Source organism: Pleurodeles waltl, chromosome 8 (assembly GCF_031143425.1).
Source record: "Pleurodeles waltl isolate 20211129_DDA chromosome 8, aPleWal1.hap1.20221129, whole genome shotgun sequence".
NCBI classification, from domain to species: Eukaryota; Metazoa; Chordata; class Amphibia; order Caudata; family Salamandridae; genus Pleurodeles; species Pleurodeles waltl.
In genome coordinates this window covers 1,469,420,633-1,469,492,721 of record NC_090447.1, presented here as the reverse complement: position 1 = coordinate 1,469,492,721, position 72,089 = coordinate 1,469,420,633, and positions in this window count along the sequence as shown.

Below are 72,089 nucleotides of genomic sequence, written 5' to 3'. Positions count from 1 at the left end.
CAGCAACATTTTGCGGTAATTCTACATTATTACTTTACACAGAATTACAAGAGTTATGCCCACCCCTAATATTGATGTCGCTGGCGATAGTACCACCTCCCCATTCTGAGTTTTGCATCAGGGAATGGAGGATAATGCATTCGTACTGCGTGTGTGCCTCTTTCTCTGGTGCAAACTTGGAATGTGTAGTAATTCTTTTGCAGAAACTCCATAAGATTTTTGTGGGAAATAGTGTGGGTAGACAATTAAGTATCACTGCACGGTTAGGATCCAAATTCGAGTGCTCACTCCCTTTTTCACCCACATCTGGATTACTGTGTTTACTAAAACGCGTGCAGAAGGGATTCAAATCTTGAGCAATTGCACGTTTGATAGAAGAAACCACTTTGTCAGCTGTGAGGTGTCCTAAGCAGTGATAGACAAAATGTTGACTCTACACTTTGCGAGGTTTAGAAAGTTGTGCACTCTGTCTTCTTCCGAGGCAACACATTCCCATAACAACTTACTGTGATAGCAGTGCACCAAAAAAGAGGATTTTGCAGTGATGCGTTTGTAAAGTGTGTTAAAGATTGCAGGACGCGTGCACAGTGGCATATATGTCAATCCCTCGTCCTAAGAACTATCTAGTTAATGGGTCGTACGACACCTCCGCCCAGTTATGCCTGAGGACTATAAACAAGAGGTCCTCAGAGGGGTAGGATACATAAAAGGGTAAAGCTCCTCATTTCACTACTTGGTAGATTCAAAGCACTTTAATGGGAGAGGGTGGGTCGGTGGAAGGTCTGGCAGTATTTCCATTGATAACCTTCTAGTGGTTTTTAAATTAACCCCTCGTGCAGCTAGTGAAATGGTACATGCCATGAGCTAGATGTCATGTAGCATTAGTTGCACTTCTGAAGTGTTAGAGCACAAGAATGCGCAAAGGTGCCACAAAGCTTCAAGATAACACTGACTATTCAAATAATTTCCATTCAGATTAATTGTATCTAAATGTATTTTACAAGGATGTTATGAAAATCCAGCATTCAACCAGACGTTATTGACTCTCCCAGTGCATATTAACATAGGCTCATCACCGAGTAAGTTGCCCATGGTTGACTTTCCATGATGTTCTGAGACTTCTGGAAAGAATATGCTGGAAAACCTATAATGGATGGCACTCAGCTCATCCTTTCAGAAGATCCAGGCTTGGACTGCCTGCTGGAAACATACATGCTTCATCTTGTGCTCACGTGGCAGGGTGGTGGCCACTAAAAGCCATTACAGACTTGCTTCTAGAGATCTTCTTTTTATTTTACCACCTGCTCCCATGTCGCTAAAGCCCTTGATTCCGTAAAACGTATAGACCAAACGGCTTAGAATGTGTCCTTCATTTAGAGGTCAAAGGCTGGAATTTTGTTTACTAACAAGTCTTAAGCGCTGGCAGCAGAACTGAGATATTAAACTAAAAAGTTCATAAAACATAATAATCAAAAGAAATGTTGTCTGACAGACAGCACCCTACTTAAGTTTTTCCTGATTCTGATGAAGTTGGAGAAAAATTCCAGATTTCCTGACGTCAGGCAAGCATCCATCTTGGTACGCACGCAGCGGGACGCTGGCAGCTGGAAACCCATTTCAGACATCGCCCTCCATCAGCAGGCCCACTGCTAGACCTGCCGCCGCGTGATAGCTCACACACACAAAGTGATTCACCCACAATACCGTGAAAGTGAATCCAACAAATCTTTTTTCTCCCTCGAAGAGAGCGGGGTAGGCCCATTATCAGTGTCAAAGTCGGTGCCGAGACTCCGCTCGGAGCGCTTCTCATTTGAATAAGAGATGGTGGCGGAGAGCGAAGAGGGACTCGGTGACAAACGAGGGACAGAGGCCGGTGGACGCCGGCAGGAAGGAGCGAGCAGACGGCTTCATCTATCACCGCTGATTAGCTCCAGAGAGATTGGCGGAGAGGGAGAGGACCAAAATAACAAATGGTGCCAGGCTGGAGGCACGGAGCTGCTCTCTGTGTAGCCTGATGCTATTAATTATCAAATAGCGGTGGCTGGTGTGCCACTGGGGTCCTGGATTCTGCAAACTTTAATGCAGTGTGCTTGGGGACTGCGGATTGGCTAAGGCTTCCAGTTTGACCTCCTCTGCAAGCCTCCAAGGATGGAGGCCTCTGCAAGAGCCTCTAATTAATGACAAACAACAGGGTTTATGACAAATATAGACTTTGGGAGATGTTTTTTTGCCTCCGATCTGCTTTTCTTAAAGAAATGTGTGTGTGAAGATCCCGGTTTTCCATGCACTGTGCAGTTGGAAACTTCTAAGTTCATAGAGACTGTTCGGCCGTTTGGCACACAAAGTTTTCCATTGCGATCACAAATGGATTTTCTATACATTAACAGCCATTTCTCAATCATCCTACTAGGACGATAAGGTCTTACTCATGGTTGGTAGGTGAACCCTGACCGCCATCGAGATTGCGTGATGGGGTGAACCCTCCTATCTGGAATAGGGGCTGATAATTTTGTGTTTTTTCTGTTTGGATTACTGAAGTTGTTTTGATCAGGAAATGAGAGGTTGAAGCACAACATAGCTCAGTGATATTTAAGCAAAATTTTGGTCTCTGTGGAATGAGACGTGCCCTTTTTATGGGCGAGCGCAAAGTGCTCCGTCCCATTCTGTAATTTCTCTTTGGGCTTCCAACCACACCCATGTCACTTCAGTCACTTTCATTGGATCGTGGGCTTGCCTTTTAAAATCCGCTTGCTTTCATTTGTGAAAGGCATGCACACGTCATGCCTTTTCCAGTGTTTAGCCCACCTACGCAGCACCGGTAAACTACTAAAAACATACGAGGCTCGATGTTTTCAGCATGGTGTCCGGACTACTCTATCTGTTTATTTTCCACGCAGCGTAATCGCGCTGCATTTTTTTTTCTTTACAACGCTAATAGTTCTAACTTGAGCAAATGTGAGACCCGTTGCATTGAAAATGCTTGTTTATTTTGTTATACCCTTCGAAATGCATCAGACTTTTATTCTGTCTGCACAATTTTGCAAGCAAACTCACAAAATATCGACATTTGTCACCTTAGCTAAATTGTGCAGACAAGTGTTTTTTTCCATTAAAAAAACAATGTTGTGGGAGTTAAATGTAAGAGAATTATCTCACCAAAAGTTGATGTTTTCTTTCACTCTACAAAAAAAATGCAGTATTTTTCAACTCCTAATTTTAGAAATAGAATGTGCAAAGTGTGTCACTTTCCCAAAAATGTGTTTGACAAACAATTTTCAACAAGATTTTTTTCTGGGAAATATTTGTAGGAAAGACTCCCACAGAGAGTCTGTTTTTTTCCATTTGTTCCTATGGTAAAGCCTTAGCTTTTCATGTGTCTTGCAGCATTGTCAGCTTTTTGAAGTTGTCAACCTATTAAAAAAAAAACACGATTTCCACATGTCAAAGACGCTTGCTGTGCCACCAAAGACAGCTTTGTATCAATGTCCTCAACGCTCCATCTCCACCTTCCTCTCTCACTTGCTCAGTTAGCTCTCACTTTCAGATGAACCCTTACTTAAGTATGAGTGCTTAAGCCACAACAATAACCATCTGTATCATTAAAGGACCTGCAAATCACTTACAATCTCCATTGGTAGAAGAAATGTGACCTTACTTTTGTAAAGCGTTTTCACGTCTACTTTTATCGTCTTTATTTTCACAAATTAAGTGTCTGTCGGGTGAATAGTAACAATTGCAACCCAAGACACTCAGCTAAAATTTTTCATAAATGTAGCTTAGCTCTGAGATATTCCATCTTTCCTCTACTCTTCATTTTCATTTTGAACTCCTGGGGTCTCATTTACAAGGTTTGACACATCGCTGTTGTGTGACAGCGATGCGTCAAAATCACTTGCGCTCCATGAATACAGCTTAAGCCGCATGGATGCGCAGTATTTACAATAATGTGCAGCATGGCGTAGGGTACCAAGGATGAATCAGAAATACTGACACATCCGAGGAAAGGATGCCACAACGCATCCTCCCACAAGTGATGCATTGTTGAAGTTGGGCTTAGAACTAGGGCAACTTCAGCAGTGCATCATAAACACATAGGTCATGCGTCAGTTCTGACTGACACAAGTAGCCTTATGTGTAGGGACCAATGCAATAGAACATGAAATGGTTGAAAACTCACCTTTGAATCTATTACATTGTTCCTGGATGTACAGTATGTGTGACATATTGAGTGACACTGTCATGTGAGTGGATGCAAGTATGTAGTGTAATGTAAAGTGGCAAATAATGTGTTTACCTACCTTATGTGCGTACTTACCTGTTGTGCTTTGGAGTACTCTTGGCTGGACTTGGGGATCCATACCTATATGAAGATGTGTCAATCCTAGCCTGTCCCTTCCATGGTGTATACAACGTCACATTGCATTGCTGCAGTAGATGTTGATATCTCAGATGCCATGGTCCTGGGTTGATTATGCAGTCCTACTACATGTTTGTTACATATGTAGACCTACTACTGGTTGAGGAGATGTGGTTTTATGTGATTACTGTGATTTTATAAGTCATTACTGAGAGCTGGTCAGATTCCTATTAGAAAGCCACGGTGTCATTTCCTACGCCTCAGTTACAGAGGTGTAGGAATTTTGGTGCATTCCTGGCTAAAAGTGATGCATCTCAAAGATGCGTCACTCATTGAAAAACTTGTAAATATCACTGTGTCAGTCATAAGTGTGTTTTTAAGAAAGGAACGCCTACCCTGCATACATTACAAACTGCTTGACGAAGCTGGTACCAGCGCAGGTACTTTGAAGCAGTTCATCCAAAACTGAACCATTGAGCCCAATGTCTAATTTTGTAAATGTTGGGCAACATGGAGCAGAGAATGAGCCACCGACGCATTCAAAAAATCATGCTACAGTGGCGGAAGATCCTTGTAAACATGCTCCCTGGTTATAGATGTCTCCAGTGACCATGGCCTATGCAGAAGTGTCTAACATAGGTGTTAGAAATGGGGTTTTTGGTTGGCAGTCAGGTTGCCCTCTGTCCAAGCAAGAACCCTCACTCTAGTCAGGGTAAGTCACACACAATCCAAAATCAGCCTGTGCTCACCCTCCGGTAGCTTGGCACGAGCAGTCAGGCTTAACCTAGAAGGCAATGTGTAAAGCATTTGTGCAATAAATCATACAACACCATAGTATAACACCACAAAAATACACCACACAGTGTTTAGAAAAATATAGAATATTTATCTGGGTAATTGTAGGTCAAAACGATCAAAGTTGCAATACGAATTTGTAAAGATATCACTGAAAAGTGATATTAAGAGTCTTTAAGTCTTTAAAAAGCGATAAAGTGTCTTTCAAGCACAGAGTACCTGGTTCCTGGTGGGAAATCTCCTCCGAGGGCCACAGGAGAAGAGATGCGTGGAAAAAGGGGTGTGTGCGTCGATTTCTGCTCAGCACACACAGACTTGCGTCGTTCTTTTCCACGCGGGGAAGTCGGGCGTCGTTTTCCGGCGCGCAGACAGTCTCTTTTTGTGGATCGCGAGGATTACCAGATGTCCCGGGTCTGTGCGTGGATTCTCCTGCTTATTTTCCGGCTGCGTGTGGTTCTGCGGGGCTGCGCGTCGAAGTTTCGATCTCACGGTAGGCGTCGCGTCGATTTCTCCTTGGAAGTCGGGCGGCGTTGTCCTTGCGAGGCCGTGCGTCGAAATTTTGGTCTCACGGCAGGCGTCGCGTCGATTTCTCCTTGGAAGTCGGGCGGCGTTGTCCTTGCGAGGCCGTGCGTCAAAGTTTCGCACTCACGGTAGGCGTCGCGTCGATTTCTCCTTGGAAGTCGGGCGGCTTTGTCCTTGCGAGGTTGTGCGTCGAAGTCTCGATCGTCCCGAGGGCGTCGCGTTGATCAGCGTCGGTGTGCGGCGTTTTTCTCGCCGCGAAACAAGCTGTGCGTCGAAATTTTCGGCGCACGGAGCGTCCACGTGAAAGGAAGAAGTCTTTTTGGTCCTGAGACTTCAAGGAACAGGAGGCAAGCTCTATCCAAGCCCTTGGAGAGCACTTTCACAGCCAGACAAGAGTTCAGCAAGGCAGCAGGGCAACAGCAAGACAGCAGTCCTTTGTAGAAAGCAGACAGGTGAGTCCTTTGAGCAGCCAGGCAGTTCTTCTTGGCAGGATGTAGTTTCTGGTTCCGGTTTCTTCTCCAGCAAGTGTCTGATGAGGTAGGGCAGAGGCCCTGTTTTATACTAAGTTGTGCCTTTGAAGTGGGGGTGACTTCAAAGAGTCTCTAAGAAATGCACCAAGTTCCCTTTCAGCTCAATCCTGTCTGCCAGAGTCCCAGTAGGGGGAGTGGCAGTCCTTTGTGTGAGGGCAGGCCCTCCACCCTCCCAGCCCAGGAAGACCCATTCAAAATGCAGATGTATGCAAGTGAGGCTGAGTACCCTGTGTTTGGGGTGTGTCTGAGTGAATGCACAAGGAGCTGTCAACTAAACCTAGCCAGACGTGGATTGAAGGGCACAACAAGATTTTAGTGCAAAGAAATGCTCACTTTCTAAAAGTGGCATTTCTAGAATAGTAATATTAAATCCGACTTCACCAGTCAGCAGGATTTTGTATTACCATTCTGGCCATACTAAATATGACCTTCCTGCTCCTTTCAGATCAGCAGCTGCCACTTCAACAGTGTATGAGGGCAGCCCCAATGTTAGCCTATGAAGGGAGCAGGCCTCACAGTAGTGTAAAAACGAATTTAGGAGTTTTACACTACCAGGACACATAACTACACAGGTACATGTCCTGCCTTTTACCTACACAGCACCCTGCTCTAGGGGATACCTAGGGCACACATTAGGGATGACTTATATGTAGAAAAAGGGGAGTTCTAGGCTTGGCAAGTACTTTTAAATGCCAAGTCGAAGTGGCAGTGAAACTGCACACACAGGCCTTGCAATGGCAGGCCTGAGACAAGGTTAAGGGGCTACTGAGGTGGGTGGCACAACCAGTGCTGCAGGCCCACTAGTAGCATTTAATCTACAGGCCCTAGGCACATGTAGTGCACTTTAATAGGGACCTACAGGTAGATTAAATAGTCAATCATGGATAAACCAATCAATAGTACAATTTACACAGAGAGCATATGCACTTTAGCACTGGTTAGCAGTGGTAAAGTGCTCAGAGGTCAAAAGCCAACAACAGCAGGTCAGAAAAAATAGGAGGAAGGAGGCAAAAAGTTTGGGGATGTCCCTGTCAAAAAGCCAGGTCCAACATGACCCCCCACCAGCCTAAAGCCAGGGGAGAACAATCACTATCCTGATGTACTTCCCTGTTTGAGGCGACAGAACAAGGACCCAGGCCCACAACAGCAGGGGCATGCTCCAGTTCTTCGCCTTCCTGACTCCCATTGGATCCCTCTGTCCATACTCTCAGGGCCCACTAAGCCCATCCATGGGGAACCTTTCTCCTTTCCTGCGGATCCCATCTGTGCAGCACCTAACCTTACTTTGCTCACAGATGTATCCCAGGAGCAGGATAGTACCCCCATGACCAACATAGTGGTGTTGCCCACTCTACCCCTGGGGTGTGACACTTGTCCCCTCCCCAGGGATAACTCTGTCCACCCGGACAGCCAGCCACAGTGATTACTGACAGCTGCCAGGGATGAGAGCCAGGCCCCAGGCCTCTCAAAGCTCTCCAACCACTGTGGCTGTGGAGAGTGGGGGGCGGTAGCCCCTGGTGCTGGGCACCCTTTAACCACTCTCCCTTCCACCAGGTCAGGGATGACAGCCTGAACCTGGTCCTCCCCTCTGGGGCTTTGTACCCTCCCTCCTGGAGCGGTACCCCCAGAGTCCAACATGGCCAGGGGACTTACAGAAGTCGCCCTGTACCATTCCTCCACCAGTGCAGGGCTGTTAACCTGCCACTGGCCCTCCAACCTGGGGTCTGTACCTTCAGGTTGGACTAGGGCCCGGGGTGAGGCTTCCCTCCCCCTGCCCTCCCTTCTGGGGTCCAGCACCCTCCAACTAGGAGTGGCCTCCTCAGAAGACAACATGGTAGGGGCACTGTTATCAGTAGCCCCTCCCTCCAGGTCCGGGGGGACACCCTGAACCTGGTCTTCCAGCCCAGGGTCTGTACCCTTAGACTGGATCACCGCCTGGCAAACCAGGACTTCCTGGGAGGCACACCTACCCCCCACCAGGTCAGAGTTTAACCTCTGCACCTGCCCATTCAACTCAGAGTCACCACCCTGAAGTTGAACAATTGCCTGGCACGCCAGGACTTCCTGGAGGGCACACTGACCCTCCACCAGGTCAGAGTTTAACCTCTGCACCTGACCATTCAACTCAGAGTCACCACCCTGAAGTTGAACAATTGCCTGGCACACCAGGACTTCCTGGAGGGCACACTGACCCTCCACCAGGTCAGAGTTTAACCTCTGCACCTGACCATTCAACTCAGAGTCACCACCCTGAAGTTGAACAATTGCCTGGCGCACCAGGACTTTCTGGGAGGCACACCTACCTCCCACCAGGTCAGAGTTTAACCTCTGAGCCTGGTTCCCCAACCCAGGGTCACCACCCTGAGGTTGGGCAATTGCCTGGCACGCCAGGACTTTCTGGGGGGCACACCTACCCCCCACCAGGTCAGAGTTTAACCTCTGAACCTGGTCATCCAACCCAGAGTCAACACCCTGAGGTTGGACAATTGCCTGGCACAGCAGGGCTTCTTGGGAGGCACACCTACCTCCCACCAGGTCAGAGTTTAACCTCTGAACCTGGGTATCCAACCCAGAGTCAGCACTCTGAGGTTGAACAATTGCCTGGCACGCCAGGACTTTCTGGAGGGCACACTGACCCTCCACCAGGTCAGAGTTTAACCTCTGAACTGGGCCATTCAACTCAGAGTTACCACCCTGAAGTAGAACAATCGCCTGGCACGCCAGGACTTCCTGGAAGGCACACTGACCCTCCACCAGGTCAGAGTTTAACCTCTGAACCTGGTTCTCCAACCTAGGGTCACCATCCTGAGGTTGGACAACTGCCTGGTACACCAGGGCTTTCTGGGGGGCACACCTACCCCCCACCAGGTCAGAGTTTGACCTCTGAACCGGGTTAGCCAACCCAGAGTCACCACCCTGAGGTTGGGCAATTGCCTGGCACCCCAGGACTTTCTGGGAGGCACACCTACCTCCCACCAGGTCAGAGTTTAACCTCTGAACCTGGCCATCCAACCCAGAGTCGACACCCTGAGGTTGGACAACTGCCTGGCACGCCAGGACTTTCTGGGGGGCACACCTACCCCCCACCAGGTCAGAGTTTGACCTCTTCACCTGGTAAGCCAACCCAGAGTCACCACCCTGAGGTTGAGCCATTGCCTGGCATTCCAGGACTTTCTGGGGGGCACATCTACCCCCCACCAGGTCAAAGTTTAACCTCTGAACCCGGTTATCCAACCCAGAGTCACCACCCTGAGGTTGAATCTTTGCCTGGCATGCCAGGACTTCCTGGGGGGCACTCTCACCCCCCACAAGGGACACGCCGTCCCCAAGGGCCACACAAGAGTCTGGTTGGCGCAGGTCTCCCGACCTCTGCCCATCCGGCAGAGTCTGGGTTTCCCCCAAACCAGAAACGGTCTCACCTGGGTCATTCCTGGGGGGCTCTGCTCTCAGAGCTGACCCCTGACTTTCAAGATCCTCCACTGGGGTCTGCCACCCCCTCTCAACCCTATGTCTGGACTTCTGCACCCCCTCACTAGGAGTGGTACTGCCAGACACCAGAACTGTTGGGATGCTGTCTACAGTCATCCCCCCAAGTTCTTCTGACACTGCGGGGCTTCCCTCAAAAGGTGGCCCTACGGTACAGGTTAGGCTCTGAGACCTACCTGGGACACTACAATCCTCTCCCACCTCACTTGGTCGGGAACCACCTAGACCACTCCCTTCAGGAGCACCCCCAAATGCCTCTTCAGACTCTCTGGTACTCACCCAAAAGTCTGCCTCCACTGTAAGTTCCCTGGGGTCAGAGAACTCACACTCCACCTGGTGTTGGCGTAGCTCTGGAAAATAAGGACCAGACATATGCTCTCCAGCAATTACATCACTCTGCCCTTCACATGTATTAACCACAGTACCCTTCACCCAACCACCTAGTAACTCAGCCTTGGAAAAGCACTCTACATCACCCTCTTGAGACTGGTGAGACAGTTTCTGTCTGTCCCTGACACTCAACCCAAACTCTTCTGGGATGTCTCTACACTCTATATCCAGGACGTCCACCAGGGGGGAACCCTTTTCTCTGTCACTCTCTGCTAGAGTCAGTAAAGTGTCCCTCCCCCCAGTAGGAATATGACTCCCTGTGCCAGTTCCCCAATTCTTCTCAGGGACCCTGTGCATAACGGGAACTACCTCATACCCTTGAACTGCCTGGGGTGTGTCAACTCCCTTCTTCAAGTTGGGCACCACATCTCTGGGCTTGTGCCCTTCTTCAGCAGTACTAGATGCAAGATTTTTGCTGCCACCATCTGAACTGGACTCAGCCCTTCCGGCCTCCAGTTTCAGCTCTTTACAGCTCAGCTCTTGAGCTGCAATCTTTTCTTCTTCCAGGGCTAAGAGACTTGCTGCCTCAGCCTTTTCAAGAAACTCATCTAGCTCTTCCATCCACCGTGCTTGAGCCATGAGCCATTCTTTTTTCACTGGGTCTCTTTCCTCATCTGAGTCGTCTTCCTCCTCATGTGAGTAGTCCTCCTCCTCCTCTGAGGGGTACTTAGTCATTTGGTTTCTTTCTGCCTCTCTCTCTGCCCATCTGTCTTCCTCCCAGACTATGTAGGCATGTAGCATCTCTGCTTTAGTAGATCTCTTTGCTACAGGAAGGCCACATTCTCTGCAAAGCTTCCTTAGGTCAGCCTTAGTGAGGTGGTCAGTAGGCAAAAAGAATAAGTAGGTAAGCGATCCCATTCTGATAGGATCTTACCAGCAAAAACCAAAATCCAAAGTCCAAAATATCAATAGTATATCCAGGAGGACATCAGAGACCAAAAGTCAAAAGAGATGAAAAATCAAGTTGACCTTCAACTGTGGGTAGGTAGTGAAATACTTAGCTACTGTATGTCACTGCACAAACACAAGTCCTATCCTCACCGCTGATCACCAAAGGCACTTGACCTTGCCAGACAAGAGTTCAGCAAGGCAGCAGGGCAACAGCAAGACAGCAGTCCTTTGTAGAAAGCAGACAGGCGAGTCCTTTGAGCAGCCAGGCAGTTCTTCTTGGCAGGATGTAGTTTCTGGTTCCGGTTTCTTCTCCAGCAAGTGTCTGATGAGGTAGGGCAGAGGCCCTGTTTTATACTAAGTTGTGCCTTTGAAGTGGGGGTGACTTCAAAGAGTCTCTAAGAAATGCACCAAGTTCCCTTTCAGCTCAATCCTGTCTGCCAGAGTCCCAGTAGGGGGAGTGGCAGTCCTTTGTGTGAGGGCAGGCCCTCCACCCTCCCAGCCCAGGAAGACCCATTCAAAATGCAGATGTATGCAAGTGAGGCTGAGTACCCTGTGTTTGGGGTGTGTCTGAGTGAATGCACAAGGAGCTGTCAACTAAACCTAGCCAGACGTGGATTGAAGGGCACAACAAGATTTTAGTGCAAAGAAATGCTCACTTTCTAAAAGTGGCATTTCTAGAATAGTAATATTAAATCCGACTTCACCAGTCAGCAGGATTTTGTATTACCATTCTGGCCATACTAAATATGACCTTCCTGCTCCTTTCAGATCAGCAGCTGCCACTTCAACAGTGTATGAGGGCAGCCCCAATGTTAGCCTATGAAGGGAGCAGGCCTCACAGTAGTGTAAAAACGAATTTAGGAGTTTTACACTACCAGGACACATAACTACACAGGTACATGTCCTGCCTTTTACCTACACAGCACCCTGCTCTAGGGGATACCTAGGGCACACATTAGGGATGACTTATATGTAGAAAAAGGGGAGTTCTAGGCTTGGCAAGTACTTTTAAATGCCAAGTCGAAGTGGCAGTGAAACTGCACACACAGGCCTTGCAATGGCAGGCCTGAGACAAGGTTAAGGGGCTACTGAGGTGGGTGGCACAACCAGTGCTGCAGGCCCACTAGTAGCATTTAATCTACAGGCCCTAGGCACATGTAGTGCACTCTAATAGGGACTTACAGGTAGATTAAATAGTCAATCATGGATAAACCAATCAATAGTACAATTTACACAGAGAGCATATGCACTTTAGCACTGGTTAGCAGTGGTAAAGTGCTCAGAGGTCAAAAGCCAACAACAGCAGGTCAGAAAAAATAGGAGGAAGGAGGCAAAAAGTTTGGGGATGTCCCTGTCAAAAAGCCAGGTCCAACAATAGGACTTTGATGTGAGGATCCATATGGAACAATAGATATAACTAGTGGTGGTGGTCAACTTAACTCATTGCATGTAAACGTGTCTGAAGTGAATGCTCTGAAAATTTGTCAGGAACCTGTTCTTCCTGACCTATTTTGCCCACCCCTGGCCTTCTCACTAGGGCCAGCCACCTGTGCCCTGTAAAAATGTTATGCTATTTTCTCCAAATTATTTTTAACTGACCTCCTTGTAAGGCAAAAGCTTGCATTACAAAACCACTGCAAAATCTTATGAGAAAGTGCAGCACAGGGTAATGTATCACAGCCCTTTAAAACATGTTATGTTGATACACTCAAATGTGCATTATACAGATGAGGTGAGATTTCACATCCCACATTCACTTACAGTAATTGAACCTAACATATTTTCTAGCTTACCCAGCCATAGTGCCATGAAATCTCATCAAGAAATCAGCTGCCCGGAGCTTCGCAGGAGAGGCACAAAATATATGGGAAGTGAGGGAGGGGTTGACCAACGCCTACAAAGCGAATAGTTTTATAGAGAGACATCCAGATACGCAAAGTCTCTTCAACGGACAGATTAAAAGACAGACTCGCAGGCGCCTTCTCTATGAGAGAAATGATCCCAGCGCTGGTGAGGGTGCTGTTTTCTGTTATAGTTCATGGCAAAATAAGAGGCTGTGGGGCAATGTTGGAACAGAAAGGAGAGCTCTTCACAGCAGAGGTAAGATGCTGTCTAATTTAATGCTGTTGAATTGAGGGCAAACGTTTTTATTTCTGGAAACATAATACCTCTGTAAAGCTAAGAGTGGAACGATTGGAGGAATATTTGAGATTTGTTTAATGAGGACTGCTAATTGCAAAGTAGGTCTAATTTTTGAAAACCATGCTTGACACTCTGTATGGGCAAACCAAGTCTGGAGCTATAAAAACACTTTCCTGCCTGCCTTAAAGCAGAACAGACGTCTGCCTAACAGAGGAATGATGAGGGATGTATCAGCGTCTGACCTGCACTTCTGCCCCCATTGCTTGACTCCAGAACCAGATCAGCACATCAGAAGAGCCTACTTTTCGAGCAAACTTGGGTGTAGCAGAGACAAGAAGACCCTGTCAGGTGGTGGCAGCAGGTTTCCTGGAGAAACTTGCCCCAACAAACCTGGATACTAAGGAACTTAGGGCCAGATGTAAGAAGCCGTTTGCATGGTGCAAACTGCGAAAATCGCAGTTTGCGCCATGCAAACGGCCTAACGCGATGCACATTCACAATTTGCAAGTCGGTACCGACTCGCAATTTGTGAATGCGACTCGCAAATGGGAAGGGGTGTTCCCTTCCTATTTGCAACTCGCATTGCAATTCAGAATTGCTTTGTGACCGCGAACGCAGTTACCACCAGTGTCACACTGGTGGTAACACATTCGCAAAAGGGAAGGGGTCCCCATGGGAGCCCTTCCCCTTTGTGAATGTCGCCAAAAATATTTTTTCAGAGCAGGCAGTGGCTGCCTACGCTGAAAAAACGAAACCAAATGGTTTCGGAAGTTTTTTCATTTTGCAACTCGTTTTCCTTTAAGGAAAACGGGCTGCAAAATGAAAAAAAAAACCTGCTTTATTTAAAAAGCAGTCACAGACATGGAGGTCTGCTGACTTCAGCAGGCCACCATCCCTGTGAGTGCAGGGACTCGCTATGGGGTCGCAAAATGCTACCCACCTCATGAATATTGATGAGGTGGGTCTTTGCGACCCCATAGCGAGTCGCAGACGGTGTCTGAGACACCGTTCTGCATCCGAGATTGCGACTCAGAAATTGCGAGTCGGACAGACTCGCAATTTCCGAGTCGCAATCTCGGAATTTGCCACATGTGGCCCTAAGCAGCTAAAAGTTGCTTTGAGTGACTCATATAAGAGGGCTGGTTATTTAATGAGTAGTCATAAAGATACTCCAAACTGAATAGGGTTTGAGACACTGCATGATTTTTAAGTTCTTTAACAAGACCATTATGGCTAACTGGTAGATGATTCCAGCCATGCTTGTTACACCTCTGACAAGGCGCATTGCTAATGTCACCTGCACATTTCAAGTCTTTGATCATGTACACTTGAACTTAACTCTCCTTCACTGGCAGCACTCCATGGTTCTACATTCTACTTCAACACTACCTCTCTGGGGCTCCAAGCCACTTCATGTTTGGTAATTATGGAAATACAAACCAGGGTCTCAATACCATTGACTGTTCCAATGTTCTTCATTTCGCAACAAATGACTCTACACCGTTGCCTTGATAACTTGACTCTCGGAGCCGAATGTCCCACCTGTATTGTGAGTTGGCTTAATGCCCACATCCTTGCGACAATTACCCTTCCTCAGATGGAGTACTAAAAACCTCAGTCATTGTCTTCAAGACGTAGCAGTTCTCAATGCTTTGATACTGCTTAGACCAGTAAGTCAGCATAATTTGGCCCAGTGATTTCAGTGGAAGTGAACTATAGTGCATGGTGAATGACTATGGACTAATTTTGACCCCACATAATTCGTTAGTGGTTTATTTCATTTTTTTCCACTTAATTAGCTTCATTTGGAACTTCAAATTCTTTTCATTTTAGCTATATTACGCAGATATTTCTTTCTTTGTGACATTGACTTTCAAATAGAACACCTTGATGCATTAAATATACTACAAAGGATAAGCAATGGAATGTCTTACTGTGTTCATTTTACTTGCCTATGAAAGGAATGGGATAAGCCAATGTGTATACATTGGAGATCACCTCTGTAGGAATATGTGTTTGTAAAACAACTGGAGAAAGGCTGAAATATCATTAATATCCTTGCCTTCAAAAATATTAGGCCCCACACAGTAAGATTGTGACATTGGAGACCAATGCAAACCTTAATACTAGTGCAGTAATATCTGACACCTTTGTTGCAAGTTCCAACTGTTGATCTGGAGATCTTGGAAATCAAAACATTTTCCTGGTCCCAACTTTTCAGGATTTTTGGACCAGCTCCCATAGGACAATTCATGGGCACCACTAAGGGGCCAGGTCTCACTCCAGCAGTGGCCAGCAAAGGGAGCCAGTCAAGGTCCAATTGACACTAGTCAACTAATCACTTCAGGGAAAAGGCCTCTTGCAGCTTGTTGTGACCCTGTAGCCATATAGGAGGTCAGTCAGCTGACCCATGGATTCTACTTATTTGGCCTGAGTATAAGAAGAAGCAGGCCCAGTCCTTCATGGCTTCTCTTGAGTTAGGGAAAGTAGGGCCCAATGACCTTCTGATCTTCCACACGACCAATAAGTATTCTGGGATGGGCTCTTTGGGATGCCACGTTTATGGCTTGCATTGGCCAGTAGGTGGGGATAGCTTCCATCCTCTCTCTAACCAATAAGGTAAAAGTTCCCAAGTGTAACCCTACCCACTTTTTAAACAGGTTCTATTTGCCATACCACAAACAATCCCACAGTGCACCTTAGTCCTAAAATCTAAAACAGCAGATCCTTCTACTAAACTATGAATGAGACAGCTTCACCTCTGTCCTTTTCAAGTTAATAAAATTTCTGAATCCTTCTCAGCTGTCCTTCTTGAGCTGATAAGGATCACATGCCCCTCACTCTGCTGATCCTTTCACTAGGCCTAAGACATGTTTCTGCTTTGGGAGCAGTTTTCACACTTCATTATGTCAAGGACTGTCTGGCCAACTGCTGGCAGGCTAATGGAAATTAGACTCAGGAACGTCAGGCAGGGAAACTGCAACTTTCTAAAACTTCCCTTTCCTGAGTGTTTATTAAAACATCTAACTTTCCCAATAAACTGAATTTTAATAAATATGAAAAATAGACTTTGGATGACCATTCTAGCTATGTTTGAAATTTATGATCTATACGATGACATTTTATAGGACCCAGCTACAAAACTGTCACCACACCTTGTGGGCAACATTATGTACTTAGGGGTGACTTATTAATATGTAAAAACAGGGTTATCTTCCTGTCAGGAATGTTATTTTGACAAATTTGACTGCAAGCTTTTAGGCTGCTGTAGTCAGGCTATCCACGGTAAGCATGAAACCATGTTGTACAAGCTAATTCTGTGAATGTCTCAATAGCTGCTTTTACAAATTCATGACATTTAACTTCCAGGCCCTTGATGCATTTTGTAAATCATATACTGAGGACCTGTTGGCAAGTCAACTGTGTCAGTCAGGGGTAAACCAATTTAACTGTGTTTAAAGGGGAGCATAGGAACCTTACCCTGTTTAGCATAGATAAAGTGTACATAATCCTAATGCCACCCAAACAAATAAGGCAAACACTGGGGGAAAGATGGTCAATTCCTACAATTATACTTTCTAAACCTTATTCAGTAAACATTATACAAATCTATAGACAAAATCTGAAACAACTGTGTGTCCAAGGGGCAGCTGTGTATCTTTGTTTCATTTTTAAATAACTTTTTCTGTAACATAGGTATATATTGGCGTGTGAAACTGTGCACCTATTCAGCAAGAATTGACTCTACACATTGTGAATATGTTTTCGCCTTGGAGAGTCTTACTAGTTCCATGGATTCCTTTTCAAGTCATTTGTAAACAAAACAAAAAAAACGAGAAGATGCAAGACTCCTTCCAACTCTGGATCCTGCTGATATCTCTCTTAACAGGAAGGAAAAACTGGAGAAATAGCAATTCTATCCTCGTCTTCCTCCTGAACATGCACTAATGAGGTGTATTTGCTTGCCAGAGCTGGTCGGATCTCGCTGTGCAAGATCCGCTACTATCTCTATAGCTGCAGCACTCTCTTTCTCGTGCACCGCCTGCCTTCAGCAGCTTGCTCCCTTTCTTTCGATGACCTCTGGCATTGTAACTGGGGTGTCATAGATAGAGAGAGCACCTTTTATGTGGTATGTGTGTTTCACTAATCTGTTCTATTTTTCAAGCTTCTCCACCAGACTGCTGCTGAGTTGGAATTTAAAGTTTTTTTCCCCTTTTTTTCAAAGGCAACATGATAGTTTCATGTCTGCAGAATTGGATCCCTCAATCTTCCTGCCTTTGGCTGAATAAAGAAGTGAAGTCATGACATAGCTTTGCGTATTGTGCGTGGACACACCGATATATAAGGACCAAGGGCCAGATGTACTAAGCAGTTTGCATGTCGTAAACAGCGAATTTCGCTGTTTGCGACGTGCAAAATGCACTTTGCAATGCACAGACCTCGTATTGTGATTCGTTAACCTGGTTACCGAATCGCAAAACGTCCTAATTGCAAGTCGCAGTGCAATGCAGGATTGCTTTGTGACCACGAACACGGTTGCAAACCAATCGCAGTTTACACCCTTTTGTAATGGGTGGTAAGCCATTCGCAAAAGGGAAGGGGTCCCCATGGGACCCCTATACCTGTTGAGAATGGCACTGCAAACATTTTTTCAGAGCAGGCGGACCACCGCCTGCTCTGAAAAAATGAAACAAAAACGTTTCATTTTTCGTTTTTGTAATGCATCTCGTTTTCCTTAAAGGAAAACAGGCTGCATTACAAAAAAAACTGCTTTATTAAAAAGCAGTAACTGACATGGTGGTCTGCTGTCCGCAGCAGGCCACCATCCCTGTGAGGGCCGCCATTTTTAAGGGGGTTGCAAATTGCAACCCACCTCATGAATATTCATGAGGTGGGCCTTTGCGACCCCCCCTGCGAATCGCAGATGGTGTCAGGGACACCATCCAACATTCTGAGTTGCGACTTGCAAATTGCGAGTCGGTCTGACTCGCAATTTGCGGCTCGCAATTCAGAATTTTGCTACATCTGGCCCCAAGTGTTGAAGGCAATAGTATTGATATACTCACGCGCATTGCCTTTGAATGGACAACAAAAACCTCAACAACATGTGGTTACTCAGGGGGGGCACTGGCCCTCTTGACACTTTAAACTTTCCTGTTACTTTTCCTCAACTATATATTACATCACGGCTGTGAAATAACAGCATCGAGGCCTGGGTTTCATATTTTATCTTGCCCCTTTCAGAAACAGCCTACATTTATTCAGTTGGTAAATTTTATTAGCTACAAGAACAAAACACAGTAGCAATAATATTAAGTAAAGATGAGGCTACAATACCTATGATACAAGTCCACAATATATAGTGCACAGAAACAGGAATAACGATGTCATAAAGAAGATATATCAGTTTTAACAGTGTCCAATTTATGGTGCAAATGTACTCAATTCTACCAGGCTATACAATACAGCCTTTAAATATTTTTCCATCTATGAACAATGCCATTACTGCCATACCTACGACCACGTCCATAATTGTATTCGCCAACAGAATGTAATGATTCTCATCAATAAACCATACTGAAATAATATTGGAGTAATGAAAAGGGACATTTGTATTTGCTATACAAAAAACACCCACACTTTCGAGGAAGTTTGATCCTCACTGTGGACCGCTTTAAAGTTTCAGCTCTTCATGGTTCAAAAGTGAAGGTCAAATCCTCCAGGAGACAACCAGGTTTTCTGACAGAAGATTTGGATAGGGCCATATGGATAATTTGGAAGTGATCGGAGAATTAGAATACAAAACAACAAAGTACAGTGATATTGGAGCACCTCCGTGAGTAGAGGATGTTGATAAATTTGATAAATGATTGATGGTCATCTGTACAGAAGGCTGCTGAAAGTCCAGTAGGATGAGAGACATGGTTCATCCTTGTTTGCAAAGAGGAGTCCATCATTCACAGATTGGATAATGTCTTTCTTGAGGCTTCAGTCTAGTGTGAATCCTGATATTTCATGCAGAAGGTAATTGATTTTAATCTGTTCTTAGGGTTGAGAACAACAGTTTTTTTAAAGGTTTTACTGATGATTAGACCATTGGAATGTTGGGAGCTCCTCTGAAAAAATGGAGTGCCCTGGGCTTCTAATGGCCCGTAGAAGCGCTGTGCACCAACATTCTAATGTTTGTCTCACAGCAACAGCTGTGAACAAGGGCCTTACGGAGCCCGAGGGGATTTCAACCCCCTTGGACTCCGCGAAGGCTTTGTTTCATTTATTAGAACATTCTACCCTGTACTGGCAGAAGGTTCTAAAAGCCTTATAGCCCTCTGTCGATGGGCTATACAGGCTATTAAAGTCCTGCTCCCCCTCGCCTTTGGCTCGGGCCTTCAACGCTGGAGTGGATCTTTAATAGCATGTATAGCCCACTACAGCAGGGTCTAAGGCTGTAGAAGAACAACAGTGCTAGATGGCTAGAAAGGAAAATCTTTTGATTTTAGTCTGATTTCCTCAAAAAGCTCTGTTTAAGGGTTTCTGTGAAAATGTCTTGTTTGATGCCTTGTTTGAGGAAGGTATTGATGATAATGAGAAGTGGTAACTGTGGTCAAAAGTGAAAGATTTCAAGGTGGTCAAGGAACGAATGATGTCCTTGAGAGCGGTAAGGAAGGCAGTGTAGACTTTACTTGTGATAATTTGGGGCACTTGGGAGGGTTGCAGAGTGGAATGCTTGGTGCTGTGTTGCTTTGTCTGATAGTGTTAATTTGGTGTTTGTGTTTAGCTCTTCTACAAAGAACTAGGATGTGGCATAATTCACATAATTCAGTGAAGCAGAATTATACAGAATTACCCAAGAATAACATGAGATCATGCATAATTACACAAGGAGAGTAATTCTACTTTTAGCACTATGTCTTAATGCAAAAATGCCCTCTTCTGTCAAAAATGGGAACATGAATGCATTTTGCATTAAGAAATAGCACTAAATGCAACAGAAGATAAATAGCTCGCACAAGCAGTCACTCATGCTTGGTAAATGTGCTCTTGGGGTAGAATTTTCTCCTAAGGGCCAGATGTATGTACCATTTTTCTTGTTCCAAACAGCCCGAATCACAGAATAGGCCCGTTTGCAACAAGAAAAAAGCATTTTGGTATGTACAGACCCTATTTTGTGATTCGGTAATCTATTTACTGAATCGCAAAATAGGGTTGCAAGTTGCATTTGGGAAGAGGCGTTTCCTTCCTAATTGTGAGTCGCAGTGTGATGTAGGATTGTTTTGTGACCGTGAATGCGGTCACAAAACAATTGCAGTTAACACCAATTTCAAATTGGTGCAAACACATTCGCAAACAGGAAGGGGTTCCCATGGGCCCCCTTCCCTTTTGTGAATGGTAGCAAAAATATTTTTTCAGAGCAGGCCTGCTCTGAAAAAACAAAAAGAAAACTTTGCATTTTTTGTTTTTGAAATGCATCTCCTTTTCCTTTAAGGAAGCGGGCTGCATTAAAAAAAAAAAAATGCTATATTTAAAAGCAGTCACAAACATGGTGGTCTGCTGTCCCCAGCAGGCCACCATCCCTGTGAGGGCAGCCATTCTCAATAGGGTCGCAATTGAATATTTATGAGGTAGGTAATTTGCGACCCCATTGGGAATCGCAAACACTGTCATTGACACTGTTGTACATCAGGTTTTGCGACTCACAAATTGCAAGTCCCTATGACTCGCAGTTTTCAAGTCTCAAAACCTAATATTCGTACATGTGGCCCTAAGTCCCAGCATTTAACACTATTTTGGATGCAATGGTGCATTTTACATTAATAAATACCTCTAAATGTAAAAGAACGTGAATAGTGAGTGGACGCTAACACTTGCTAAATGCGCTATCATGGTATAATTGTTTTCCCTCCAAATAGCTTTCACACGATCAGGAGTAATCATATTATTATTGTTAATTCTTCTTCAAATAGTAACACAGAATTACTGAAAGTTTGAAGAATTAGAATTCAAATTGTGACCGGGCGTATAATGAACCTGTTGATGGTGTTGCAATTTTTGAGTGTGGTAATGGAGACCCCGACTGAGGGCTGATTGATTGTGTGAAAACATTGAAATGTGATTATCTAGCAATGTATTATGTGACTGCAGAAGTGTGGTTAACAGGTTTTGCTGCAAAAACTAGAGTTATGTATTCTGACCAAAAAGATTTTTAGATCTTTTCGACCCTCCTATAAATACGTTTTGTGTCATAGCTTTAACAGTTTTCTCAAGACCTTGTTTTAAAAAAACTAATAATAATTGAAATGCACAAATGTATACATATAAGTGTACTTTCCTTCACCCCTATTCAGCCATTGGCTTGTACAAGTGCTATTCACATTCTGCTTCCGCCCACTAAGGGCTACAACAAGCAGCAATGAGCCAGACTCATTCACTCATTGGCTGTCTTGAACTGTGTCGGTGAGTGTCACATTTCATTTTTTCAGATCACATGTACACGGCTGCCTGAAGGGGTGTGAACTTTAGTGTCACCTCTGTTGCACCTGGGCTGCTGCGCGTTTCATTTTTATACTATTTGTATTATACCAGTTCTTGCATATTGTGTGTATTTGCAAACAAAGTAAAAAGATGCATTGGCTATTAGCTATGCACATGTCTAGTTTCTCTTATTTGCGTTGGTGTCCTTGCAATTGATGATGTTTGGGCTGTAGCGGATGGTGCTGTTTTTATAGCTCATAATTTCATGTATTTTCACACTGGCTATGACTTGAATGTTTGTAAGAGAATGAGTAAGTCTTGCTGATTGAGTCAATGAGGAGGTCCTTGATGGAGCACAGTTATCCTTTGTCCGACCTTGTTTTCCAATGGGGGGTAGCTGGTGTGTGGTGGAAGTTGAAATGATTGGAAAAATTGTTATTTAACATCAATTTTCAGTTTCATTGGGTGGACCCAGTTGAGAGATCACAAGAAAAGAATTAAGCTGAGAATTGAAATATATTTGATGTTAAATGTGTTTAGCAATGAGTGGTTGAGAACTGACATGCTTGATATCGAATGTGTTTAAGTGGTAAGCAAGGACATATTGAGTATTCATGATGATGGGGTGTCCGGTTGAAATCCCATCGGATGATGGCACTGCTGTGTGCACTTTGATGTGTGTGTTTGAGGTCCCTGGTTTCCTTAGGGATGAAGGACTCTAGATCAGGTTGAAGATGGCCATTCTGAACATGAAGATGAAGAAGTGATAGCTAAGGTTGCATGGAGGCTGCAGACTGCAAGTCCATGCTCCTTTTTTTGTATGACTGTCAGATCCTTCTTGTTTGTGTTTTTATTTGAGGTGTATGCGCTTTAGGTACTAAGATGATGCAAAGCATGTGGAATGTGCGGCGTCTTTGTTTGAATTGATGGTGGGGGTTTGTCTGGCTGTCGATAGGCTGGAGCACGTATTATTGACTTACCTTAGATGCAGGAGGCAGGGTTTCTGGTGCGTGGGCTCATTTCTGGCCATTCCATCACTGAACAGTAGCCCTCTTCATCTTTCTGTGTCCTCATTGGCTGGTGGAGTAAGGAAGGTGTGGGCTGGCCATGAAATCTATTAACAACTGCACTTGCCCTGGATTGTCAGAGCACTTCAGTTAATAGAGGGGTAAGTGTGCAGTCCATCATACTCCTACAACAACAAGGTGGGAGAGTATGATCTCTCTTTCCTTCTAACTTATTGGGTATTTCAAGAACACAAGAATAGAGAAAGCCCAATAAGGCCTGTGTTCATTAACCTCTGTGTACATAAATAAAAGTATTTTGCAGTCCCTGGTTGTAGTTCATTTAAACTAAAACAACCAATTGTTGCTTGAAAGGAAACACAAACTTTTCGGCTCCGTTCCATCTTAACTTTCATCACCTGAAGGTCTACAGCGTTTAGCTGATAAAGAGATGGTGTACAATATAATCTGTATTTATTTGGCTGCTGGCCTTAGATACAAGATAAAAAACTGGCACATTTTAAACCTCAGGGCTGGCTTCAAAATAGACCGGTGCAATTCTTGTTTTTTAATGTTTACATCAGAGTTGATGTACCTGGCTTTTTGACAGGGTCATCCCCAAACTTTTTGCCTCCTTCCTCCTATTTTTTCTGACCTGTTGTTGTTGGCTTTTGACCTCTGGGCACTTTACCACTGCTAACCAGTGCTAAAGTGCATATGCTCTCTGTGTAAATTGTACTATTGATTGGTTTATCCATGAATGGCTATTTAATTTACTTATAAGTCCCTAGTAGAGTGCACTATCTGTGCCTAGGGCCTGTAGATTAAATGCTACTAAGTGGGCCTGCAGCACTGGTTGTGCCACCCACTTCAGTAGCCCCTTAACCTTGTCTCAGGCCTGCCATTGCAAGGCCTGAGTGTGCAGTTTCACTGCCACTTCGACTTGGCATTTTAAAGTACTTGCCAAGCTTAGAACTCCCCTTTTTCTACATATAAGTCACCCCTAATGTGCGCCCTAGGTAACCCCTAGAGCAGGGTGCTGTGTAGGTAAAAGGCAGGACATGTACCTGTGTAGTTATATGTCCTGGTAGTGTAAAACTCTTAAATTCGTTTTTACACTACTATGAGGCCTGCTCCCCTCATAGGCTAACATTGGGGCTGCCCTCATACAGTGCTGAAGTGGCAGCTGCTGATCTGAAAGGAGCAGGAAGGTCATATTTAGTATGGCCAGAATGGTAATATAAAATCCTGCTGACTGGTGAAGTCAGATTTAATATTACTATTCTAGAAATGCCACTTTTAGAAAGTGAGCATTTCTTTGCACTAAAATCTTGTTGTGCCCTTCAATCCACGTCTGGCTAGGTTTAGTTGACAGCTCCTTGTGCATTCACCCAGACACACCCCAAACACAGGGTACTCAGCCTCACTTGCATACATCTGCATTTTGAATGGGTCTTCCTGGGCTGGGAGGGTGGAGGGTCTGCCCTCACACAAAGGACTGCCACACCCCCTACTGGGACTCTGGCAGACAGGATTGAACTGAAAGGGGGCTTGTTGCATTTCTTAGACACTCTTTGAAGTCACCCCCACTTCAAAGGCACAACTTAGTATAAAAGAGGGCCTCTGCCCTACCTCATCAGACACTTGCTGGAGAAGAAACCTGAACCAGAAACTACATCCTGCCAAGAAGAACTGCCTGGCTGCTCCAAGGACTCACCTGTCTGCTTTTCTACAAAGGACTGCTGCCTTGCTGTTGGCCTGCTGCCTTGCTGAACTCTTGTCTGGCTGTAAAAGTGCTCTCCAAGGGCTTGGATAGAGCTTGCCTCCTGTTCCCTGAAGTCTCAGGACCAAAAAGACTTCTCTTTTTCACTTGAACGGTCTGTGCGCCGGAATTTTCGACGCACAGCTTGTTCCGCGGCGAGAAAAACACCGTACACCGACGCTGATTGACGCGACGCCTTCGGGACGACCGAAACTTTGACGCACAGCCTCGCAAGGACAACGCCGGCCGACTTCCAAGGAGAAATCGACGCGACGCCTGCCGTGAGAGTGAAATTTTGACGCACAGCCCCGCAGAACGACGCGCAGCCAGAAAACAAGCAGGAGAATCCACGCACAGACCCGGGACATCTGGTAATCCCTGCGATCCACAGAAAGAGACTGTCCGCGCGCCGGAAAATGACGCACGACTTCCCCGCGTGAAAAATAACGACGCAAGTCCGTGTGTGCTGGGGAGAATTCGACGCACACACCATTTTTCCACGTATCTCTTCTTCTGCGGCCCTTTGCGGAGATTTCCCACCAGAAACCAGGTACTTTGTGCTTGAAAGAGACTATGTTTGCTTTTTAAAGACTTAAGACACTTTATATCACTTTTTCAGTGATATATTTACAAATTCATATTGCATCTTTAATTGTTCTGACCGGCAAATACCCAGATAAATATTATATATTTTTCTAAACACTGTGTGGTGTATTTTTGTGGTGCTATATTATGGTATTGTATGATTTATTGCACAAATGCTTTACACATTGCCTTCTAAGTTAAGCCTGACTGCTCGTGCCAAGCTACCAGAGGGTGGGCACAGGCTGATTTTGGATTGTGTGTGACTTACCCTGACTAGAGTGAGGGTTCTTGCTTGGACAGAGGGCAACCTGACTGCCAACCAAAAAACCCATTTCTAACAAGAGTGAACTCAAGTAATTCCCCAATCTCAGGTTGCATTTGATATGTTCTATTTATTCTTCTGTTCCATTCCACAAATGCAGCGTGAACTTTTCTTACAATCAATGCAATTCATCTCACTTTTATTCAGCGAATAAAAGCCTCAAGCGACACATAATAGGAACACATGTGAGTTACAAATTCATTAAAGTTATAAAGAGCTCACGGTGCTATTTTAAAAAGTACCTGATGTAAAAAAACAGCCTTTGTTAAGTACTGCAATCAAGGTTATGTTCTTTGTAGCAGGATCTAATTGGACAAATCACATGTATTCACCCATGGCATTTTTAGTCTGCGGGTTCTGAAAGATTAAGGAATAAAATAGATGGAGCAAAAATCATGCTCTAACGCCAAGATACCAACAGATGCCAGTGGCATAAAAAAAACTGGTACCAACACCCCCACCTGCAAAGAACATGGAGTGGGCCCCCCTCCGGACTCACTCGGGCCAGGTGCTGTGCTGAGGAGGCCCCCTGGAACTCGCCCCCCCCTTCACCGTAAGGGTTGCGGGGGCCTTTGTCACGCCACTGCAGATGCCATGTTATGCCTTAAATGAATGGCATTAAAAGGAGTAAGATGATAACGTCCTGTGCAGTGCCAGACTTGGGAACCAAAAGCAGCCCTTGCAAAAATGTCCAAACCACCTGCGCTCCCTTCAACTCCTCGTACAATCACTACCTTTTCACCCATCCATTCTCTCCCTCTCTCTTCTTCTCCTATCACTTTCTCTCCCTTTTTCTCTGTTTTTAAGCCTCCTGTGCTTGCTTCAATAAACTTCAGGGAGCTGGGAAAAGTGACAGAGGCCTCAGCAGGGGCCCTGTACTTTAAAAACGGCTTCCAAGGGCTCCAGCCCACCAGGGAAATGCCTGTTGGAACAAAAGGTCTGCCCGGCCCTGGTCCTATGGCACAGTCTTATAGTGTCCTGTGGGAAAATGGAGTAGTGCGTAAGGCTTGGCTGTTCGCCCACCAAAGAGTAAAATCCAGTTGTGTTTTCATAATGACTAATAACTATGTAAATAATCGCCACTGAGCAGAGGAGAGTGGACTTGGTAAATTGCAGCGCAGGAGAGAGCACATTGTAGTCCTCCAATACCTAACATCAGGCACATATATGCCTATGTCTGAATGATGTCATCTCACTGCATGGTTTAACTCTTTATCCACCATTTAGCAGCAGTGTATGGTCTGTATTGCTTAAATTAGACTCAGATCCAGTCTGTTTCTGTGCATCCAGGCGAGAGGGGACCACAGTTTCAACACCTTTGCAATAGTCACTCGTTTTGTTTGCGAAGCAGAACATGTTTGTGGTTGGCTGTCTTGATGGAAACTTAGAGGTAGGATTTAAACATGAGCCCAGTGTCCACGTTTGTACCCTTCCTTACAGACCCTACACCTCACCCTTCGTGTGATCCTTCAGCCCTTACTTGCACTGTCTCTCTGTCACTAACTCCCTCGTTTCCCTCAATCCTCTACTGCTTCTATGCGCTAGCACAGCGAGTTCATGTAATTGGTATACATATTATTTGTACATCCCGAGCTAACATTTAAGGGAGAAGTGCCCCACGATTTTATATATCTAGGACAAGAAAATTGTTACAATTTTCATACGAGCCGTGTCAATTCCAGTGATAAGAAGCGCCTAACTACCTGCTTCAAGCTCAATAAATGTTTTCCCTCAAACAGCACCACTGATAGTCCTCAAGCCTCGTCGTGGCTCATCATAAATGCTTTGCAAGTCCGTTCTCCCTCGCTCACCCATGCTTGTAAATACCAGTTTCCCCTTGTTTGAGTACATACAGCAATCTGTCTCTTTAATGTTCTCTGCTCAGCCATTTGCCTTTTAATGCCCCACATTCTGACTTCAGAAACAGGGTCACTTATCCTGCAGAGAGATGTGACAGATACTGCAAGCGGAGGCCACATATTTACACATAATTTGCATAATATATTCATCCCACAATACACCTTTGCTGGTGGCTTTCTTTATGTTCCCTATCATCATCCGTCTTAAAAATCTGTTCTCCTGGGGGGGGGCAGGGGTGTGGGTGTAGATGAGGGAAGATTATTACCACCGGAGAAGGGCCACGGAGAGTACGTTCCCTATAAGTTTCTTGTGGGAGCCATGGAGATAGAATGCAAATGCACGGAAGCAGGCAGTGGAATGCAAATTTGAGTGCCTTTTTCTGTTCACTTGAAGTTCAATTTAATAGTGATTTAATGGCGAGAGGAGAATGTGCTAGTGATGCCGAATCTGTTTGCATTATTTTTGTTCAATAAATGTATTACAGCGTATTCGTAATTTTTGGCACTGTATTAAAATGGAAATTGTTTTAATGCAGTACTGTGATATGGCATCAAAGGCTACTAGATGTTGCACTGTTTTCATCCCATTTTTCTTATTTTTTTTTTTATTTACTTAATTTAATCTCTTTGTCTGTGCACCTTGATATCTCTCTTTCCTTGTCTTATGCTGCACCGCTTCTTTTCTTTCTTAATCTGAAAAAAACTAAAACCCAGTGGCATCCATGCACTGTAATAGAATTATTACTCCTACCCAGCTCACTGAGGCTCATTTCATCAACATCAGAAGCATTAAATATTGGGCCTGATTATTGTCAGATGGGTTACTCCATCACAACAGTGATGAATTTGACAGTTGGGATATTTGTCACCATTGTGATGGAGTAGCCTGTCCGCCAAGATCTAAATCAGGCCCTTTGTTTTGTCAACGTTGATAATCAAAAATACAAACTTTTTAGGGACAAATAGATCTCTATGATGGAGAAAATTCTATTTCTTTCTCTATGGCTCACTATTTTTCTCTGTTTACCACATTGATCCTCTCTCTTCATGCCTCTTCCTCCTGAACTTACCTGCCCCCCCCCTTTCACCTGCCAAACTGCTCTTTTCTTAACTTTCTCACCCTTGTTTCCCTCATTCACTCATCATCTCCCTTTCCTTACTCATTCCCTCCATTGCACCCTAATTCCCCCACACTTTGTCTCTTTTCATCTCCACCCATCTCTTCCTTTTTTGATCTCACTCGTTTCTAGCAATTCTTTCCTAACTGCTTATAATTTCTTTTAATGTTTTCTTCTCTCAATGTGTTTCCTCTCAAACAGTCTCTACTTATAGTAACCCTCTATTCACTCTTTCTTCTTTAGTTTACAAACTTAAACATTCTCATTGTTTTATTCTTGTTGCTTTTTTCTCCACCTCTCTTACGTCTCTTTGTTCTTCTGAACTTTCTTTCTGTTATTATTATGCAGCTGTCTGTCTTTATGATTTTCCCCTCACCTAATTGTGCCCCTTATACTTCTGAGCACTATGTAAAGAGCAGGTTTGTCAGTGCGGCGGTGTACATTTCTTTGCACAAAACACTTCCTTTTGTGCCACTTTCTGGCAGAGGACCGTTTGAGATGGCTTGCTGCAGAGATCTGTGCTTGACTCTTGTGGTCAGAGGTTCAAGTCCAGGTGCTTTCACTTTGTCCCAGACCCTTCTGAGATTGAAAAAATGAGTTTCCATTGGGTCCTGTAACAACAAATATCTCTCATAAATAGGGGCAAAAGTTCCTTCAGGTGAATGTGTGCTTTTCAAATACACATTAGATTATGTTTAGTAACTACAACTACATCAGTGATTAGAATGGTGATAGGCACACCATATTGCTTTTAAGTGCCTGTGTTAGGGAAAGTTGTGTTAGGACAGAATTCAGAATGTAACTCCATCGCCATTTTTAAGCAGCCCTGGAGAACCAGCAATCAAATGGAGTAAATGGAAAAAACTTTTTGAAGACTACACAAGGGTGTGTGGAACTAATTTAAGTGCTGGGTGTAAATATTCATTATTAATGCACTGTCTTGGTGGAGAGGCCCAAGAAGGTTAGAAAACTTGCCAGAACTAAGGGCCATATTTATACTTTTTGACGCACAACTGCGCCAACGCAGTTGTGCGTCAAAAATTTTAACGCCGGCTAACGCCATTCCAAAGCGCCATGCGGGCGCCTTATTTATGGAATGACGTTAGCCGGCGCAGCTGACTGGTGTGCGTCAAAAGAAATGACCCACACCAGGCAGCGCCGGCGTAGGGGAAAATGGAGCTTGGGCGTCAAAAAATGGGGCAAGTCAGGTCTGAGGCAAAATATTGGCCTCAACCCGATTTGCGCCATTTTTTTTGACTCCCAACCCCCATTGAAATGACTCCTGTCTTAGCAAAGACAGGAGTCATGCCCCCTTGCCCAATGGCCATGCCCAGGGGACTTATGTCCCCTGGGCATGGCCATTGGGCATAGTGGCATGTAGGGGGGGACAAATCAGGCCCCCCTATGCCACAAAAAAAAAAAAAATACTTACCTGAACTTACCTTAAGTTCCCCGGGATGGGTCCCTCCATCCTTGGGCGTCCTCCTGGGGTGGGCAAGGGTGGCAGGGGGTGTCCCTGGGGGCATGGGAGGGCACCTCTGGGCTCCTTCCGAGCCCACAGGTCCCTTAACGCCTGCCCTGACCAGGCGTTAAAAAATGACGCAAAAGCGGCTGGACGTCATTTTTTCTGACCCGCCCACTCCTGTGCGTCATTTTTGCATGGGAGTTTAAATAAGGCGCACATGCCTTGGAGTCATTTTTTAGACGGGAACGCCTACCTTGCATATCATTAACGCAAGGTAGGTGTCCACGCTAAAAAATGACGCAAACTCCAAAATCTTTGGCGCTAGACGGGTCTAACGCCAAAGTATAATTATGGAGTTAGCTTTGCGTAAAAAAAAACTACGCAATTCCGGCGCAAACAGAGTATAAATATGCCCCTAAGTGTAGAGGAACAGAGAAGGTTAAATGAGTATGCAACATGCATAGTAAAACATGACTGTCATTATCTACCTCAAGTAAGTACCATTATTGAAAGCTATCATTTTGGTCTTAGTGAATTATGAAGAGAAGAGATGGTTAAAGAGTACATTACAAGTCTGAGAAAACTGGTGTCAACCTGCAAATTAGGGGGGGATCAATGAATGAGTGGTTAAATGATCAGTTTGTTTTAAGATGTAGGTGACAAAATTAGGGGGGGACGGTGGTTTAAGGAGGAGGAAGTGATTTTGATAGCGAAAAGGGTGCAACATATGCTAAAAGTAAATCAAATTTGAACTCTGAAAAACACTGTTAGTATTATAAAAATCAACAACAAGGTACCAAAGGAAACAGTGAAAGATGACTGCGTAAAGTTAACAGGGGAATGCTTTCATTGTGGGAGGAGAGGTCACAGAGCATATGCAAAAACATGCCCAGCTATAAATGTGATACTTTTTGGTTGTGAAAAGAAGGGGCATTTTCAAAATGTTGCAGGTTTAAACAAAGGAAAAAAAAGAAAGGAAGTGAAAGAAATCATTCAGGATATATGATTTCAAATTGAAGGATCACATCAGGAAAATCCTAGCGGTTTGGTGAAGATAGAGGAGTTAAATTAAAAATGAAATTTGACTCATTTTCACACTTAAATATAATTTACAGGAACACGTATGCTCATTGGTTTCAAGAGAAAAATAAGCTACATGTCATGGATGTGCGACCTGGTGGTTATGGGCGACAGTCAGTAAACATGTTAGGCTTTGCCAATGCATGTATTGAATTGGGTACAAAATATATGGTTGGCAAAGTTTAAGTATCAAAGAAAGGTGATAACCTGTTTGGGTGGCCAAATCAATGTTTGTTAGGTGTTAAGTTGTTTCCTAATGCAGAACCACAGGTGCAAGTACAAGAAGTAGAGTCAAGTTCTTTTGCTTTTGTTTCCTTTGCTATTTAATGAGCATTTGGGGTATTTGAAAGGCTGTAAGCACACATAAAATTAAACAAGCATTTTCAATGCAACGGGTCTCACATTTGTTCGAGATAGAGCTATTAGCGTTGTAAAGCAAAAAAAAAACGCAGCGCAATCGTACTATGTAAAATGCAGCGCGATCGCGCTACGTGGAAAATAAACAGATAAAGTAGTCGAGACTCCAGGCTGAAAACATTGAGCCTTGTTTGTTTTTGGTACTTTACCGGTGCTGTGTAGGTGGGCTAAACACCGGAAAAGGCATGACGTATGCATGCCTTTCACAAATGAAAGCAAGCGGATTTTAAAAGGCAAGCCCACGAACCAATGTTAGTGACTGACGTGGCATGGGCGTGGTTTCAAGCCCAAAGAAAGATTACAGAATGGAAGGAGCACTTTGCGCTCGCCCATACAAATGGTGTGTTACCTACCGTGGCTTTGCAAGATAAAGTGGAACAAGAATTGGAGAAATTTCTCAGTCAAAAATTATAACACCTGTGCAAGCTACAGAGTGTTTAGCTCTAACTGTGGTTGCCAGAAAGCCAAATGGAGATTGTAGACTGTGTGTAGATCTTAGGGCACATAACAGAAAAGTAATTGTGGATAAATGTCCTCTGCCCACCATTGATGAAATTGTACCGTTGTTGACAGGAGCGTCATTTTTCACAATGCTTGACCTCACACAGGCTTACCATCAGGTGCAGTTAGTTGAAAGTTCACAAGACCTCACAGTTTCTATTACTCCAATGGGTATGTTCAAGTTCAAGAGGATGCCTTTTGGGCTTGTGTCAGAAGCCTCTTTTTTCCAAAGAGTTATTTTGTATTTGTATTTGCATTTTGTATTTATAGAGCGCATTCCGGCCGAGGCATCGAAGCGCTAAGAAGGTAGGAGAAGAGTCCACAGAATAAAAAAATTCAAAAGAGCAACATTAATGCAGAAAAAGCCATGTTTTGACTAACCTCCTAAAGGCTAAGAAATTCTGTTCCTTCCTGATAGTCAGGGGAAGAGAATTCCAACATTTAGATGCAGCCACCGTAAAGGCTTAATCTCCCCATTTCGCTTTATAGGTACGGGGAACCTGAATTCTGAAAGCTCCTACCGAGCGAAGTAGTCGTTTGGGTTTATACCAGTGTAACTTGGAAGTCAAATATTTGGAACCATTTCCGTGTACTGCTTTGTAGGTCAGACATAAGGTCTTAAAAATAATGTGCTGGGCCACTGGAAGCCAGTGCAGTTGTTGTAAACTGCCACTGGCTGATGCTGATCATGGGAGGTTCAAAATAGCAAGAGCAGCAGCATTTTGAATCAACTGAAGTTTCTTTAGAGATGTTTTATCTAAATTAAGCATCAGCGCATTGCAGTAGTCCAGTTTGGATACCACCAGTGCTAAGGTCACTGTAATTCTCCATTCCCTTTCCAGGAAAGGAAAAACTTTCTTTAGCAAATCTAATGTCCAAAAACTAGTTTTCACAATGTGATTGACATGTGAACTAAAAGAGAGGCAATTGTTGAAAGTGACACCTACTTTTTTTGTAGCAGTAATAGGAGCTGGGAGAGTGCCACAATCTGTCGGCCACCAACGGGAGTTCCACAATTCCTTGCCTGATCCGAAGCATAGTATTTCATTTTTATCACCTTTTAATTTTAGTGAATTTGAGTTCATCCATCCATTCATTTCACGCATACATTCGTTAAAGCGATCAGCCACTTCCTCCCAATTTTTATTGACTGGGATGATCAATTGGGTATCGTCAGCATAGGAGGTTGGCCTAAAGCCAAAAGAACGAATCAATTTGGCCAGAGGAGCAACATACAAATTAAACAAGGTGGGGGCTAAGTGATGATCCCTGGGGGACACCACAAGGTAAGTGGTATGCAGGGAACTTAGGGCCAGATGTAGCAATCTTCCAAATTGCGACTTGCAATTTGCGAGTCCCAGCGACTCGCAAATTGCAACTCGCAATTTGGAATGCAGAAAGGTGTCTCAGACACCTTCTGCGAGTCGCTAAGACCCACCTCATTAATATTAATGAGGTGGGTCGCAATTTGCGACCCCATAGCGATTCAGGGCACTCACGGGGATGGTGGCCTGCTGGGAACAGCAGACCACCATGTCCGTGACTGCTTTTAAATAAAGCAGTTTTTTTTTTTCAAAATGCAACCCGTTTACCTTAAAGGAAAACGAGCTGCACTTTGAAAAAAAAACGAAACCTTTAGTTTCGGTATTTTTAAGGGCAGGCAGTGGTCCATTGGACCACTGCCTGCCCTGAAAAATTATTTTTTGTGCCAGACACAAAGGGGAAGGGGTCCCATGGGGACCCCTTCCCGTTTGCGCCTGGGTTACCATCCACTTCAAGTGGATGGTCCCTGCGCTTTCATTTGTGACCGCAATAGCGGTCACAAATGAAAATGCATACCATTGCGACTCGCAAATAGGAAGGGAACACCCCTTCCTATTTGCGACTCGGAAATGCATTTTGTGAGTCGGTTCCTACTCGCAAAATGCATTTCAACATAGCAAAGACGCATTTGCGACTCGCAAACGGCGATTTTCGCCGTTTGCGAGTCGCAAAGTCTTTGCTACATTTGGCCGTTAAAGTCGCCGCAGCTCACCGTGGTCCATCTGTCTTTCAGAAAAGATTCCAGCAACTTAAGAGCCTCATCTCTAATCCCTGCTTGATATAAGCGGGCTATCATAATCTGTGGAGAAATAGTGTCAAATGCTGCGGATAGGTCCAGTAGGATTAAAATAGCCCCTTGTCCTTCATCCACCATTCTCTGGATCGAATCCGTGAAGTAATGAGGGCTGATTCTGTGCTATATGCCTTCCTGAAACCATGTTGGAAGGCATCTAGTCCTCCTGAATCCATTAAAAAAATTGGCTAATTCCCTATTAATATGCTTCTCTAAGATCTTGGCCAGAAAAGGTAGTAGGGCAATGGGTTGCAGATTATTCAGGACATGACTGATTCCATCTCATTTCTTTTTCAAAGGAATTACTGTAACATCCTTCCAAGAAGTAGGATAGACTCCAGAAGTGAGGACCTCACGAAAAATTGGAGCTAAGGTTGTCGAAACAAGATCAGGGGCTAACTCAAGAATAGAAGGGGGGCAAGGATTGGAGGGAGAGCCTGATTTAATTTCTGACATAGACTTTTTTATTATTTCAGAAAGTAGGGGTTGGAAGTTAGTTAGTGTGGGGTAGTTAGTATTTGATTCAATATAAACTATATCAGGGCAGCCATCCCTCTCCTCAAGTTGATTAAAACTAGAATAAATTTGTAAAATTGTATTTTCGAAAGGTAAGGCCACTTTATTACAGAATTCCTGTGAATTCTCCAAGTCAAACAGAGGCGGGGGAGAAGTCAGTGCATTAATAACCTTAAAAAGTTCTCTGGGGGCATTAGAGGCCTCTTTCATTTTTAGGGTGTAGTATTCAGATTTAGTTTTAGTGCTTGCCTCTTTATAGTTTTTAAGAGCAAATCTTAATTTTTCTTTCTCAATAGGAGTAGAATTCAGTTTCCATCGCAGCTCTTGTTGGCGATACTTTCTTTGGAATAGCTTAAGGTCCTTATGCTTCCGACTTCTATACTCAAAGGCGTGAAAGGAGTTAAATGCTATCAAGATTATTTACTGATATATGGTAGCACTTTTATTGAGCATGACTTCAGGGAAAGGATTATCTTGGGAGAACTGGTGGATATGGGTTTAATGCTACAGAAAGAAAAATTTCAATTTGCTGTACGGGAAGTTAATTATTTGGGACATTTCACTTCAGGGAGGGGTGTTGCACCAAATAAAGAGTAAGTGGATACTATTGCGAAATTAGCCACTCCATTTACAAAAGGGGAAGTAGTTTCATTCGTTGGAATGGTGAAATATTACGGTAATTTTATTGAAAATGTAGCAACCAAATCAAGCAATATGAGACATTTGTATAGAAAGAACAAAGAGTTGAAATGGACTAGGGAATGTCAGCATGAATTTCATATGTTAAAAGGTGAACTACAAAACGCACCTAATTTACAAGTGTTCACACAAGGTCAGGAAACAATTTTAGTCACTGATGCGAGTTCCAAAGATTTGGCCGCAATATTGAAACAAAAGAGGAATGGTGAAGAAATCAATAAGTTTGTGAGGAGCTGAATTGAATTATTCAGTTGTGGAGAGAAAGGCTCTGGCGATGTACGGGGCATTCAATACATTTTACAATTTTATCTGAGGTTCTGGTTCAAGGTTTGGACAAACCATAAACCGTTGAAGGAGATTTAAAAAAAAGGTTTGGATTTTACTTCTTCCAGAATCAGAAGATGGGTTGTTGCCTCACAGGAATTTAGTGGAATATGTGTCTGGAGTCAATAATTTTTCAGTGATAGCTTAGGTTATTTTTAAGTGAGGAGATAAATGATTTTGTTGAACAAGTTCAGAAGAAGGTAGAGATGTGTGTGAAATTACACTGGGAATACTAACTGAGGAAGGGTGGAAGGAAGAAACTGTTAAAGGTGATGAATTGATGGAGATTATACAAAAGGTTTAGAGTGAGCAGGCACATGGGAACATTTTTTCAAAGTCATGTATGGGCAAATTTAATGAATTACCAGTTGACAGAAGCATGTTGATGAGAGGGACAAATGTAATTCCTTCTACTATGTTGAGAGGCAAGGTGATAGATGAAGCTTATAAGAGACACATGGGGAGTGTCAAAACATATGAGGGGATAAAAATGCATTTTTGGTGGCAAGGAATGAGTATAGCTGTTGAATGTGTGATCCAAGATTGTGTACAATGTAAAAATAGTGATAAAAGTTTGAAACCACGCTTAATGCCAATGGTTTACGATAAACTGCTTGAGAGCCATTGACATTGTTGGACCCTACAGGAGAGAATGTAATATGCCATATTTAGTTGTGATGAAGGATTTATATTCCTGATGGGTGGGGGTCCCTAGTCTGATAGAAATAATGACTGACAGCATAATTACATTTTTAAAGGGAGTGTTCAAAAGAGATTTTTCCAAGGACATTACTCTCTGACAATGGTCCACAATTATGTTCAAAACAAATGGATGAGAGTCATGTGGGACAGAGCACAAAAAGTGCTCTATTTATCATCCTGAAACGAATGGAGCTGTTGAAAGATTTTAAAACGTTGTAAAAGAGAATATTCAGTTGCTTAGCGTGAATTCTTTAGATTGGACAGATGAGTTGCAAAAATGAATAACAGCACACTGAATTACACCTCATTCTAGTACAGGGAAGTCACCATTTAAATTGTTCAAGGGACGATCACCTAACTCTTTATTATGTCCAGGTTGGATGAATTATGGTAAGGGTATCAAGTACAATGGAACTGTATTTTGGATAGATCGTGAAATGAAACTGCAGAGAAAAAATAAAGTACATTTTGATGGAAGAAAAAGAGTAAGGTTTGGAGAGATCAGAGTGGGGAAATGAGTTTGAGTGAGATTCTGGTTAGTATGTCTTGGTCGAAATATACTAAGCCCATATAAGTAACAAAATGTTTTGAAAATGCCATCAATGTGGAAGATGGAAGAATATGGAATAAAAGATGCATGGTTGTATTGAAATCATACTGAATGAAAATGAGAAATCTGTAATAGATGAAAATTGAGAAAGTGGTTGAGTTGTGATCTTGAAGAGAATAGGTTGAAGGAGTGAAGAAGAAGTTGTTCACGTAAACATTTACGTAAAAGTAAGAGCCTTTCATACTTAAGGGATTATGTAAAAAAAAAAATGTGTTCTATGTGAGGAGAAATTGTATTAACAAAAAGGAGGATGTTATACTATTTAGAAAAATATATAACACATTTTGTTAGGTACATATTATATAGCTGACAATATTTTATTCCATATAATCTGACAATATATGTAATCTTTTATCTATTGTAAGGTAAACAAATTGTTGAAGGTGGAGAAGTGTGATCTGAAGGTACATATTATGTAATTATTTGTTGTGTTATATCATTTAGGCTATAGATTGTAGAATAGAGGATTTGGAATGTGACTTGAGCATTAGGAAGGCAGTTATAGTGAAGTAGCTTGTGAATGAGGTGCTTAAATAAAGAAAACTGAAGTCACCAACATTTGGGGGTATATCTGTACGTAAATAAATGTTACAGCTTCCTTCCGGTAATTGGGATTTTCGCATACGCCCACTCCGTCGGTGACGGAGGCTCCGTGCTCCGTGCAGCGGCGGCCGCAGCACGCAGCACAGCCCGCGGTCGCAGGCGCCGTGCAGCCCGTAGACCCCGCCGCAGCTCTCGTTCCTCTGCTGGGCGCAGCGCAGGCAGCAGCCGCACACCCCCAGCAGCACGCTGCGGGGCTCCTCCTCGCACTTGGACTCGTCGCAGGGCAGGCAGACCAGAGCTCGCTTGGGGCCCGCCTACAGGAGCAGCAGCAGCAGCCCGGCCATAAGCAGAGGGGCCCGAGCCGGAGGCATCTTTCCAGAGGGGCGCTGCTGCAACAACAGGGACTCCAGGTGCTGGTGCATGTACTCCAGACGCAGGGGCGATCCCCGCCGCTTTCACACTGGTTGGTGCCAACTTTCCGGGTGCAGGAGGGGGTGGGCGCCCGCTCAGGGACCGTGTGCTAAGCGCACAGCACCAGCAGCCCCCGCGAGCGCACAGGGTTTTCTTCCTGGTTCTGTCCGATGCGCGGCGCCCAGCTGTCGCCTTCCACCGAACCACAAAAAGCAACACAAACACCCAGTAGCAATCCGTGGGCTCCAGAGGGCAGGTGCCGCTGGCTCCTACTGGATGCCCCTTCGAGAGGAGATCGTCCGCCTCTGGGGATAAGGCACGGGTAGGGTCTGTCCTCCTGGTGCGCCGGGCTCTGCAGTGGCGAGAGGTGTGAGCTGTGCTCCTTCGGGCCGCTGAGTGCAGCTCTCCAGACTCCGAAGCGCCTCTCAACTCTGACTGGAGCGACTGGAGCGATTACCACGTCTGCCAAAGGCGCAGTCTGGCTGAAACTACAGCCTATCAGCCTATCAGCCTGTCGTTCTTACTCATTTGGAACTGTCTTTGTCTTTGAACTGTCTTTGGAACTGTCTCCATCCTCATTTTGGTTACCTAAAACCCCAAGTCTCCTTTCACGCCTCTCCTTTTTGTAAGCAACGGAAGCAGCGGTACTGGAAACGTCTTGGTTGGTCATTTACGTCACGAGGCCAAGTTAGAGATTAGAGCGAATTTACCTACGCCCGCATCGTGTTGCATACTTGTGTGCCCCTGTGGTCCGCGGGGCTGCTGTTCCTTCTGTCGGCCTCCACGTCTCCCCCCGCCGTCGATTGACATCGCGACCGCTGTGTGGGGGGAACGTTTGACTGGACAGGACGGGTCTACATTACCCAGGTCCCCTTGCACCCCGGAAGCGGAGCCAACGCATTTTGCGCGCCCGAAGGCGCTATTAAACTGATCTTGTCTTTTGTCTCTGGCTGAGCGGGACCACGCCGGGCTAAGCCCGGGCAAAAGACGGGCCGTTGTGTGGCCATTAGGGGGCCGGAAGGGGTCAGGTTGGGCCATTTCGCTAAACTGTTAATTGCTTCTATTTAATCCGATAACGCTTTAGTAAGCTGTATACTTGGGCTCCATTTAATTGAGTTATTGTGTCTTCTGGGTCATATACACTTGTTGTTCTGTGTTATTGCTGATATATGTAGGTGCCCTATACTTTGTTACGATATAAAAGCTCTGTGTAGGGCAGGGCTAAAAAATTAGACAGTCCATTGAGTATTTTATCAATACTAGTAGTGGTTGTTATATACGTGAGGGTGGTGTAGAATGGCTAAAAATATTTCCACCCTGGATAATTACTTGGTTAAAATGGTGAGCAAGATAAACACTGATAGAAGGAAATCCTTAGGGAAGGAGTCGACCTTAGAAATGTTTTCTTCTGTAGACGATGGTAGCGGTTCTATCATGGTGGATCCCCTTAATATTGAAGCTTTCCCTTTGGAAAACTCAGCCATTTTACCCTTAGTTTTAGAACCACCAATTCAAGACCCATTGGAGCCCCCGAGTGAGTCTGTATTGTCTCTCTCTCCTCCTAAGAGAGCTGTTAGAAAATGCAGAAAAACGCAAATTAAGCGGGGGAACATACATCTTAAACCAACGATAGAATATGGTCATAGAAGTAATGTAGCTAATAATGAGATTACAACTGATAAGGATGATATGAATTGTGATCTCTTGGGTCACATCGCTAAGCTATTTGAGGAAAAACTAGACCATATGACTAAACCTCTTATGGAAAAAATTGAATTGTTATCTACGGAGGTATCTAGGTTGGGTGGTCTTTTAGATAAGATGTGTAAGGAACAGACTATGAAACAGTCTGAGCTACCCGTCCAATTCGGTAACTCTGCACAATTGGTTGTAGCACAGAGGTCATGTTTACCAGAACCTAGGGAGCCACCATGTATGGTGGATAGTACCTCTCATATGAAAGCAGCTGCATCTAATATTGCGAGGTACACTACTCCTGTGAACAGACCAAATCATATTATTCTTCCACCTGATTGTGAACCATATGTCATAGTCCTTTCGAATGTTCCTCCCTTAGACCCAACAGCAATGAATTCCCGTGAGGAATCACATGATTCTCTCAAACGGAAATCAGTTGCTTGGTTAAACAAAAATTGTGGTTTCCCCCCACATTTATCCGATCATATACTGTCTACTAGACGGGTACCATGGATCGGAAACGCGAGGAAAAAATGTAAGGGGGATTGTGTAATTGTTAATTTTAGGCACCCTCAACATGTTGCGACTGTTCTTCTCAGAGCAGCTTCTTTGGGTGTAGAGGAGTCTGACGTGGGTGTGCACCCTCTGGGTTATTTTTATAGACATTTAGCCAGTACATCAGAATTTTCTAAAAAACACAGACTCTTGACTAATAGAAGAAACACAAATTTTTATATTCCAATTGAAAATAGATTTTCGGCACTGAGTACTTTGGATGAAAACGATTGACTCCCACGAGCAGGGGAATTTATCACAGAAATGTTAGTATACTCCCAGACGTGGGAACAAAAACAGAGTATAGAATATTTAGAACCGAAACTTATAGTACCTTCGAGCCCCAGAACTTCATGGACAGTTAAATTGGTAAACAGCGTTAAATCCCCTTATTCTATTTTGAGTGAGGTAATCAGTTTGGGCGTACCTGATAAGTGCCTCACAGTGACTAGGGAGGGTAATGACGATAGCAAAGACTATAATCAAGACAAAGAGCTAAATCCTTTAGTTGAACTAGAGGATGTTACAGAAAAAGACAACTTACCTATAGTATTAGATTCACCCTGTGTAAAAGAGAAAACAAATATTAGATTGATATCTTGGAATATAGCTGGCTTAGCCAGGAACCTTGAGGATGTGGTTTGGTGTTCCTATATTGAGAATTACGATATCATATTCCTACAGGAAACTTGGATGGTAGAAACCCCCCATAGGTTGGGGTATAAAACATACTGCTCTTTTGCTATTCCATCAACTAGAGGTAGAGCCTCAGGGGGACTGGTTATCTGGGTTAAAGTGACTCTAGAAATAGACGTCACCCAGTTATCCATCCCCTCTCCGGACCTACTAGGCCTTAAAATTGATACAAGAGGGAAAGAAACTATACATTTAATAAATGTATATAATAGACCGTCCCCATCTAACAAGGAATCAGAGGTGGTGGAACTCCTGGATTCCTTCTTAGATTCATTAGGAGATAATGTAAAGGTGTTAGTTGGTGGGGATTTTAACTGTAAATATGAGCCTGTCTTGGGGTTGGAAGAATTACTTGATGAACAAGATGCTGCTAATGATATCCTGCCCTTAGAATCTGCAAATTCAGCTAAAAGCACAAAAGCCGCCTTACAGATTTTACAGTTGACTGTGGTACATGATCTAAGGGCTTGTAATGGTCGATTCCGATCTGACAGACCAGCAGCTCCAACCTATTATAAGGGAAATTCCAGGTCACATATAGATTTTGTAATGGCTACCCGGAATATATGGGACCAAATAATCGATTTCAAGATAGACCACAGGACGGAGAGTGATCATTTCCCCCTCCAACTATGGCTAGACTCTCAATCATTTATTATTAGATCCGAAGAAGAGACCCTGTTAAGTACCACGATCGCGGAGCTAGAGGTAACCAATAACAGGCGTGCTCTAAGATGGCCATATATCTTGGGAACAGAAAAGACGCTGATAAATATTTACAATGTATTTTCTGAAACGGTAGGAGACTTACAGTCATCATTAGTGGGAACACAAGGTGTTCTTGATTTACATCTTAAGCTGGTAGATGCACTAACTCCACTATTGAGTAAAATCTATAAAAAAGATGGTAATAGGATAAGGAACCATCTTGAGACAGCGAACCCATGGTATAATAAAGATTGTCGAATAGCAAAATCAAGATTGATCCAGGCAGTAAAATCCAGGAATTGTTTGGATATAAAAAGCGGTAGACTAGCCTACAAAAACACTATGGACCAAGCTAAAAAAGCATGGGATGAAAGTTTTTGGGAGGATCTCTTGAATGCAGCTTAGTTACGGGATCAGAGCATGTTCTGGAATTTAATCGCTAAGGGAAATAAGCAGGGTAGATCAACAAAGGATATTTTTCTAGATGAAAATACTTGGTGTGATCACTTCACTAAGCTCTATGCTAACAAAAAGGAGAGTTTGCCCTTCGGGGACTATGAGACAAACTTAGAAATGAGTATTGCTCCATTAACTTTTAGTTTAGAAGAAACTAATAAGGCTTTATTAGGTGTGAAAATGGGCAAAGCCCCAGGCCCTGATAAAATTCCCAGCGATCTACTAAAATATGATGTGGATGTGTGGGGGCCTTATATAAATTACCTGAGTAATTCCATTGTGGCAGGCACACCGATCCCCGATTCATGGAAAGGGGCAGAAATCATAACAATTTTTAAAAAAGGTGATCGCTATGATCCAAGTAATTACCGCCCAATAAGTTTAATAGACATTTTTCAAAAGATATATGCCAGACACATTTTAAATAGGCTTTTAGATTGGATTGAAGAGACTAAAATATTAACCAAATATCAGGCTGGTTTTAGAATAAAAATGAGTACGGTTGACCAGGTGTTTAGGTTTGTGTGCATCTGCTGGAAGTATATAAACATAAGGAAGGGTAGTCTCTATGTGGCATTTGTGGATCTCAGGGCCGCCTTTGATCTTGTTCCGCGCAATTTGTTGTGGATTACATTAAGGAACATGGCGGTCCCTGGGGAACTACTTAAAGAACTTATCAAGCTTCACACAGGGAACTATGCAAAAATTAGATGGGGAAAAGAAGGTGAAACCTCAAGGGCCATACCTGTAGACCGTGGTGTGCGCCAAGGTTGCATGTTAGCACCTACACTCTTCTCATTATATGTTAATGATATTCCGAGCTATTTAAGGAATTGTGTACATGACTCCCCGAAGCTAGGTGGTGAGCCGGTTACGGCATTATTATTTGCCGATGATACCATCCTTATTTCTCAAACTCCGAGAGGTTTGCAAAATTTGGTGGATTCTTTCCAGAAGTATTGTGTGGGGAAGGGGCTAGAAATAAATCCTATCAAAACTAAGTATATGTCCATAAACCCCAAGAAATCCCTCAGGAAAAATCTGTTCTTGGAGAATCAAAAACTGGAACAGGTAGGGAGTTTTAATTATTTGGGGTTAATGCTGGATAGTAACCTGTCCTGGAAAGGACAGATGGATAAAAGCATCTTATCCCTTAAACAAAACTCAATGCCTATTTTAAAAGTACACGGAGCTAGTTATTCTAAAGCAATCTCACCGGCACTTGAAGTATATAAAGCGAAGGCCCAATCGGCCGCACTTTATGGTGCTGAACTCTGGGGCTACTATTGTAACAACAACTTTGGAAAAACGGAAAACCACTTTGTACGAAGGCTACTTAAAATTCCGACAAGAACTCCTCTAGTCCCTGTTTTTCTTGATATTAATCTTAAAAGAGCAGACTATCAAGCATTATTAAGACCACTGCTGTATTGGGTCAGGTTATGGGTAACCCCGGAGTTGAGTGATTACAAGAGTGGATTGACTGAATTAACTCAGATAGATGGTCATATGAATACCCCTTGGTTAAAATATGTATCTAAATGGTATGAGAGATTAGGTTTATCACATCTATGGGAAGTTCCTCAGAATATGACAACATGTACCAGGAAATATGTAAAGGACACTTTTTGGTCTTATGTCAACGGAGAGCGATTGCATAGTTCATCGATTGGTATTCTGACTTTGAATTTTTTTAACATAAAAGATACACCTAAATTCGAACAATTTTTGGATGAGGTCGGTCCTCCACTGGCAAAAACACTATATCTACAGTTTAGGTATGGGGTCTTACAGATTAATGCTTACACATGTAATTGGGGAGGGGTAAAAGGTTGTGAATTGTGCACCCTCTGTACTTCAGGGGCTAAAGAAGATGTTGTTCATCTACTCTTCTTTTGCCCAGTATACAAGAAACCAAGGGATTGTTGGATCAAACCCGTTTGTAAATATGTGGGGGTTAGATCCTACAAAGAAGCAGAGCGCATATTTCAGTCTAATACTTCACAATTAGTGGTGTTTGGCAGAAGTAGATTTTTATTTAATGTGTACCTTATCAGAAAACAACTTGGTCACAAACTGTAATATTTTGTTAGGTGGCCCGCTCTTCCCCTTCCTTGTAAAGGTATATGATGCACTGTTTCTTCGATCCAAGTTAATTAATTTTTTAGTTTTGGCTTTTAACTAATTTATAAATTGTTATTTATATTTTTATACGCGGTACTGCTTAATCATGGAGACATCTACATATCTCTTGCCAACTGTATGTATTGTATCTTATATTTAATTGTGAAATGTATATATGTATGTTGTATTTATCTCTTGTCTTGACTTTTATGGCAATATTTGCCGAAATAAAGTTTAACGAAATAAATGTTACAATTAGAGTATGTTTAGAATTCCTCTGTGGCTCTGGGAGGATGGGTGGAGAACAACTACATTAGCATACACAAGGCTGTAGGATGTGTCTTTATAAAATGTTTAGGAACTCCAAGACTGATGCAGGTGAACTTATGCAATGCAACTAAACCCTTATACATCCATCTTTGACTAATAAGCAAGGCTCCCAGTGTTCCATTTTTATTATTTTTGCAGATAAATACAGACAGAAAACTGTTTGTTTTGTGTCTTTATTTATTTTTAAAAGTGTGCTTCTTGCTGTTGACTCTCCATGCTTTCTTTAGTGATTTCCAGGACAACAGCAGAGCAGATAGCATGGGAAGTTAAAAATGTTTTTAAAAAAAGGTTGAGGTTTCCCTAAATACAGGAATATGTGAGCATATATTTATATTATAATGCTGACATTTACCTGTGGATGTAGTGTTTCGCTATATTCGGCTGCTTAATTTGCTAAAACTAGACAGGCAATAAAGTATGAGTGCATGTTTATCAGTTAAATAAATGTGTGAATATAACATTTTATGACTCCATTTATTCTCAAAACAAAATCTAAATATGGATAAATACCAATAAGTTGGCCAAAAAAGAAATATGGATAATTACAGACGGAAATGTTTAAAAAAAAAAAATACCATAAAACTGGGAGCACTGCTAATAAGCCAAGGGCTTGAAAAATCCTGCATGTTGATGGGATAATGCCTTACAATAAATTGTTAGCAACTGTATATGTATAATTGAACCTGGAAAAAAAGATGCTACATTACTAGACCTGTTTGTTCAATGTGTCTGTAAGCATTCAATTGAATTTCCCAATATCAAAGCAAGTAATAATGTAAGGGCTTACCTACGATCAAACTGAGTGTCTTTGTAGAAACAATGCTCGGCCATCCAGGTTGGTTAATTTCTGTAGAAACCATTTTACATACTTGTCAGCACTTAGGGTCTGATTACGACCTTGGTGGATGGGCTACTCTGTCACAAACCTGACGCATATCCCATCCGCCATATTACAAGTTGCATTATGTCCTATGGAACTTGTAAAACGGCGGGCGCGATATCTGTCACGTTTGTGATGGAGTATCCCATCCGCCAATTATGTCATCAGGCCCTTGGTTTCTAGTGCTGTTAGGACACCTGCCAAATAAGTATAAATTTAGTGGCCATATTGGAGCCAATAAACAATATTGTACAATACTGTTTCAAGATGGTTGCCATTTTTATGATGTCAAAAGTGGCACAACAGCCATGGGGAAGTAAATGCTAACAAAAGCATTTGAAAAACTGACCCTACAAAAAATATTGCTTTTGTGTATGCTCACTTCCCGGTGCTATCAAGACACTCACCAATTGGTTTCACATGTAAAATAGTCCCAGATGCATTCCTTTGAAGACAAAATGACAAAAACATCAAAAAAAATGATTAAAAAACACTCCTATGGGCAAATCCCAGATGCAAGTGTCTGAAGCCTATGGCTTCAGGTTCCAAAGTAAAGGCAGATAATGGCTAAACGATGGTCCAAAGACTCTTAACGTGAGCATAGATCATGATATGGAATGAAAGCCTTACACTTCAGTCCTAAAAACTGGACATTAGAATGTGTTTTATTCCCTTCCTTGTCCCCTAGTATTTCACTTTTGCTTGCACTAATTCTAACAGCATGCCTCGTGCATAAAAAAACAGGCCTCTTTCTGTAAAGAAAACATTGTGTGTTTTTCAGCGTCTGGCTAGCTCTTTGTACTGATCGACCTCGCGCACAAGTACTGAGCTCCTCTGAAGGTGCACCGGTGCACTAATCCGGTGGTTGCCGGTTGGGGTCACCAGCCGTCATTTTTTCTCATCAGACATTTTCTGAGAGTAAGAGAGGGAAAAAGAAACAGTGGAAAGTGAGAGAAAGATGGAAAACCGTCACAAAGGGAGTAAGCAGGGACCTGTAACAAACAGATAAAGGTGAATGAGTGTCTGTAAAAGGATTAAAGAGGCGTGAGGTGAATCCAAGACCTCCCTACTTTCGTATTCGGCGCGCTGACATGTAAACGCATTGGCCACAGGATTCAGAGCACCTTCGGGCACCGGCCCCCATTCCTTTATTAATAAGGCGGGGTTGGAATGCATGGCGTGGGGTAGGTGGGGGGGAGTGTGTGTGTTTCTGTGTGTGTGTGTCTCTAGTAAAGTGCAGCACAACATCTAAACAACTCCCGTGCCCGTGTTACACATTCTCTCTCTATGGATACCAGCTCAAGGGGCCCACACACCCACGTGGCATTTCATTGAACAAACGCAGTGATCTACGCTCAAATAGCGTTGTTCGGCCACATTGGAACCACTAAACATTTCAGAATACTGTTGCAAGATGGCTGCCTTGTTTATGATGTCAAGAGTGGCGTAACAGCCTTGTGAGGCGAGTGCTACAAAAATAATTCGAAAAACTGATCCTATAGAAAATATTGCAGTTATTTCTGACTGCACCATCCGTTTTTCAGATTATTTGCATGTGCTCGCTCCCCAGTTCTATCAAGACACACACTAATTGGTTTCACGTGCAAAACAGTCCCTGATGCAATCCATTGGAGTGAAATGACACAAATACAAAAAAATGAGATTGAAACATTCTTATGAGCAAATCCAGGATGCGATAGGCAATATCTGAAGCCAATGGCTCAAGGTTCCCGAGTAAAATAAGCAAATAGCTAAAAGGCTGCCCTAAACCTCCTTAATTTAATCTTAGATTATAATATGTTTCTAGGAATGGCACACGAACCTTTAAATTCAGTCCTAAACTGGACACGTAATCCCTTCATGCCCCCTCAAATTTCACTTTTGCATGTAAAAAAATGTAACTCATGTTACGCACATAAGAAAAATAGGCCTCTCCGTAAGGAAAAAAATGTGTGTTTTTCAGCATCTGGACAGCTCCCTGTTCTCATGGATCTCGCGCACACGAACTGAGTTCCTTTAACGGTGCAGGGCACAGCATGTGTGTGGCCAGTGAAGGGCGGCTCAGCACCTGAACAGCTCCTGTGCCGGTGTTACACACACTTTGTCTGTGGAGAACAGCTCAGGGGGCCCTCGCACCCAGAGGGCACTTCATAGCAGCTGAACAGCTCCTGCGTCGTTTGTTACACACACACTGTGGAGACCAGCTCAAGGGGTCACGCATCCAAAGGGCACTTCATAGCAGCTGAACAGCTCCTGCGCCGCCGGTGTTACACTCACTCACTCTGAGGAGACCAGCCGAGGGGGCCAACGCCCCCAAAGGGCACTTTATAGCAGCTGAACAGCTCCTGCGTCGTTTGTTAGACATCCACACAGACACTGTGGAGATCAGCTCAAGGAGCCACGCATCCAAAGGGCACTTCACAGCAGCTGAACAGCTCCTGAGCTGGTGGTACACACACTCGCTCTGAGGAGACCAGCTCAGGGGGCCAACGCCCCCAAAGGGCACTTCATAGCAGCTGCACAGCTCCTGCGCCGGCGTTACACTCACTCACTCTGAGGAGACCAGCTCAGGAGGCCAACGCCCCCGATGGGCACTTCATAGCAGCTGAACAGCTCCTGCGCCGGCGTTACACTCACTCTATTGAGACCAGCTCAGGGGGACCAGGCACCCAAAGGGCACTTCATAGCAACTGAATGGCTCCTGCACCAGTGTTACACACACTCTCTCTCTGGAGACCAGCGCAGGAGGCCCTCGCGCCCAGAGGTCACTTCATAGCAGCTGAACAGCTCCTGCACCAGTGTTACACACACACTGTGGAGAACAGTTCAGGGGGCTCACGCACCCACAGAGCACTTCATAGCAGCTGAACAGCTCCTGCACCGGTGTTACACACACACTGTGGAGAACAGTTCAGGGGGCTCGCGTACCCAAAGAGCACTTCATAGCAGCTGAACAGCTCCTGCGCCGGCATTACACTCACTCTATTGAGACCAGCTCAGGGGGACCAGGCACCCAAAGAGCACTTCATAGCAGCTGAACAGCTCCTGCGCTGGTGTTACACGTACTCTCTATGTGGAGACCAGCTCAAGGGGCCCACGCACCCAGAGGGCACTTCATAGCAGATTAACTGCTGCTGCGCCGGTGTTACACGCTCTTTCTTTCTCTCCTCTGTGAGGAGACGAACTAGCGCCTAAGGGCACCCACGCGCCAGACGGCACTAAATAGCAACCTTGCAGCGCCCTACGCTCGTGCAGCCAAAAGTATGTGTTGTTCGTCTCCGGCTGCCTGGGCTAGGAATGCTATGACTAGGCCCTCAATAACTTATATCGATGGGCCATGTATCATGAACCACTGTCACATACACCTGGGTCGTTCATTCACTGGGACGCCCACGCACCATCACAAAACTAGGGTGACTTGGTAGGGTCTTATTACAAATGGGCCAGAAATGTACACCTTGGAGGCAACTCTCTACAGCAACCCGGCAGTTCCTTATTCAAAGCGCATACAAGCTGAGGCTGTAATTCTGGGGGCGGGCGCCCTCTAGTGATTGGAAAGCTCCTTGCAATTCCTTGTGTGGGTGAATGTGGGTCAGCACCTGGACAGCTCCCAGCATAGTTAACCTTAAATGCACAGCTCCTTGTAGTGTGTGGACACTCCCAGGTCCCTCGTCGAAAGGAAGACCAGTGCTGGCTTGGCATGTTATCAGCCCTGGCTCCCCACCCGAACCGAAACACACCACCACCAGAGCTGCCCTAAGGGACTAGGGGCCATATGAACTAACACATTTTCCCATTGACACAGAATGGGAAAAACCCTTTGGTGCATCTGGCCCTAGAAGTGTAAACTTCTCCAATTGCCTGGACAGCTCCCAGCAGGTACTAGATCATTTAAATCAAGTGCAGTACCTGTGAACTTGCCTGCATAGACCAGAGGGAGCGATTCATGCAGATAGTACAGGGTGTACACCCTTACCAGCGATGCATGCAGGTACTACAAGATGTGAACCCTTCCCAGTACCTTCACAGCTCTCTGCAGGGACCAACCAGATTATGAAGTGCTCTATGGACGTAAGCAAGCAATTCATGCAGGTACCGTAGCTTTGTGCAGAGACCACAACACCATGTCCTCTATGGACTTGAAGGAGCGATGCATGCAGGTACTACAGGATATGATGAGCACTTCCCAGTACTTGCACAGCTCTCTGCAGAGACCACAGCACCACGTCCTCTGTGGACTCGAAGGAGTGATACATACAGATACCACATGATATGAACCCTTCCTATTACCAGCACAGCTGTCTGTAGAGACCACAGCACCACGTCCTCTGTGGACTCGAAGGAGCGATGCATGCAGGTACCACATGATATGAACCCTTCCTATTACCAGCACAGCTCTCTGTAGAGACCACAGCACCACGTCCTCTGTGGACTCGAAGGAGCGATGCATGCAGGTACCACATGATATGAACCCTTCCAATTACCAGCACAGCTCTCTGTAGAGACCACAGCACCACGTCCACTATGGACTTGAAGAAGCGATGCATGCAGGTACTACAAGATGTGAACCCTTCCCAGTACCTGCACAGTCCCTGCAGAGACCAGAGCATCACGTCCTCTGTGGACTTGAAGGAGCGATGCATGTAGGTACCACAGGATATGAACCCTTCCCAGTACCTGCACAGTCTCTGCAGAGACCACAGCATCAACCCCCTCTATGGACTTGAAGAAGCAATGCATGCAGGTACCACAGGATATGAACCATTCCCAGTACCTGCACAGTCTCTGCAGAGACCAGAGCATCACGTCCTCCATGGACTTGAAGAAGCAATGTATGCAGGTACCACAAGATATGAACCCTTCCCAGTACCTGCACAGTCTCTGCAGAGACCAGAGCATCACGTCCTCCATGGACTTGAAGAAGCAATGCATGCAGGTACCACAAGATATGAACCCTTCCCAGTACCTGCACAGTCCCTGCAGAGACCAGAGCATCACGTTCTCTATGGACTTGAAGAAGCGATGCATGCAGGTACCACATGGTGTAAATCTTTAGAAAAAGTCGGACACCCATCAGTACGCCATTCATACGTAACATCTGAGATCTATATGTAGGCAAAAGGAGGTACAAACCCTCCCAGCACCACAGAGCTCTTTGCAGGAACTTGAAGCAAGTCAAAACCCTGATTCACATATGAGTATCTCTATGCATTGACTAAAAGGTGTAATCTGTGTCTAACATCATAAAAGGTTCTAAAGGACCCATTCCAGCAAGGGCCAGGAGCTGCAAAATCAGCAGTCAATCAAAAGCCCCTGCATCAGTGAAAGTGCATTCACTATTTTCAAAAGCTGATGATCTCCCTGAATGAGCCGGAGGAAGTAAAACCTTAAAAATGGACAGCTCACTGTAAATTATAAACAGAGAGCAAAAGGATACCTCTAGACCTACAACTGGACTATGGACTGCCTGGCTGCCCAAAGGACTTATCTGGACTGATTTGATGGAAGGACTGCTGACCTGCATGTTGCCCTGCTGCCTCCTGGCCCCTTACTCCGCTGGGAGGACTCTGTCTTCCTCCACAAGTGCTTGCCAAGGGCTTGGATTGAGTTTGCTCCTTGTTTTAAATCCTCAGGGCTATCAAAAACTTCATAAAAGAGAAGAAAATCCAGTGTGTCGGAAAATGGATGCAACACCTGCAAAATTCAACGCAATGCCTGCCAGATCGACGCAGTGCCTGCCTTGCTGCTGAAGAATCACTGAATTGCCTGCCGGATCGATGCAGTGCATGGCTTTACTTTTTGATGCACCTCCTCCTCTGCAGCCTTCTTTGTCATTATTATTGACGCATCTAAGGTACTGTGTGTTAAATGGATACATCCACTGGTTCTTAAGGATTGAGACCATCTACACCTTTAAAAAGTGATATTTTGGTTTGTGCGTATTGGATTTTTGTCATTGTGATCTTATTTTATTCAGATAAATATTATCTATTTTCCTAGACGAGTGTGGAGTACCTTTTGTGTTTTTTTTCATTGTGTTACTCTATGAGTTATTGCACAAATACTTTACACATTGCCTTCTAAGTTAAGCCTGCCTGTTCTGTGCCATGCTACCGGAGGGTGAGCACAGAATAATTCAGGTTGTGCTATGACTTACCCTGACTAGGATTGTGGCCCCTACTTGGAGAGGGTGCATACCTCTACCAACTAGAGAGCCAATTTCTAACATAAACCAAGAGAAGTACTTGAGAAGATTTATGCTGGCTTAACAAGTAATATGTTAATACCATAATAACTAAAAAGGGCACTTTTGTAGGGTGAACATTCATAGTCTTGATCCTAATGACATAATTATGATTATTGTTAACCAATTGAACTATACCTATTTCATTAATGTAGGAAGGTGTGTGTTGACCTGCCAGGATTCAAACTTCTAAGCATTGGGTCAAACACAGATCCCCCCGGAAGTCAATGCATTAGAATACCCGGACCGCCATAGCTGGATGACTAGACAGAGAGCCTAGACAACTCTCAGCAAAGATCTGAATGGCTGAAGAGCACATTTGAAGCCTCCTGCAGGAATCAGAGGAGTTAATATATTTTCAAACCCCTGCCAGCTCTCTGCAGCAAATACTGGTTGAATATATTGTACATCAGCGTTAAGGCTCCCTGTAGGAACTATACGTTTTAAATCAATAGGAACACATTGTATTCTCCCTGCAGAGACTCCAAGGTGTACATTTAGAAACCTATATTACTCCCTGAAGGAACGACAGAGTATAAAATGAACAGCGCCCTGCAGGAACTAGAATATTCCAATAGGTCCACAACGTATTCAACTATAGTATAATGAATTGGTGTATTTATGGAGTGCACATTTAACCAGAGTCTGTATTGGTGCTACTGACATAGTGGATTTCTGGAACGTACCTCAGTGGTACTCATTTTATCAACCTCAAAAGAAGGAAACTCAGATAGAATATGCAGGATTTGAACAAGTGATGAAGAGATAAAACACAAATCTGATGGAGGGAAGTTTAGTTTACTGAACTAACAGGCACAGTGTTTACCCAGAGCAAAACCTGGTTCGCTCCCAGTCAGATTTACATGTGATAAAGAACAGCATTGGAGGGAAATATTGAAGGGACTGCAGGGTTTACAAACTTATTAACCCCAAAACGGAACCGGAGGGTGTAAAGCATGGTCACTGTCTGGACAACAAACCAGTCCTCATCTGCACAATTCCTTGCATGGGCCAGAGTGTGTAAATACCACTGTGTGGAAACCCCTGCATGGATTAGAAGGTGTAAACCAAGGAGAGCAACCCTGCAGCTCCGTGCAGGGACTGCAGGGTACAAATCAGCAGGAACCAGAGTGTGTAAATAGCAATACATGGAAATGCATAATTTGGTTTCATGTAAGTGTGCAAAATTTCTGGAAAATTACGTAAAATCACACGAAATTCAATCTCTCGTTTAAAGCTATCATTTAGTTCCTTGTCCTTGTGGCAATATTTGCTACAGGGATGCGTTTCAAGGTTAAAAGAGCACAGATAACACAAATGGCGCAAGCAAAAGGCTCTCATGTTCTGGCCATTCGCCTTATTCATGTATGTGGTAAAATATGGCCTTGAATGGGTCATAATTACTGAACATAGTGTACTTTTTTCAAATAAGAAGCACAACTAAAATTATCAAAATTACACAATTTACTCCAGGGTACTTAGAACTTTACTTTGGCCTAATGGACCTTGCAGGATTTAAAGGGTGTAATCTAACAAGAGTCTTTGTGCAGCTCCTTGCAGGGACTACAGGGTACAAATCAGCATTTCCCTGCAGGGGAGATTGTGTTAACAGCTGCACATGGAAGGCCAAGCAGAGATTAGCTGGTGTAAATGAATTCTAGCAAGCACTAGAGGGTACACATCGACATTTTGCTGTAAAGATTAGAGTGTAAACAGCAGTACACAAAGAGTCCCTGTAGGGATTTGAGGGTGTAAACCTATAGCAACTCCCTGCAGGATTAAAGGGTACACCTGCACACTTTCCTGCAGGTACAAGTGTGTTAGCGGTACTTGAACAGCCCCTACAGAGATTAGAGGGTAGAAACCAATATCAACATCTGTGAACCTCCCTGCAGGCACTTCAAGGTACAAATCAACAGGTTCTAGAAGGGCAGAGTGTGTAAGCAGCGACATAAGGAGAGTAGGAGAGTTCGTGCAGAGATTAGCTGGTGTAAACAAACTTCAGAATCCATGCAGCTAGCTGCTGGCACTAGAGGGTACAAATCACCAATTTACTGCAGGGACTAAAATGCAAACAACAGTGCACTGATAGCTACTTTTCTAGGTGTACACCTATAGCAGCACCCAACAGGCATTACAGGGTACAAATCAAGTATTCTGCAGATATTGCCGTGAGTAACCAGAAGTACCTGCAGAGATTAGGTGCTATAAGCAAGCAGCAGCAGCATCAATGCAGATCTTAGAAGACAACAGAGGACACACACTGACAGCTTCCTGTAGGGCTACACTGTAAACAGCAGTGCTTCGAACGCCATTGCAGGAATATTGGGTGAAAACCAACAGCTTCCTGCAGGGATTACGTGGTACTAACAGACTGCAGGGCCTAGTGAATGTAAACAACAGTACACACAGCGCTCGGCCGGGATTAGAAGGTATAAACCAACAGCAGCATCTGTGGAGCTCCCCACAGGCACTACAGGATACAAATTGACAGGTCCCTACCGGATCTGGAGTGTGTGAGCAGCAGTGCGTGGAAAGTCCTGCAGGGAGAATGGCTTAAACCAGTAGCGGCTCCAACTGAGCAGTAGGGGCGCATGCGTGGGTATGGGGGGGACAATTACATTAAATAAAAATAATTTAAAAAAAACACTTACCTCCTTCGCCCTCGTCAACTGCAGGCACAGGCTCCAGGCCTGCCCTGAGGCCAATCCTGACAATGCTCAAAGCAGCATCAGGATTGGCTGTCCAGGCTCTCTCCAGCCCAGTGCGCATGTGCGTTCGGCCGACCCGAGACGGCTGGCCAAACATACATGTACATAGAGGGGATTTGCTGTGCACTCCCCCTCAGTGCACGTCACCTCGTGTCCCGCCCATTTTCCCAAAAAACGATCATAAACATAGTTTATGAGCGTGTTTTGGGAAGAGGTTTGCAGCTGCCGCTGCTTGTGGGGGCTAACGCTCCTCCGCCCTTATGGAGGAGCCGTCCCTGGTAGCAGTCTCTATGAAGCTCCCTGCAGGGACTACAAAGTAACTCTATGGATCATCAAATTTGACTGCGTCCTGCAAGTACATATATATTGAGAGTAAAACTAAGCTAGCACGCTGCAGAAACTCGAGGGTGTAGTAGGCAAGAGTAGTGGCCAGAAGGAACTACAGGATAAAGCAATAACTTTACTTGGAAAGTTCCTGGGAGGAACTACTGTGTGTAAATGGCAATACCTGACCCACTTCCTGTAGTCTCAAAAGATTCTAATATTCATCACCATTTTAAAATCTCGCAGAAGGGATAAGAAAATCATGATAAGAGATTTAGACCAACATCTCGACAGTTTCCTGCATGGACCAGGTAGAGTAAGGAGAGGGGTATCATTAAACTGCCGGACCTGTACATTTCCTTGCAGTACAAATACGCACCAATATGTGGACATCTCTCTTCAGTGAGTCCTAGGTGTAAGTCTGTATTTTCCAGGACTAGTGGTAGTCAAGACCCCTTGATTTTAGTAAAACTATATACAATATATTTACATGTGGTGGCTTTCAGCCAGCTCTTTTTCGCTTGGTCATCAAATGTGTCACTCTCATTTTTGTTCCCCCCACATATGAATAAAAGATGGTGCACAGGGTCATCCCGCTTCAGGCATTAGCCTACCTCTCTATGAGTGCCAGTATTCTGCTCTTGCACAATGGTGCACTTACACACAAAAAGTATTACACCTCTGCAAATTCTGGAAATCATTCACAAACTCTGGCAAAGCCACAAGTTGGCAGCCCCTGCTAAACCTACTGCTTTTGCCAATGCTTGTTTCAAATGCTTTATTTCTACCTTTACCATTGCATACAAAAACAGAAAACTAGACCATTTTCTCATGTTAAAATATAATACATTCTCTACATGTAAGATACATTCATTATCGAACAAGGAAAGGGGATGTTTGAAGAGAAGGTTAAAGAGAGAATGAGCAGGAAAGGATTAAATAGATATGGAATCTGAGTGGGTTAAGTTTCTTCTGAAGACTATTCAAATTTGTCATTCTCTTTGACTTTCAGCTGGGATAATAATCTTCTTTTTGAAAGACAATGCCCATATACCCTTATTCTGATGCTCTCCTTTTCTTGCTGTAAATCATTGCAATCTTTTTTTGTCACTTGGAGCACTCTGCAAAATTGAGTCCAAACTAACTCCTGCACATGCCTTAGGTTTGTGTGGAGATTGGCTGTCTTTACGGTTTATCAAAGCTCTGATGAACATTGTGTGTCCTGAAGCCACAACTTCAAGGGGAAGTTCTACCTCAAGGCTACCTAAAACATGAGTCCCTCACTTACAGATTGCTCTTGCATGCTTGAGGAACTACCAGGGATTCAATAGCAAGTTGAGACAGAATGTATGTACATATGTGGTATTTCTTCTGCATGAACCTAGCTAAAAGGCAGCGTAGAGCTGCACAATGTCAAGAATGAGCATGAAGTCAACAAGTAACAAGAGAGAGAGCTGGTTTGTTGACTGTCAATGCATTGTGTTATAGCATTCTTAAATAAGTGCCTCTTCAACCCTTTCCTATATTTGATCAGCATTGTGGAGGTCCTGATGGATAATGGGATGCAGTTTCAGGCCATCAGCACACAGGTGGAAACAAGTCTACTGCTTTGTTTCTTTTTTTCTTTTTTACACTTCTTAATCTGCAGTCTGATGGTACCTTGGCTGCACATGTGACAGAAACCTCCAGAGATTCACAAGCTTGTGTGCAAAATAAGCTTAAGCACTGATAACAAATACTTTACAAAACATGCAACTGGTTTGAAGATGCTGTGGGCTAGCAAGTGGAGCCACCCAAGTTCCCTCAGAATGGAGGTGATGGGATTGTATTTCTATAGGCCATGGATGAGATTTTCTGCATCCTGTAGCATTCCCTTGAGTGATGCCAGTGTGGACTCTGGGAGGCCATGGAGCAGGGCGTTACCACCATCAAGATGCGAGTCCATGACAGGCTTGCACATTAGTTCTGTAGTCGATTTCTGGAAGAAACAGTTTCACTTTCTTTAAAAGAGAGAGATGGTACAATGCCATGTATATGTTTTGGCAATATGTTCCTTGAGGGTGAGGTTGGTGTGTAGCGTGAATCCAAGGGACTTGATATTCAATCAAAGTTTGAGTTCAAAGCCATCAAGGCTCATGTCATTGAGTCACGTTTGCACCATTCCTTCATTTTTTGTTCTTGGCAAATTACAGGAATTCTTTCTCCATGAGGTTGAGCTACAGATAGGTGCTGTACATCCAGGTCTGGATGAAGTGCACACTGTGTTTGAGGTATTGAATATCTGTAGCAGAGGAAAACTTTCATCTAGAAGTGTGTTTGAGAAGGTCCACTGGTAGAAATGGCTTTGGAAGGGCCCTACTTTGGTGACCCCAAAACATCATCACTTCAAGCAATGGGAATATCCTTTTGGTGACCCTTGTTCTGATCTATCAACCCATTCACCATACACAACACTGTCTTTGGCGTTGTGAGGGGTCTCTCTGCTATAGTGTGAGGCTGTAAAGGGAAGGTGGGTGGACATAATACCTGCCATCTTTTGACAAATATCCGGTTGCCACCTACCTCTAAATGATGGCCAGACACAACAGCAGAAAGCCTTCACAACACCAGCATAACTCCACATAGAGATTGTTACCCCACAAGCACCATTCAGAAATTAAAATCGAGCATTACTGGGCAGACCTGTGTCTCTGACCAAGATTGGTTGAGACCTGTTGGGCTGTAGTCAATAAACACATTACAGAACTGATACAGCTCTCAGCAGGGTGTAGCATGAATTATTATCTACAATGAGACAGCCCCCGTGCACTGCAAGACACCCAAAAACCCAGTGGATCAAATGTATAACATGTCACAAAGAATGAAGAACTGCTTAATTTAACAGTAATACCATTGAAGAATTCTTAAATCTTTGTCACATAGAAGGAAGACCAACCATTCATACTTCTCCATTGTTTTACCTCATTCCAGGAAATCATTTTTTTCCACAGGCCGATCCTTCCACATTCCTATAATGCGCATTAATATGACTCCTCCCCCTCTCTGCAATCCCGCACCCTGCAGCTGCAATATTGCTTTGGGGCCCTTCTTCCTCGGAAGCTCCACTCATAAGAATTAAATTGGTGTGTAATTCACTTTTCTGTTTTTTCTCAACTGAAGGCACAGTAGGTCCTTTTATTTTTTTAGCTGCCGTGTGGATCTTATTTTCAGTTTTAGCTTAAGTGCTGGGCCGCGCATCAGGGTCAGGTGGCACGCCGCAAGAGAAAATAGTTCATCGGAGTTGGATTCCACCAAGACACTTTTACTTCTCAACGCCTCTGATTTTAATTAAAACTTGGAAAGTGAGACTCCTCTGGCTATATTAATGTTTTCATTTCCATTAAGATGACATAGTTTATAAACATGAGCAGGGTTTATAAATTAGCTGGCGTGTAAACAACATGCGCAGAGCCCTGCTCTGTCTCCCTACCGCTTCAGCACTCTGTCATCGCCTCTTCCCCGCTCCATCACCAATTCTCCTTCGTCCTTGTATCTCTCTTCATGCGCACTTTTCCCATCTCCCTCGGTTCCACCAGCTCTTTTCACTCGCCCTCCCTACCCTTGCCTGTTGCCTTGACTGTGATATATCTTGAGAGTTAAATCCTCTGGTATTACAATTTAAAGACATTATTTAAGTATGTTTTCAGTTTCATATGTTAGTAGCATTGTGTTCCCCATCAGACAAACCAAACATAAAGTGTGAATTATATAAAAACCAGGACAAGATAAATTTTTAATATGAAATTTTATAATTGACACTTGGCTCGTTGAGCCACTAAACAGTGACAAAAACCTGTCTTGTATTCAAAATAATAAACTAGCATGCAAATGATGTCCTTTGAAATCACTTATATGAAATGGCCTCTTACATAATAATTGTGGATATACTGAGAAACTGACTGGGCTTCACCATTCACTCGCCCAATGACCCCTGCTCTATTCGTAGATGTTAGACCTTTGCATACAACTATTGTAAGATTTCATTAGTACTTCACACCCCTATCTGGGTAGGGTGACTAGGCGTCCTATATTTGCCGGGACCGTCACTGTTTTTCACCAGATGCCCCAGTAGATTTCGGGAAATTTAGCTCATGTCCTGGTTTTTAGAGAGGGTCGCCAGAAAACGGTGGGACGTGATATTTTTTGCTTTCCAGAGCAGAGAGAGCAGGTGATATCAGAAAGCAATTTAGTTAGCAGGGATTATTCTGGCCTCAAAAATTGCATTTTATGTTCTTACTGCCTCTTCTGTAATTCTGTGCTAATGAGAGCTGTCATTATGTGCGCTCAGTTGAAGTAAAATTGTAGTCCTTCTTCTATTTTTGTAAAATGTCCCGGTTTTTGGCTTTAAATTTCTGGTCACCCTATACATGGGGCACATAAGACCTTATGTTTACTGTCTGCAGGGTGCACCGGTGCTCCCATAACACCCAGTTCTTTCTAAACATTTAAACAGAGCTTTGCTGTTTTAGTCGCTTACAAAGGAGTTTAGTCTTAAAATTACAGTTTGTTTTGTGTCTGAAGTGGCTGTGTGGGAGATGAGCGGACCTGCCAGTCAGGCAGCTCCCGCCCCCTCAGGGAGGTAAAAGGGGAGGACAGCTTTCCCGCCCTCATCCCGGCCCATCCTGCCTGCACGAGCCCGGGGCGGGGATGTCATTGAGGAAACCTTCCAGACAGTTTAAATAGAAACGTCTGGTGACAAAATGAAAACAAATGAAGGCGCGTGTGCGGCAGGTACGGGAGGGAGGGGGGTTGGCGTCCTGCTGCCAGCAGCGCCCACAGGGGACCCCAGGCTGCTTCATTCTTGGCTAAAACATCTAAGTCTGTGAGAAGAGGGCAGCAATGCAGGAGGAAGGGCCCGGGAGTCAGGTGTCAGCTGTCAGTGCCCTGTCACATCTCTCAGGGCTCCTCTGACTCTCGGAAGGGCTAGTGTCATTGTCTGAGGAGAAGGCTGGGCCTCTGCAGCTGGTGAATGTGGCCCAGCTTATGCCTTGCTGGAGACTGGAACCCAGCCACCCACTGATACTTCTCATGCTAAATTTGTCAATTCCCCCAACCCTCCAGTGGGTTGGAGCGCCAGGTGTAAGATCGACTTTTAGAGGCATATGGCTTGAATAACGAATACTCATGAAGTTTATTTTTTATTTACAAAATGTGTATTCACATTAGTAAGGCTATTTATGGCTATGTAATATTTCACCAGCGCAGTGTAGTATTGCAAGGGAGTAGATGAGCTACCATAGGTGTGGAATGGGCATTTTGAGGCTCGGATGCTCTGAATAGCTTGTTCAGACTCACTAAACTTGTGGATTTGTTTGCTTTCACAAACTTTTTCTTGGCACATCCCTACCTTTTTGAAGCATGGAAACGGGAATGGAACAAAACTGAAATTGGCAGGGGTCTAGGAAAAGGGCATTTCACCCGGGCAAACATGTTTGTTTTTGAAGAAAAAATGCAACCTTGTGCAAATGCGCTATGCACATGTGTAATTTTAAACTGTAGGCCCGATTGAGAAAACATTTCACCAGTGCAAGTATTTTACTCTTGTCTTAGATGTGAGGTGATTCTTATTATCCAGGAAACATTCATTAAATGGTTTCTGTGTGTAGTTGTGCCTTACTACGGCTTGGGTATGTCCTACTCATGAATTTCCAGAAATGCGTTACGCTTACTCACTAGGAAAATATTTTGTGATGTGCACATGTATGCATGTGTAAAAGTTGTGATTGTCATTGCTTTGCAGGAGTCTTTCTGGAAATCTATGAGAAATCAAAGAAATAAGAAAATATACACCGCAAAAGATATGTATACAGGTTTAATTGACAAATTTACTTGCAACTCAGGGTAATAGTGCTGGCATTTGTCTCAACTGCCAGCCATCCTCACAACGTCGAAACCAAAGAAATCTTCTGCAAACATATTACAGGAGTTTAACAACCAGTTCAAACATAAGAGGTAGCTCAGTTGGTTCATGCACTTACTTCCGGTACCTGTCTGTAACTGTCACAAATTTATATCATGGCAGGGGCCACTCACATCTCATCATTCCGAGGTCGATAGAATGAGTAGCTTTCAGTGGGACAGTTGGCACATTGGAAGGAAAACTGCAAAAACCATAGTGGCAAGCAGTACATAAAAATGCGTTATTCGAAAGGGCCCAGCTGCCTCTGCCTGTCGATCACATATCTTTATTTGATTTTGAATAAAATCATAAACGAGCTAAGCAATGCATCACATAAATAAAACTGCTTCACAATGTATACCCATAGCAGCACAAGAACGGAATATCCAAATAAAGTGCATACAATCCTTACAAGCAGCAATGCAGATAGCAAAACCAACACTCCCGGACATTAGTTTTTATTATATTCCAAAGTTTTCGTGTTCTAAAATGAAGAAGAGCTCTTCGTGATAGGGTAGATGGATGCTGATGGGCACTGCAAAAATAAATGCAACTCGTGGAGGGGCGGTGAAGACTCCTCTGTACAACTAGAATCACGACCTCGTCCGGCAGCAGGATTTTCAGCATAATTATACATTTACCGCATTTGCCAAATAGTATATCAACTGTTGCATAATTTTCAGATTCAACAAAATGATACATCTCAACTGGGTCTACAGTTACTTAAAAAAAAAAACACAACACGTGGAGCTGTGTGGTAGCAAACCCTTGGCAGAGGTTAGCCAGTCAAAATTTTGCATCTCACTGCTGTAGTCGGGTATTAAACTAATACTCGTGAGGTGAAACCTTTGCTCACACAGTAATAATTTGTGTTAGGAGAAAAATAGGGAAATGTTACTGCCACAGATTGTGGTGAATTATGCGGCATAATTTGCATTTTAGTGCCACACAGTTCAGTCAACGCTGCTGTATGGTTCACTTCTACATTGCCACATAAATGTCGTGGAGTAGTAAAAACTGCTTGGAAAGAAGATGGTGGTCTTTAAATACATTTGGGGGCAATTATTTCTTCCATGATTAAAGAAAAAGTAACCTTGATTTCGGTATAAACTCAATTTAACAATTTTTGTATGTGTATTGGTGACCCTCGTATCTCACTGCGTCCCCTGAGTTACCTTCCCAACTGCCCCCAACACTGGGCAATAAAGGTGGCTTTCAAAGTAACGCAAGGGTCCATCCGTTCCTTGGGAGTTCCATCCCACTCGGAGTCCTCCTCGCTAACCAGCTCCCATGCCTGGGCCCATCACCTAGACCCCACCCCATCCACAGTTTCCTGCTCACGTATTTCATGGTTGGGGTGTCACTCAAATGAGGAAGGAAATGGTGGACATAGCTTGCACCCTGGCATGAGGCATGGGGGGCACCAGTATGTGCCAGGACGGGCAGTTGGGGCAGGCAAACTGGGCTACATCCATGGCAGACACTGGAATACCAGGGTGAAGGTTGCTAGGGTAGGCAGGTACATTGATCAAGTGTATGTGTTTTGGGGTTAGTGACTATGAATGGCCACATGGGCGAGTGGAGAGATCAAGGAAGGAATGAGATGGAGAGCTACCAGGAGGTGTCGCTTCTCCTGTTGTCATATACTGTTTACAGTTAAAAAAAAGGTAAATAAATAAAAGATTTTGCAAGGTACCCATAGTTTAAAATAAATTATGCAGAATTGTGACCGTGAGGCTTTGCATACTTCGATATCGCTTATTTTTTCCTACTTTCCAGTATAGTATATGAACAATGTGGGACCTAATAACAAATAGATTTAGGAGTACATAAAGTATTCCTGTAGAAATGTTTTACGTACTCTTACATGCACTGTACCAACTACAGTCCCTACCAGAGCTGCCAGAGTTGCCAAATACCAGTACCAACAACATCTACGTGCTATTGCAGTGAATAAATGCAGCTATTACGACTATTCTAGGTGACCCAATCTCTGGGGCAGCTCCTCCCCTAAGGTGGAGGAGCATCACCTTCCCCCCGCCAGCAGCTGCAAACCTCAAACAATAAAACAATAATAAACTCTGTGTATTATCGTTTTATTGTTAAAGGGGCGGGGCCATTTGGGCGTGACAAGGATGGAGGGGGAGTGCACAGCAGTCCCCTCAGTGCGCATGTATGTTTGGTCATCCGTCTAGGGCCAGCCAAACACACACGGGCACTGGGCTCGCTCCAACGCAGCACTGTGTTGCCGGGTTGGAGAGAGCAGACATAGGCTCCCAGTTCACGTAAGAGTGCCAAGCCAGGACAGCCGCCTGAGAGGAGTGTTTGGATTGGCCGCAGTGCAAGCTGGGAGCCTGTGCCTGCGTTGGAGGCTGAAGAGCAGTGCGATGGCGGGAAATCAGGTACGTGTTTTTTTTTTTTTTCTCTTGTCCCCGAATCCCCCCACCATGCGTCACTCCGCCCCTTTTCCATGCTGCAAGCTACTCCTGCCCATTCTCATAAGAATGGCCGGAGCACCCTGGTGTGTCGTATATTGAATTGTGAAACACTTTGTTTTTGTGTGTTTTTAGAAATAGACTGTAAGCATCACACACATTTGTGCCAGTGTTATCAAATAGGTGCACTTGCCAAGCAAGGCCACAAATTAATCAGTGTCCAAAAAACATCATCAGTGGAAATAAAAAAGGAATTTTCGTGGAGTGTCCATGCACAAATAGTATGAACCTGCAAGAACTGTGCCCTCTTTTCATTTTTACTAATAGGGTGTTGGACAAGACTATGAAATCCTGTAGTTCAGGTTCCTACATTCCTAAATGTGACTGAGCCCCCTTGTAGTCACCCTTTTTCTCGAGTAGCACAGATCTGGTGAGACTGGTCCACACTCTCCCTCTACTGTTCATGGACAGTGGTATGCACAAAACGACGAGGACTCCTGCAGAATATGAAGAGACGCCCCTGAATCTTCTACAACTCACATATACTCATTGGCCTTGGACTGAGTGGGGCCCCCTGAAGGGTCGGGTGGTCCCAGGAGTGTTCGTGGCTGGACAGCAGGAGACTGCACTATGTCCCTGTCCACAGAGGGTCTCTTCCCTCTGCCTGCTGCTCTCTCTCTCTCTCCCTCCTCTAGTGAACGCACAGTGCGTGCTGAGCCGAGAGCATCGCTGTGTGTGGCCTAATGGATGCCCCGCGGTGCCACGGACACCACCATTACCGAATCACTTACTGCGCCGAGAAGCACACGAGGCTAGCAGCCTTTTCAGTTAAATCGACTCGGGGCTCTTTCGGAAGCTATTTTGATGCCGATGAAAGTTTAAACCCTGTTTCGCTAAAATAGCTTGTAACAGTGAAACATGCTACGGTGGGGTTGGGCAGTCAGAGCTGATCCACTGGGTAAAATACATCAAACAAAATCAGAGTGGCTGTCCAGAACTGTCTCAGGAGAGGTCTGCAAAGGGGCAGATGGAGGCGCCGAGGGAGGAAGGGTGTCTGCAAGGCCGGACTGGTGACCCCGACATGGTTTAAAGGGAGGCTGGTTGGAGGGGGGGGGCGCTTTTGTTACCTAGGGACTGGTTTTGTAGTAGTACAGTAGTTTTAAAAGCACTGCAGATTTCCTTGTATATTCAACAGGTTTCAGGCAATAAAAGTGCCAAGATAACTCTGGTGATTACTGTACTTGCTGGAGAGAGATCTGTTTTTTTTCTAGTGGCAGTTTTCACTCATCTAAGGTAGCACAGAGTGTTAATATGCCTGCTGCAAGGATGTGTGCTGTGCAGATTACAGAACAGTATTTTAGATGCAAAGCTAGGTGGGTTACTGCTTTTGCCACAGAGATCCTTTAGTTACTGTGCAGTTCATAAGTTACAATAGTAATCTAGCACAGTCAGCTATGAACTACCAACTAATAGCTGCATGCAAACTTCATGGTCCAGGTTGGAATCATCTGTTTCCCAGTCTTTCATTATTTTCATTTTGCTAAAAAGGGTTTCTTAAAAATACATTGTTATTAGTAAAGTCAACCGTAACCAATGAGTTACGTTCCGAATCCTGAGTTTGTGCTTCCCCAGGCCAAGAACCCTTTAAAAATGCCTACCTACACCTTGTAGTCCCTTTTGTCTTGAATAACATTTTCTATACACTGATTTACACATGCATGAATCATTGTCTTTCAATCAGTATTTATAAAGTTTGGCTACTCACCTGTGAGGGTCTCGAGGCACTGGGTGCTGGGGTCTTTGAATGTGTATGTGATGTAAAGTGCTGCAACACCCTACATTGGTATGAGAGGCGCTATAAAACAAATGAAATACATTTGAGGGAAGGACTTTAAAAATAATGGAGAGATGAGAGGCACTGTTGGGGGGGTGGCAGTGAGGGAACTATCGAAGAGCCCCAATAAACGCTGCACTATTTTTGACATTTCTCCCAAATTTACTTGGGGAGATCGAAGCTCAAAATCCCCCTTGTAGTGGTCAAGCTTGTTCGCTGCGCACCATATCAGGACTGGTCTGACAAACTCTGCCAGGGCTGCTTTGGGTTCTCAGTCTGGTCCTGGGTATCTCCCCCCACCCCGAGATAACCTCATATATGCCAATCAGCCCCCTGCTGTGTCTTTTCTCAGAACTTAATGAGACGCAGGCACGCCAGGCACCAATGAATTATAGAGCATTGCGTGATAATTCGCAGTGTGGTTAAAAATGATGATTACCTATATTTCATGGCTGACATGAGTGAGTAGTAACTAGCCCAAGGACATTGCACTACCATTAGAACATTTGAGGCCTTGATTTGACAATTAATGGACTTTCTAGGCGGAAGCATATTTAATTATAGTCATGCTCTTTAAACGTAATAGATGTGCACATTGCAGAGACTGATGTTTTGAGGCAAAGACAGTGGTAACTAAAATCGTCCTGTTGATTAATTGATAATGATGTAATGGCTTTAACTGATCCCAAATCATGGTGTCAGAGTACTTATTCATTTCAGGTGTAGTATAGGTACCACTCTGACAAAGACCCTGCAAGCGGGGGTAACAGCAGTGTGCCGAGGGGTCACTTGTAGCGATAATGTTTTCTTTTGTATTTTTTTTTTTCACAAAACAGCTTTTAGCTAGACCTATAATTAATTCATACAGGTTATTGATTTAAATGCAAATTTACTCATTTTCTGTTAAAATCTCTACCAGCGGTATGATATTTTTTTTTTCCAGAGATGGCAGTGGTGTGTGACCACAATGAGCTTAGAGGTTACAGACACGAGCAGCAACGTAGCTCTGTGTGTGGTAGGTACCACTGCAATAAATGACAGGCACTTTTTGGACTTTGATTGCTGTGTGGCCAAAGGAGGATTGATATCAGTATTATTAATATTACTAGTAATGTTGATTTTAACAATGATCATAACATATTTTGGGGCCTCTGAATATGGTAATAACAGGTGTTAACATCACGTGACTTGCCCATGCTGAGTTGCTTGACCTTTGAAATAGGAAAAGCTGAGAAAACACATCTAGCATCCCACATGCCACCCCCACAGGCTATGAGCACATCTCTGTACTAGGCTTGTGAATGAACTGTCTTTATGTGGGTTTGCAACCTCAATCTGTAAAGTCTTCTTCTCCATACTTTGCTTAAAGGATATCTCATATCCTACTTCTGATCCCGGCACCAGAGGGTGCAATCTCTGCTGACAAATCCGGTAGACATTGAGACATCCCTCTTTCTCTGCCACTGATCTCCTGTTCTAGAGCTGCTCCTATTGGAACGCGACGTAGACTGATTTGCATATGGATTGTTTCTGTCTGGAGGGTACATAGTGGCTAAAAGAGTGTTGACAGAAATGCGTCTGATCTCCAGGGGCTAAGAGTATTTCAAGCTACCCTACTTCACTTTGATTTAAAGAGAAGAAATAGGGTGAAAACTGATTTTTGCATTAGGCACTCAACACCCTGAGCTACACTTCCTATTTCGAGTGGTAATTTTGCATTAATTTATTACCCAGTTGTTTGCATCATAACATGCTCAAGTCTCATAGGCAGTAAAATATTGTAACAATGGAAAATTACTGTTGCCTCTCTTGTAGATATACATAGGAATACTTTCCAATTCAAGATGTTACCCTTTATATTGATCTTCTCAATCCTTGCACAAGGTATCGGGGGACTGCCATGGCACAAAAGTGTGTGTGTGGGTGTGTGTATAAAGGTATTTTATTTCATCACTTCTGATTTTTTTTTTTTTAAAGAGATCCACTTCACACTATGTTGTGTGTAGGTGCATTACACGAGCGTTTCACCAGTATTCATTGGCTTTTCCAAGGTATTGTCTCCCACAACTGTGCTCTGCCTTGAAAACATTACTTAGACCTATCACAATCGTGTGCTTTTAATAGACACACAACACATTCACATGAAAGGATGCCATGTCATCATAATCAAATCATCTTAGCATTCTGACACTATTCACCGCAAAGTCTTCAGTTATATAAAGTCAAGTACAATATAAATGTTCTTTTGTCTACCACTCTCCCAAGAAATCCATCCTGAGACTGCAGGTGTCCGAAACTAGGAGCAATGCTATTTGCTGCAAGAAAATGAAGGACTAGCCAAAGGCATTTTTCAATAAACTTAAATTAGCATTAAAAAAATCCACTGATTCCTTTACGCTTAAAATTAGAATTAAATTAGAATTATATCATTATGTCGTCTCCTTCCACCTTCATTGGTGCCTAGAGGCACAAGGGCTGTAATCCTATTACTAAGTCATTATGGAGTCAAACTGGATGTGCCAGAAATAGATGTAAGTCTTCAAATCGAACAAAGTGATTGATTGTTTCAATAGCCTGAATGGCAAATTAGGATTATGCAAAGGGCATTATTTGGATTTTTGCATATGCTGGACATCCATCAAAATGTATTGTCCACTTTATTAAGAGTGCATTGATGTCAGAGTGACGTCCGTATAGACAAGTAGTTGATTCTTATTTGCTAGGCACTGCATTTTTACATCCTAACAAATGATTGCATGTTTGAAAGCTATATGTGTTTGTTCATCTCAACAATTAGGGCCCATGTTTATGGTTTCTGGAGCAAAACTGCGCTAACGCAGTTTTGCAGCAAAAATATTAATGCCCGTTAGCGCCATTCCTTAGGGCCATCTTAACGCCATATTTATACAATGACCAAGATGGCGCTAAGGAATGGCTAGCGTCTAGTAAAAAAACATTAGCCAGTCAGGGATGGCGTTAGGGAATATGGCGCTACCGGCTCAGAAATGACGTTAGGCTGGTTAGCGGCAAAATATATGCCTCTAACCAGCTTAGCGTCATTTTCTAACGCACAAGCAGCCACATACATCTCTCCTGTCTAAGTGTAGATAGGAGTCATGCCCACCCCCCCAATGGCCTGCACAGAGGACCAGTGTCCCTTGGGCAAGGCCATTATACCCAGTGCCAGGCAGGGGGCCCCAGGCCAGAGGCCCCCAATGGCACACCTAAAAATACAAATAAAAACTTACCTTTACTTACCTGAGATGGGGGTCCCACATCCTGTGGTGTCCCTCTGGTGTGGATGAGGGTGTTCCTGGGCATCAGTGGGCCTATTCCATGGTGTTTGACCATGGAAATGGGTCCACAGCCACCCTAATGCCTGGTCTGACCCAGGCGTTAGATAATGGTGCTAAGCTGGCTTAGCGTCATTATCTGTGCCTGCCTACTCCTTCTGCCTGGTTTCTGCGCCGGTATATAGATATGGCACTAGGGGGGTAGAGTCAGTTCTAGGACGGAAACGCCTACCTTGCATCTTATTGACACAAGGTGGGTTGGCGCATCCTAGAAATGATGCTAAGCCCAATATTTTGATGCTAGACGGGTCTAGCGTCAAAGTGTAAATATTGTGGTAGGTTTGCCCCATTTGAGCATCAAAATAAATGATGCTCAAACAGCGCAAAGCAAGTATAAATATGCCCCTAAGTATTTAACATCCCAATGTTTGTTTCCCAGATTTAATCAGTTATCCATCATTAGGCCCCATACATTGACCATGTGGAAGAAAGCGTGATCTATCCTGAAACTCTCTAGAAAGCGTAAAGGAATAGTCAGTAGTTTCATGAAGGTCCAACATGCTCTTAAATGTCCTAAAGAAAGTTTAAGCAGGAAAAAGTATGCATCATAATGTCAGAAGGTGCTCAATTGATTATCAAAACAAAAAAGTCATTGTTCACGGAATTTCAACAAAGTTCTAAAGCTTATAAAGCTGTCTTGAAGATGTTTCCTCATCATTTCCGTTTCGCTTAATGTCTTCTGAAAAATAATATTGCTTAAAAAATATTGAGTGCATATCTGATTTTTCTAAAAAACATATTGCTTGAAAAATAATCAAGTGCATACTGGCTTGATATTCTTTGGAAGCAAATGAAGGCAAAAAAGGGTACCATCTAAAATGGGTGTATTATCACATTGTGAACAGTAGTAAAAGACAGTGCAATGCCATTTGCAGAGAATTAAAAATAAAATAAAAGCAAAACATAAAGGATGACATTATTGACTTAACCTTTTCAACTAGTAAGTATTACTGGTGGCATTTCTGTTCATGTTATATTTTCCACGAAAGGCAGGGGCCAACCGTATGTAAAACTGACCCAGTAGGTTTAGTCCAACTCCAACTACTAGACCACCTCTCTCTTGAACATGAACCATAAGCGACTTTAGACCAGATCCGACCTTGTTGGATTTATCACTGGGGTGCAGCTTGAGCCCTTGGGTGCCATAAGAAGAGGATTTAACACTAGTGATGGATCTCAATGTTTCCAATGCTAGGAAGTCACCAGTGTGAGGAAGAACACTAGGTAAGAGGTGAAGGATACTCAAAGTTGGGCAAGAAAACAAACTGTTACTGGAGACAGAATAGACTAATCCAGCCTAAAAAATAATATTGTGCACTATTTATGTGCAAAAAGCTATTTTCACCAAAACAAATTGCACACACAATGTCCATTCACATTGAGTGGACCAATAATGTAGTTGGTGCTTCTTAGACCTGACACCCTTAGGGTGGTCATCCCCCAACGTTTTGTCAGCCTTCCTACATTTTTCTGATCTTGTTTTTGCTAATTTTAGAACTCTGCAGTCTTTACCACTGCTGACCAGTGTGAAAGTGCTTGTGCTCTCTCCCTTAAACATGGTAACATTGGCTCATATCTAATTGGCATATTTGATTTACCTATAAGTCCCTAATAAAGTGCACCAGATGTGCCTAGGGCCTGTAAAATAAATGCTGCTAGGGGACCTGCAGCACTGATTGTGCCACCCACATAAGTCGGCCCTTAACCATGTCTCAGGTCTGCCATATCAAGACCTGTGTGTGCAGTTTCACTGCCACTTTGACTTGGCATTTACAACTACTTGCCAAGCCTTAAACCCTTTTACTACATATACGTCACCCCTAAGGTCGACCCTATGTAGCCCATAGGACAGGGTGCTATGAAAGCAAAAAGCAGGGCATGCACTTGTAAAGTTAACATGTCCTGGTAATGAAAAACTCCCACAGTCGTTTTTCACTAGTATGACTCCTGCTCCTCTCATAGTCTAGCATTGGAAATTCCCTTATATACTTTTAAGTGGTAATTTTCGAACTGAAAGGAGTGGCATTGTCATGTTTGCTATGGTTGGCATGGTAGTGAAAAATCCTGCTTACTGGGAAGTTTGATTTAGCATTGCTATTTTAGAAATGCCACTTTTAGAAAGTAAGCATTTCTCTGCACTTGATGTACCTTACAGCCTGTCTCCAATCCACAGCTGGTCTGTGCTGGTTAACAGCTCCCCATGTGCATTCCACCTAGACAACCATAAACATAGGACATTCATCTGCATCTGGATTCATCTGCATACTGGTGGGTCTTCCTGGGCAGGAAGGGTGGAGGGGCTCTCACTTGCACTTCAAAAGCTAGTGGTCTGATCTCACACAAAGGACTGATTACCCCTCACAGATATCCTAGCAGAGAGGGCTGGGTTGAAAGGGGATCTTGTGCACTTTAAGACTACTCTTTGAAGTTTCCCCCACTTTAAAGGCACATTTGGTTATATATACTGGGTCTCTGACCCCACCACTGACCTACAACTGGACTCTGTCAGAGGGATTGCCTTGCTGGCCATAGGACTCATCTGGACTGCTTTTCTGAAAGAACTGCTCTCCTGCTTGTTGTCCCATTGTTTGCTGCCCCTGACTCAGCTGGAAAGACTTCTGCCTTCACCCACAAGTGTTCTCAGAGGGCTTAGACTGAGCTTGCCTCCTGTTAAAAAGTCTCATGGCCATCAAAGACTTCATCTGAGAGGGAAAATCCACTGCACTGAAAACTTTTACGCAACACCTGCAAAAATCGCCTTATCACTTACCGGATCGATGCACCGCCTGTTTTATTATCGCAACGTGTTTTGTATTTTCCACGCATAGTCCCTGGGCATACAAATATCCCTGTACCGCATTGAGGAACCAAGCCTGCACACCCAAAAATCGATGCATCACCTCTACAGATGCACTGCTTTATTTTCCAACACATCTCCTCCTCTGCGGCCCCTCTGTGTTGTTATTTTTGAGCCATCCCAGGTACTGAGTGTTAAAAGAATACGACTGATTCTTATGAATTAAGACTCATCTAAACCTTTAAAAAGTGATATCTTGATTTGTGCATATTGGATTTTTGTTGTTTTGGTCTTATTTTATTCAGATAAATAATATTTATTTTACCAAACTGGCATGGAGTAATTTTTGTGGTGTTTTCACTGTGTTACTGTACAAATACATTACACATTGCCTTCTAGGTTAAGCCTGCCAGCTCTGTGCCAAGTTACTCGGGGCAGAGCACAGGATAATTTAGGTTGTGTTGTGACTTAACCTGACTAGGATTGTGGTCCCTTCTTGGACAGGGTGCATATCTCTGCCAAATATAGACCCAATGTCTAACAATACTAAAACCACAACTCTTGTGGTATGTACTGCGTGCTTTCCATCACTGCTCTGAATGATGTCATGTTTGTGAAATATAATGAATGAACCATGTTAAACACATGCTCGAGAGCTGGGCTTAACAATATGCTGATTTGCTCTAAGCAACAGTGATGTCATCATGTACATGTAAGGGCTCAAAGGGTGTTGCCGTGGTTGTATGATGGAACCTTGGATGCGGCAACCACGCATGCCTGAACAACGCGTTTGGAGCAACGACTGTGTTGTTTCCACGCATGGCTTTACCACACATGCCTTTACAACGATTTTTCGTTGTATAGGCATGCCTAGTAAAGGCATGTGTGGAAACGGCATGCATGGTTGTTGCACGACACCCTCCCACCCTAAAAACAGAAATACCCCAAAACCCCCACCCTTTAAACTACCCTGATACCTCCCACCCACCCTGAGCCCTAAAACTGACCCCCACCCCCAAAAATAAAACAACCCAACCCCTAAAAACAAAATTACCCCGAGCCCCCACCCCTGCCCTTAAAAACAGAAGTACCCCGACCTCCCCACCCCTGCCCTTAAAAACAGAAGTACCCTGACCCCCCACCTTTAAAAACTACCCAGATACCCCATCCACCCTGAGCCCTAAAACCGACACCCACCCCCAACAATAAAACTACCCAACCCCTAAAAACAAAATTACCCCAACCCCCCACCCCTGCTCCTAAAAACCCAACCCCCCCACCTGCTCTAAATACAAAATTACCCCGACCCTCACCCCTACAAACCCTCCCCTGCCCTAAATACAAAATTACCCCGACCCCTCATCCCCACCCCTAATAACCTGCCCCCTCC